General features: G+C 41.0%; 1 protein-coding gene across 1 annotated transcript; it reads right to left on the reverse strand.

The window, feature by feature from the left end:
- Nucleotides 1-8,127: 8,127 nt before the first annotated feature.
- LOC306659758 (uncharacterized protein) lies at nucleotides 8,128-58,621 on the reverse strand. The gene is made up of 5 exons (XM_079137493.1): nucleotides 58,587-58,621; nucleotides 13,029-13,142; nucleotides 12,693-12,866; nucleotides 9,809-9,915; nucleotides 8,128-8,504 (listed from the first exon to the last, which is right to left on the reverse strand). The coding sequence occupies exons 3-5, from the start codon at nucleotides 12,741-12,743 to the stop codon at nucleotides 8,354-8,356; spliced, it is 309 nt and encodes a 102-aa protein (XP_078993619.1). The 5' UTR covers nucleotides 12,744-12,866; nucleotides 13,029-13,142; nucleotides 58,587-58,621; the 3' UTR covers nucleotides 8,128-8,353.
- Nucleotides 58,622-72,089: the final 13,468 nt, after the last annotated feature.

The following is a 72,089-nucleotide window of genomic DNA, read 5'->3' on the forward strand; positions in this document are numbered from 1 at the left end:
ATGGCTGAATAATCCATTGTGTGTAGGCTGACTATATTTTTTCAGTAAATAGTAGGGAGCAGTATAGCTGTGCCATTTGTAATTTTATTTTTAATTTTAAGAGTAACCTCCATCCTGCTTCCCATAGTGGAAGTAATAATATGTGTCCTCACCAACAGTGCTAAGGGATTCCAAGTACCCACATCCTCATCAATGTTTATTTTGTGTATTCTTGAGTATTGTTTATTGAATGCGGTAAGATGAAATCTCATCATAATTTTCATTTGCATGTCCCTTATGGCTAAAGACTTTGAACCTGTTTTCATGTAGGAGTTGACTGATTATACACTTTCCTTTGTGAACTGTCTGTTCATTTGCCATTGGTTAAATGGTTGGTTTTTCCTTGCAGTGCTGAGTTCCTTCAGTTGTTTATACATTTTGTGTACTTATCCTCCATCAAAGAGTAACTGGCATGGATTGTCTCCCATGCTATACCCTCTGTTACTTCTCTTCTTTGCTCTGCAGAAAATTTTATTTGATATACTCCAGTTCATCTCCTCCTTGCTATTATTTCCTTAGCTGTAATATTCCTCTTCCTAAAGTCTTATTCTGTGCCTATATGCTGAGGTGTTTCCTCTAGATGTCCTGTGAGGAGTTGCAATGATTCTGTTCTTATGTCTAGGTTTCCTATACCTTTTGTGTTGTCTTTTTAGGTGTGAAATACAGATCTCATTTTGTCCTTCTACATATGGATATCCAGTTTACCCAGTGCCATTTGCTTTGTTCCTGTATTGCATTATTATTTTGTTCTACCTTCCACATGTGAGAGAAACTTCAACACCTGACTTCCTGAATCTTGCCAGTTTCACTTAGCATGATATTCTCTGGCTCCATCCATTTACCAACAAGTGTGATAATTTCATTCTTCATGGATCAGTAAAACTGCCTTGTGTATATATATGACATTTCTTTTATCCCCTCATCCATGTATGGGCATCTCAGCTGGTTTCATAACAATGTGAATTGCTTTGCCTTAAAAGATGTTTTTAAAACATTAAAATACTTTAACTGAATACAGCATGAGATTATTAGCCATACATTTAAGAACAAAAAAGTATGAACATTTTATAATGAAATACCATACCGGTAAAATAACTCCAAATCAAACCTGAATGGTGAATTATCAGAAAAATCTCCCTCTGCTACCATTATAAAGAATCACATGACTAATATGTCAGTTCTAGCACACTTTAAAGACTTGTTCATCAGATTCTAATGAGATTTAAGACCATGGGGCTCTAATATGGAACTCACATGGAATTGTCAATGTTTTATTTTATTAATTTGGCAAAACACGAATGCTAAAACCTCAAAAAGGGTACAAAATAATTATAGGTGAAGGGAAATTTTAAATACTATAATAAGAATGTTTGTAAGGAGAATCTACAAAGAATATACACATTCTTAAAAAAAATCCAGAAGTGAAAAAACTTCCTTTTGAGATAATTCAAGTGTAATCAATAGTTTTAAGAGGAAAATCTGGTGATCATCTCAATAGATGAGGAAGGGAAAGCTTTGGTAAGTATTTCTAATTGAAACAATAGTGAGCCTCTAGTCTGTAGAGCCTGCTATTCTGGGGGGCATCTCCAGACTCCCTCTTACATGCTCAGGAGGTTCATTACATTTGGGTGCAGGTGCTGGAAATTCTGAAAAAGACACCGGACAATTTGAAAGCCAGGAAATGATGGTAGAGTAGAGGGGCAATACACTTCCCTGCAATTTTTAAGCTCAAGATCTTAAAATCAGGAAGACTGCTCCTCAGCAAGATAGACAAATGAATTCAATGAAAGTCAACACAGGGTAGCACAATAATCATAGAAACACAGAAACTAGGGAACTTTGAACATAAGAAATAATATGTTAGAGTTATGCCAGCTTGGTTGACATTGGTGCCACCAGCCCATGTCAAAGAGGATGGGGAGTAGAGGCAAAGAGAGAGGAAAGCATGACAAAATTAACTCAGGGGAGACTGTGGAGTAGAGATTGAAGTTGATCTTAACTAACCCAGTCACAGTTGAGAAGTTTTTGAGTGAAAAAAAATTAATCAACTAAGGGGTGGAAAGTCTAACCAGAGTCAGTGTTGCACTGGCAGAAACAGTTTTTGAGTGACCCTGAAGGAGTGCAGGGGCTGGAGATTGGGAAAGTATAAGGAAGTTGCCAGCCTGACCCAGCAGTTGTCTATTGTGGGGTCCAACATATATCTGGACCAGCATGATTTAAACAGGGCAGAATAATGGTGCTTAGGATAATTCAGTAAGAAATACTGATGAGAGAAAGTGCCCTTTGTTGCTGGCACCCCTTATAAGCATCTCAAAAATGACAATAATTCCTCCGACAGGCATGTGTCTGTACTCCAGGTCTGATCCTAGAAAATTCACAATCATGAAGATGGTATATATGAAGCCTTTTGAGGTTTAGACTTCTCACCCCAAAAGTGGAAATTTTAGCAGAAACCAACATCTCTTCAGAACCACTATGAAGACCAAATCTCAAATACCCACGAACAGATTTACCGAGGGACAGTCAAACCAAACTTCAGCTACTGGAACTTCCAATTTTGAATTCTGTGCCAATTCTATTATGGGAATACACCAGTTGTCAACACTTCCCAATCTGAGCCATCCTATAGTGGGAAAAGGGAAGCCTACAGTTTGATAACCAATTTTGGCTCCTGGTCACAATAACAGGCAGCTTGAGGACAAAAACAAAGATGTGGGACTAACCCCCAACATTTGACCCAAGTATTGCAGAAATACCCTCCCCCAAAAACATAAAAAATGGAACATCAGCATGAGCAAATAACTTGAATCCTAGTAATCTAGTATCCTAGTAATTACTAGTATCTCTAAGTAATAAGAGAAATGCAAATCAAAACTAACAAAGTATTCCATCTCACTCCAATTAGAATGGTGATTATCAAGAATACAAGCAACAATAGGTGTTGTAGAGGATGTGGGGAAAACATTCATACATTGTTGGTAGAGTTGCAAATTGGTGCAGCCTCTCTGGAAAGCAGTGTGGAGATTCCTTAGAAAACTTGGAATGGAACCACCATTTGACCCAGCTATTCCACTCCTTGGCCTATACCTGAAGGATTTAAAATCAGCATACTACAGAGATACAGCCACATCAATGTTCATGGATGCTCAATTCACAATAGCTAGATTGTGGAACCAACCAGATGTCCTTTAATTTATGAATGGATAAAGAAACTGTAGTATATATACATACAATGGAATATTTATTACTCAGCCATAAAAAAGAATAAAATTATGGCATTTGCAGGCAAATGGATGAAATTGAAGATTATCATGCTAAGTGAGATAAGCCAATCTCAAAAAACCAAAGGATGATTGATCTCGCTGATAAGTGGATGATGACCCATAAAGGGAGGTGGGAGAGGGCAAGAATGGAGGAAGGAGGAACTGTATAGAGGGAAAAGAGGGGCGGGGGGAAGGAAAAAACAAGAGAATCAATGAAACACCATTTCCCAATGTAAATGTATGATTACACAAATGGTATGCCTTTACTTCATATACAAGCAGAGAAACAATAAAAATAAATTAAAAAAAAAACCCTAAGTTAGTCAGAAGGAATAAACAAGGACATTTCATACTGCTAAAGGGAAGCAAACAGCAAGATATAACAATGTTAATATTTATACCCCCCAAAATGGAGCATCTATGTATATCAAACAAACCCTTCTCAATTTTAAGAATTAAATGGACAAAAACACATTAATAGTGGGGGATTTTAACACACCAACGTCACCAGTGGATAGATCCTCCAAATGAAAACTGAGCAAAGAAACTATAGAACTAATAATACAATCAATGATATAGACTAAATGGATATTTACATAGCATTTCATCCATCATAAAATGAATGTACTTTCTTCTCAGTAGCTCATGGATCCTTCTCCAAAGTAGAACATATGCTATGCCACAAAGAAGCCATTAGTAAATACATAAAAATAGAGATTCTACTGTGTGTCCTGAGACCATAATGGAATGCAATTAGAAATGAACAATAAAATAACAAACAAAAACCACTCATACATATGGAGAATAAATAATATGCTATTGAATGGTGCAATGATAACAGAAGACATCAGGGAAGAAATAAAAAAAAATCATAGAAGTAAATGAGAATAAGGACAAAACATATCAAAATCTCTGGGACACTATGAAAGCAGTAGTAAGAGGAAAGTTCATTGCATTGAGCCCATACATTAAAAAAAGTGAAAAGTCAACAACTAAATAACCTAATGTTACATCTCAAAGCCCTAGGAGAAGAAGAACATATCAACACCAAAAATAGTAGAAGACAGGAAATAATTAAAATCAGAGCTGAAATCAATGAAATTGAAACAAGAGAAACAATTCAAAAAATTGGCAAAACAAAAAGTTGGTTCCTTGCAAAAGTAAACAAAGTTTATAAACCCCAGCCACACTAATGAAGAGAAGGAGAGAGAAAACTCAAATTATTAGAATTTTGATGAAAAAGGAAAGACACCACTGAAATACATAATATAATTAGAAGCTACTTTGAAAATCTATACTCCAAGAAAATAGAAAATATCAAAGACATTGACCAAATTTTAGTAACATGTTACTCCCAAACTGAATCAGGAAGACATACACAATCAAAACAGATCAATTTCAAACACTGAAATAGAAGAAGCCATCAAAAAAAAAGCCTACCAACCAAGAAAAACCCAGGACCAGGTGGATTCTCGGCCAAATTCTACAAGACCTTTAAAGAACTGATACCAATACTCCTCAAAGTATTCCAGGAAATAGAAAAGGAGGAAACCCTTCCAAATTCATTCTATGAGGCTACTATAACTCTCGCACCAAAACCAAAGACACATCAAGGAAAGAAAACTTTAGACAAATATCCCTATATGCAAAAATCCTTAACAAAATATTGGCAAATTGCATACAAAAATATATTAAAAAGGTAGTGCACCATGATCAAGTGGGTTTTATCCCAGGGATGCAAGGTTGGTTCAACATCCAGAAATCAATAAATGCAATTCATCACATCAATAGCCTTAAAGTTATGAATTACATGATTATTTCAAAAGACCTTGAGAAAGGGTTTGATAAAATATAACACCCTTCTTGCTTAAAACACTAGAAAAAATAGGAATAGTGGGAATATACCTCAACATCGTAAAGGATATCTATGCTAAGCCCATGGCCAATATCATTTTTTAAAAAATTTAAAAACCCAAAGAATACACAATGATGTATTTCAAGCACAAGAGGGGGAGAAATGGAAAAAGAAAGGGCATTTATCATATAATGCAGAAAAAACCAGAAAGTCAAGTATCATATGTTTTCCCTTACATGTGCAGTCTGGAAAATGAATAAATAAAAAGATACTCTGAAAAGAGAAGTGATGACTAGGGAAGAGGAAGAAGACTGGGAGAGGGAGAGAGAAGGGAAAGATAGAAAGTAGGGAGATAGATAGGATTCAAGTATGATATCCCTGCTTGGAGATGTTAGAGTGGAATGCAGTCATTTTTACAATAAAAACACTGTCCATTTTTATAGCAAGCCCAATTTACTATAATGTAACTATAGAAACAACATACAATATACTAATTTTAAAATATTATTTAAATAAAGGTAATATGTCTGAGACTAAATTTTAATTAATGAAATATTTTTTCAGAAAACAGATTTAAATTTCAGATTATAAATTTCATCTTTTAAATTTTCTATAATGTAATTATTCTAAATTACAGGATATTAAGAAGGAAATAAAGAAAAATATGAATGCCATATACACATTGATTTGTTGCCACTTCTTTCTGATCATACTTTCTTATACAGGGTAGGAACACTAAGAGTAATTCACTATCAAAAGGAACTAAGTTCCATACTCTGCACCAAATTAAAAAATTAAAAATATTGTGTCCATCTACAAGTAAAAATATAATTTTTAAAAGGTCTTACCTGCTTTCCTGGTTTTAATATGTTCATATGCTTCTCTAGTAAGATTCAAAATTAATTTCCTATTACAGTTTATGAAAAATTAATGAAATTAGTATCGATGCTGATAAGAGAAATACTAACCAAACAAATTGTGAAAATTATTTTAGATAGCATCAAACCTAATATCAGTACTTGACCCCATATACTTCAAATGTGCAAGTTTTCTCTACAGGTTATTAACCTTACAGTTATTTTTATGTTGTTTGGAGAGGGGGTGTTTGTTTTGTTTTGGGGATAAGGTTTCACCACATTGCCCAGGCTAATCTTGAAATCCTGGGCCCATGTGATCCAACTGCCTCAAAATTCCAAGTAGCTGAGGTTGAAGCACATGCCACTGCACCCGTAAGTTGTAACCAAAGAAGAAAGAAGTAAGGTGAAGTGAATTTCACCTGCTCAAGACTCAAGACATTAACTAGAATAGCCTGACATAAAGGAAAGTATCCTGAAGTCAGAAGATGTCCTCTCTCTACGACCAATAGCTCTTTGTTCTTGCACAAATCATTTCACTTAGGCTCAAATTCTCCTCCTAAAAAATAAGGATTGTACTGCTTTAGTTCACCAGGTTGTTATGAAGATTTAATGAGAGAATATAAACCATGCTGAGAGAAATAGTAATGAAATGATTTGTACATTAATGCTGAACTCTGAAACCTGAATAAAATCCAATTTTTCACAGGTTCTAATGATCAAATATTACAATTGTTAACAAATGCTAATGAGTCTTAATTTGGGCCATGGGCTGTGATATTCTCTGTGCTTTTTTGTTTAGGACAAATCACCTATTTAATAATTTATAACTCAATTTATTTTTAAATATAATTGAAAGACAAATATCCTCTATAATGAAACTAATCAATCACTGGGCTTGGACTATTACTATTACAGCAGATCTTTGTTCAGAGTGAGGCTTAATTTCCATGTTGATCTCTAGCTAACTTGAAAGAAGCAACCCTCTTTTATACATGGATACCAATGTGTCATAATGAGGCTTAGCTCTTTTAGATGCAATGAATCTACTTTAATTTCTGAGAATTCTGTTTAATGCCTTCCTTTTGAGAAAGAATTGAAATATTCTGTAAAATGAGAAACAGATCCTAGTAGCTGGGTAAATTTTCATTCGCAGGGAAAAATATCACATGAGGTATCAATCAAAAGTTGGCAACCTCACTGTGAACCTCTAACCTGGGGCCTCCCACAACCAAAGAAACTGTGCTTCACAAGATATAATGAGGCTTTGTGGTACAGATCTGTTAGAAAAGATAAAAGGGAACTCTCAACTCTTCCTGTAACATTTTTTGAGGCTATCCCATAGTTTCGAATGATGCCAAATGATATGTGTTGGCCAAATGACAAACAAAAGCCTCAAAGGACCACTCATCATGAAGGTCTAGGCTAGCATGTGAGCTCCACATAAGGTTATAAAGCTGAAGGGCAGGATCAGTGTGCTCACTGTGGGGTGGATAAAGCTAGAAATCCTGAACCAAAGCAGAGTGCCCATTGAGAAACAATGGCTGTATGTGAAAGGAAAAAATTGTAACTTTTAAGTGTAAGTGGGTATTACCATGAAGACTCAGGGATCTGGGTCAGTCAGAACAATGTAGTAGTAAAGTTAATTGTCAGACTGCAGGACTACTTTTAATTGTAACACTGTAGCAACAGAATTAACAGAAACAAAAGAATGATTGAAAAGTTCTTTTTTTCCCACCCTCCGGTGAAAGAAAATTTTCTTCTTAGACATAAGAAACTCCACAGAGAAATTTGAATTGCTACTTCCCAGCAAAAATAAGAATATCTTCTGGTAAACTGACATTGCAAGACCCAAAAATTCAAAAGTAAAAATCAAAGATATGATGCTATTTGTGCCCCACATGCAGGGGTTATACTTGGAATGTAATGGATGTTGCTGGGATTCCTAAGGATAAAGGTTTTAAAAGTCCTGAGACAGACTGGTGGCTCTAGCTCAGTGCTAGAGTGCTTGCCTCCCATGCCTGAGACCCTGGGTTCAACCTCTAGAACCAAAAAAAAAAAAAAAAAGAAAAAGAAAAAGTAAGAGAGAGAGAGAGAGAGAGAGAGAGAGAGAGAGAGAGAGAGAGAGAGAGAGAGAGAGAGGAGAGAGAGAGAGAGAGAGAGGGGTCCTAAAATAAACCCTGCACACATTTCTCCTTCTAACTAGTCTAGACTTTTGCAGGGGTCCAGACTGAGGAAGAGGACAAAGTCACTGCATTCCAAACATATCTGAACTATGAAATCTCATTGATGTGTAAGATGCAATAGTTGTAAAAATTTTGAACCTCCATTTAATTAGTATTTTAATGTAGACACACATTGAAACCACTTGCAAGACCATTGGATAATGCTCTCTTTCCAGAATGATCTTCTGCTAAGCCATCAATAACTCCATGAAAAAGCATCTCAATTACATGTTTTGCTTCATATTTTGCAGCCAGCATGAGGGATGTTCTAAAATAACAAAGAGATAATTTCACCCTTTAGATACTTTAAATGATGAATTGTCTTTAAAAGTTATTTAAACAGATAATTTGATATATTTTTTGAATTTGGTTGTGTAGAACTAAATCTTTACATATATTAACACACATAAGTATCTTAAAGTATTCATCTTTACATATTGCCTGCAAGTCAAATAGAAAAAACAAACAGGAAACCTCTTGTCCCAATGGGGTATTACATAGAAGAAGTTGCAAATTTAAATCCTTTGATGGACAATAACTATGAAAGGTCATTTAACTAAAATAGGTAAAGATTTAACTGAAGGATAATCCATTTTCCCTAGTCTAGTGTAATATGTTATAACTCAGTTACCTAAAAAGATCAAATATGTAAAAGTTATTAAAATATGTAAAAGCTGGCTTAACAATAGGAATAAATATGTTGATGATAATAGTCATCACAGTTTCAGATATTGATGATAAGCATATGCTAAGCACTGAAATTGATGCAATCTACACAGTCTTCCAACCATCCTTCAAGCTTATATTTTCCACAATTTTATGTCAAGAAACATATTTAGTGATGAGTAATTCTTCCAAGGTGACACACCTCACAATTAGCAAAGGTAGGAATCCAAACCAGTCATGTTTTGATCCACACCTATCATTTGAGTCCTTCTCACCCACTTATGACTTATGTTTATTTGCAAATATTTATAACACTCTAGCTATTTTATTTCCCTTTGCTCAGGTCCATCAAAATATGTTAGAAATCAAAAGGAGGAATTGAACATAATCTGACAATAGCAATTAATACTCAGAGATGACCAAAAATCCATGTTCTTCAAAGAAAGTTTAAAGCAAAGGGTCATCCAAAAGTAAATGATTTTCAATGCCTACTTATGTTCAATAGAGCACACTATTAAAGAAAAAATATGAAGAAGTAGAAGTTGAAATACACTGAAGGGTTAAGCATTTCAGTATTGAATTAAAAAGTAAACAAAGAGCCCATACTATATAAAATGGATGAAACTAATGTGAAACTCCTTTGGCTAATGGATTGATGCTATGACCAATAAACTCAGATTACAAATGACAAACATCAACCAATATTATAATAAAATCTGAATTGTACTACATGTTATTTGTATTACCTTGTCCCAATAATTACTTTTCTAAAAGGTGATTTTTGTTCATATGATTCACTTCATCCCAATAATTATAAGTCAATATTCTTCTTCCCATTAATTTAATATTATTTACTTCAATTATTATTATCATTCCATTAAACTTCAAAAAATATCACCATTTTACCTGTTTTCCTTGTCAACTACAAGTATATTTGCTTTATTCTGAATGAGAAGTTCTGCCACTTGTTGTTTATTGTGCTTCAGCACAAGTAACAGTGGCGTATGCCCATCCTAGAAAACAACAAATTATTCACCAAATTTCTCAACTGAAGCAGAAATCTTATAAAAGACCTACTAGGTTCCAGAAATCTTGGCCATCTATCATAGTATCATAGGACCTTAAATTTGTGTGTTTGCAGCTTCCATCTAAAACAAGAACTTCTTGAGGACAGAAACTAGGTCTTTTATCTCCATAACCCCAAACACCAAAACATAAAAGGTAAAGGATTTAAGTATTGTTGGAATTAATGAGCTAAATATTCTTTTCTAGTGTGTGAATTATCCGTCTGTTTTTCAAAGAATGTGTACTTTTCAAGAAATACCAAACCTCATCATGAAGATTCCTTGATCCATTCTCAGAGAAATATTATAATGAAGTATAATATTTTATGAAGTCCTTTGTCATTATTAATACCAATTTGACCAATTTTTGTGTCTCAAATAGTCACACTGGAGGAAATAAGAGTTGAAGGGAGACAGCTCTAAAAGCTTTCCAATAAGGAGAAAGCATCCTCCATGTAGTACTAACCCTCTTGATTCCATTTATGGTGTCAGGATCCCAGATACCAATGTCAGGCACTCCTCCTCCAAGTGGGTCACTAAGGAAATGGGTTTTGAATTGAAAGAGGCTTCAAATAACTTTCATTTCATTTCTAAATGGTCCCTGCATTCACTTGCATTATTAAATGAAGGCTGCTTTTATTACCTGTTATAAAGCTCAACACAAAATATATTCTCATTTATAATGATAACCCTGGTTTATCATTATTATCACTATCAGAGTGCACATGTGTGTTTTGGGTTCTGTTTTACTCTGGTTCCATTTCAATTACAATTTTTTGAAGTTATTTCAAAAATATTATGAATCAACAAAAATTTATATTGATATATGTGGATTGATTTTACCATCAAGAAAAACACTAACTCACCTGCATTTTAAATGTTGATTCAATGAATGAAGATAAATTAAATATATCCATGGATTACATTGAGTCTGAAGCCCTTGATTTTTATCTTTGCTGTGGATATTCCAAATTGTCATGTACAATGCAAGTATTTGCATGCAAAATCTTTCCTTTCTTGAATATCATTTTTTCAACCAAAAAAAGATGTCTTAAAATGTAATACAAAAAATTCATATCTTCATTTAAAAATTTTTTCCAACACCATCTACGACCTAATACTCCATTCGTTTACTGTTTTCCCAGACTATTATTTTAATAAGATTTAGTTGCATAGGAATGCTGACACTAAGTTATTAAGAGGATCCCCCCATGGTCTTACTACATGGTTTTGTTTTTAAAACTGCTAAGCTGATGAAGCTGGAGCCCCAGAAACACAACAGATCTACTGAGACAGTCTAGCATCCAGCCTCTGCTAAAAATGTTCAATACTTGCTATTATTCTAACCAAGAACATCATTCTTAAAGTCAGCATTTGTTGACCCAATGACCTAAATGGTAACAGAAACATAAAACTCTTAAAAGGTCAGTCTTTGCTTATTGAAAGACTAGCCATCAAAAATTTCTCAACACCTTTTAAATAATGGTGAATGATTACTGTTGTTGGAAGGAAAAATGTATTCTGTAAGTCAAAAATGTATCACTAATCCTACTTCTTTTAATTTCCCAGTCATGGAAATAGAGAAAAACAACTGTCAGTTAAACTAATATTGTCAGAAAGTGGAGATTGGAAGAAAGTCAAACTCCAATTCTCCCAGATATTTCTTCAGTTTCAGAGATCTGGGAATTTCTATATAACACTTCTTGATTTAGTGATAAGTCTCGAGGAGTTGGGTAGGGAATCTCAAGATCTATTTGTAAATATCTATGTCCAGGACCTACTGGATTTACTGAGTATACACCTCCAAAGAAGAGGGTAGGTTTCTAAATTGTTAAAATCTTCCCCACATCACTTTGAGATACTATTCTAGTAGAGAACTAGAGGAGCAGACAATCATCTCTTCATCTCATCTCTCATTTACGTGGATGAATCCCTTTATAATTTGGACAGTTGCCAAACAAAAACAAAACCAAGAGACAGGCATTTACCATAGATTCTATGTAAGTTCCCTAGGCAGTAAGAGAATATGGACCCGTAAACTCAAAATGCAGCTTGGTTTCATATGCAACCCTTCTAAAACTGATCTTTAGACATGTTTGCAACTCTGCATCTTCCTTTCCTAAATTAAGCATTGTTATTCCTCAAATTGACTAGCACCTCATCCATATACAGAAACTGGGAAAAGATATACAAAAAATAAACTCATTCTACTATTTTTCCTTAATTATCTAATTTCCACATTGGCCTGAATATGGTTTACATTCTCCACTTTTCCATTGCTCTTGCTCAAGCCTTACCACAGTGGGATAATTAACTCTTATGTACCTTTTCCCACAGCAATGAGATCACCATTTATTGTGAAATACTTTTATTTGAGTTTTAAGATACAGCCTATTTCTGGGGCAAAATTTGCTTCCCTATTTTGTTTTACACTACTTAGAAAAAAGTTTGGGTGCAAAACATAATTTAGAGACAGGAAATATTTTACCTTTAAAAATTCAGTGTTTTCACAAATATTTGCAATTGGTGCATACAAGAAAGCTGTGCCTTCTAATACTTCTCTTATAGTATCTGTACTTAAAGTGAAGTCTTCCACAGCTCATTGTTTTCAACACATTTTCCTGCAGTGAGTGCTTAAGTTTCTAAATATGGAAATGGACACTACATATCTCACTATTAACAAATGTATTTCAAACAATCTAGAAATAAAATAAGAAGATGGGTACCTTGTTTTGTAATTCCATATTGGCGTTGTGTGAAAGCAGGTTTTCAGTCATTGCTGTGGTCTGACAAAAGACGGCACAGTGGAGAGGAGAGTATCCATCAATGTCCTGAACATTTGGATTGGCGCCATTATTTAGAAGAATTTCTACACATTCATCATGCTGGTGTTCTACTGCCTGTTGGCATTATAACAAGTAATGTACCATAAATTCAAGATATGCAAGCCAAACATTTCACAAGTTTCACAAATTAGTTATATTTAAATTATATTAAACACTTTTTATTAAAGCATTTCAAGCCCACCTCCTGCAGAAACCCTAGGCTACTAATGTATGTACCTTAATCAGTGGTGTTTTGTAGTTTTATCAGAAATTTCAATGTTGCATTGCTTCTTTATTAACAGGACCACTGCTTCTGAATGTCCGTAGGCCCTGGCATAATGGAGTGGGGTTCTAGGAAAGTAAGAAGATTCATTAGGACATCATAGAGCACTTTTCCCCACTTAAAGAATCCAATAGGTGAGCCAACCTAGTCTGCCACAGCATCCCAACAAAGCAGCTCTGAGGTCTGCTATCTTTCAAGGGCAGAATGGTCATTCACAAATAGTACTGCTGAACACAAGTGAGCTTGTAGAGCTCAGTGGACAGTGATACTGTATGTGCTCAACCTTAGCTCTCAAAATGACTCCAGCCCTCTGGAAATGAGAGATTTCTCCTGTAAATACTATGACTATCTCTTAGATATAACACATCATGATCGATTGGAAATCAGTGACATTCAGGGAGGTCTTGAAAAGCTAAACTATTTTTCAAGAGAACCTCAGGATTTACAGTGAGCCTAGTAGAGGTCCCTGTACAACTCTTCAGTGATTCTCCTCCAGTGAGCCTAGTAGAGGTCCCTGTACAACTCTTCAGTGATTCTCCTCCACTCGTGATTTTCCAGGCTGCCAGTCCAGCAGCATGGTACAGCGCATGATGAAGAAACTCCCATACCCGCTACGCAGAATGACCAGTATTGGTGCAGACAGTATGGCCAACATTTCCTGGAAGGCCTGCCACCTGCATTCCAGTCAGCACTGGTCTCCTCCATCCAGGAGTAGGCAGAGGTTTGGGAGGTAAGGTTGTACTGGAAGTAGAACTGGAGGTGAAAGACTGCAGGCCCATTAGACCATTTCCTTTGCAGGCGAGTTCCCCTTGCTGTGCAAAGTCAAGCAGTGCTTGCATCTACCACCGAGGTAGAGCTGAATGAATCCAAAAGCCTCCTGGTGCCAATCCAAGAATTCCTCAATGAAGTGCAAGAAGTCCTTCCTGGGGTTGTGAACAAACACTGCCAGGCACCTACCAAAGTCAGCAGCATTAGGCTGCCTTGCCACACACCACAATCATGGGTGGCCTTTGCCAGGGGCCTGTTCTTTACCATGCAGTACCTGGGCCTTCTGGTCCTACTGAGTTGGGCTAATGTTGAGAGTCCCTGGATTCTAGCATCCTAGGCATTTTAGAGTTGCAGTTAGGTGGAACTAGTGTGGAATGACAGGTGTACCATTTCTGCACCTGTGTAGGCCTCAAGGTCCAGGAGACAGGCGGTGTCACCACTGCAGTCCGTTTTGCCCTACTAACGGCCCCCACTCAGGTAGGGGTTTCCTCTCCAGGGTGTAGTCCTGACCTCCCTGAGGTCAAAGGACACTGAGAGGAGGCCCCAGGAGAGGGTTCAATGCCTGGCTTTGGATAGGGCAGCCACCATGCTGCCCTCTGCACAACAGAAACCCATGACTGCATTGAAAAATCTCAATGTGTTTGCTGCTTCATTAAGTGTGAAAGCTTCCAGTGAATTCTAGTCTCTCTCAGGGGAACTAACAGCAATTAGTGCAGGGCTTGCAGGAAATCTAGGCTTGTTGACAAATCTGGTTATGAAGATGTTTGGTTGCTCAAGACAACACTGAGTAACCCTTCAGAATTTGATGAATGAGTACAAGTGGAGCATAAAAGAAATAAGGAAAATCTATTGAGGAGTGGAATTGGCACCCCTAAATATGCTAGGGTGAAATAACATTAGAAACAAAAACCAGAAAGAACAAGGAGCCATCTTGCCATTTCAAAATGTCCTGGTAAGGGCCTCAGTACAGAACATATATCCATAGGTTTACACTGATGCGAATGGACTGCGGATTGTATTCAAAGAATTATTTTTGCCCTTAAGTTGCTATATTATGGGAAATGTTTTTGTCTCCTGCTGTACTTTTCTACACTGTACATAACATGCTTTTAAAAAATGTTTACATTAAAAATAAAATGCTGCGTACATAAAATTATGTGTACATAATTTTGTGATTTAAATCACTTTTAAATAGTCAATCAAGTGCTCTCTAGGAGAATTTTAAGTGACAGGGAGGAAGACTAACGGTTTGTTTTGCTACTCAATAAGACTGCCTGGGTGCTAGACATCACCAAGGTCTCTAGATCCCAGGTGTTGAGGCACCTGTGAGGGTGGGAAAGTATACCATCCTGGTGAAATGAGAGCTGGTCTCCCTTTTCCTCCTTCCCCCTGGTCTCAGTCAGGAAGGAGGCGGCTTCTGCCACACCTTCCCAGATTGGAACCCTGCCACCCCCACCCTTTTACCTGTTCTTCTTGTCTCTTTTATCCATATCTTCCCCATAAGCAAGGATATGGTGCACTTTCTCCACAATGCCTAAACACGCAGCCCTGTGGATCCTGGAGGGAACCTTATACCTGAGGATAGTTTTCCAAAATCTCTGGGCAATAAAACTCTGTCTGAATTAATTTGGAGGCCATGGCTAGGCCTCCGTGGCCCCATTCATTGCACTGGGGCATTTCAACACTTCTGAAACCGAGAAGAGTTCACCTAGTCTTGCCAATGAGTGGTCACCAAGTAGGGGCTGAACCGCTCAGCGGTCAGTTATGAGTGGAGGCTGAACAGCTCAGCGTCAGTTATACGTCAACAATGGAAGAATGGTTACCTAACAACTCTTCGTGACATCGCCTTGAGTGTAGTGTGCATGCGCAGCTCACTTGGAACATATGCAGTTTCAGCTACCCGGCTCCTGTTATGGAAGAGCAGGCTGGATGGTTGCTGACTGTGCAGATCAGAAAACCCCCACCTACCTGGGTGATGGACAGCACCTATGTGGCCACAGGTGTTCAGTTAGCCCCAGGTTCCTCCACCCAGGAGTTGGTGGAGGTTTAGGACATGAGGTGGTGGGGAAGGCACTAGAAGCCGAACTCAAGGTGCAAGGCTCCAGGTCCCATTGTAGGAGAGTCCCTCCTCTAGGGGGGCTTGCAGTTCGGCTCAGGTAGAGTTGAATGAAACAAGAAGCCTTTTTTTTTTTTTTTTTCCTTGTTTGGTTTCTGTTTATTTATTTATTTATTTATTTATTTACTTATTTATCTTTTTAATTGTAAACAAATGGGATACATGTTGTTTCTCTGAAGAAGCCTTCTGATACAAGTCTAAGATTCCTCTGTGAAGTGCAAGAAGTCCTTTCTGAGCTCCTGGACTGCCAGTACCCAGCTGCTGCCCAGATTCAGCACCATCAAGGACCCAGAAAAGGTCATTTTTGAGGATAACCACAGCAGACAGTGCAAAACCTTATGCATACTGGACACTCCATGCCACAAATGGAATTACATTGCACCACCCCACAAACACCATCCACCTCCCACTGTGCCCAGGCTCAAGTGTACTGAGCAGTGACCTGTGCACCCCAGAGGGCAGCAGCCACATACTGCCCCACCCCATAGGTCACCCAGCATCACATCAAGCAAAATACCTCCACCTCACACTGCCACACCTCACAGTCTTCAAAATATCCACTGGGTACCACACCTTGGATTTGACAGCACTGGATACATGGAGTTCTCTTCAGGAGGGCACAGAAGACACCACCTCCTAATGGTATAACCAGGCAGCTTAGTCACAGAAAATTACACATCCTCTCTTCCAAACTGATAGGAAGCTCATAGGTACCTAGATATACCAAAGATTGGAGGGACTCTCCTAGAATTGTTTTAGAGTGAGCTGGTGTGATCACTATTGCCATGCCCAGAGAAACATAGACTTAAAGCTGAAGGTTGGTGGGCATGTTCTAAAGGTCCCAAATCCTGATGAAATCCACACAAGCAAGACTCAGTAAGAACGTTTCTTTCACTTTAGCCTGGATTATTATATGTAACTCTAATGTCAATTTTAATCTTGTATTTTACTTTTTATTTCGAATCAATCATCAATATTACATCCTCAACTCATTTGACTGTACTCTTGTAATATTTTAAACAGTAACTGGAAACAATTCTATTTTTGCTTTCCTAGGTCAGATTTACACTTGCTCCTCTTAGTCACTCTTTTCCCTCTAACATTAACTGCTACCAACAAATCCCTCCATCCATCTTTTTCTACTTTTTAATTTGGTTTGGATTGTTTATTTCTATTTTTCCTTTTCTCTTTCATTTTTTCGTACCCTTTTTAATTCTATTCTTTTCATCTCCTACATAATATAAGAGTAATTTTACTATTGTTAATAATTCATTTCTCAATGTATTCCATGTTACTAAAGTTTTATTCCAAGTGTATGGAAAGAGCAGAGAATTTTTTCATCAAGTCCCCTGTGCTGCAACTTTTAGTAGTGCATGAGTTTGCTCCGAATCAATTGTAGTAAATAGGGTTTAGTATCTTCTGTCAGTAATGCTGAAATTGGGAAAAGCAGATGACACATGATGAGTGGAAGTAACAATGCCTGGATATTCGCCAAGTCCAGGGCACTTACACAAAAAAGCTAACTAAATTATCTCTTATATAAAAGGAGAAGTAATTGCCAGGTGTGGAGCCTCATGCCTGTAAGGTCAGTGGCTCAGGAGGTTTAGCAGGATGATCACAAGTTCCTGCCCAACCTTAACAATATACTGAGACCATAAGCAACTTAGGGAGAGTCTGTCTCAAAATTAAAAAAAAAAAAAAAATAGGCCTGGGAAGAGTCTCACTGTTGGTTAAGTACTCATGGGTTCAATCCTTGGTACAAAAAAAAAAAAAAAAAAAAAAAAAGAAAAAAAGAAAAGAAAAAAGAAAAAGAAAAAACCCATAAAAGTAATAATCATTCTAGAAGATGGGTACACACCAAAATAGTATGAAAAAGCAAGTAAACCAACCACCCCAAGCAGTCCACAACACATCAACAACTGATCCTATTGACACCACAGTAAAGGAAATGTTGAGAATTTTGAAAGTTTATAGCTAAAATATTCACTGAACTAAAAGATGATGTAAGGAATTAGAAAATACAGGAAGTGAAAGAAGATTTTTAAAAAGAGAAATTCTAAAAAAAAAAAAAAAAAAACAGAAATCCTGGAAAGAATCAGTAAATTAAATTAAAAATTTAGTGGAAAACATCACCAGTAAACTAGACCACTTTGAAGACAGATTCTCAGACATGGAAGACAAAGTATATAATCTTTTTTTTTTTTTTTAAGTAATAGGCTTTTTTCATCTTTTATTTTTTCATTTTGTTTGTTCTAAATAGTTGTACATGGCAATAGGATACATTTATACATTTTGATAGATCATACATAATAAATAGAGTGTGATCTCTCATTTTTCTGTTATACATATTGCAGGATCACGTCTGCTATCATTCCTACCCCATAGCCCTTCCCCCTTCACTTCCCTCTACTCATATAAACTAACTCTATTCTACCCTATCACCCCTTATTGTGAATTAACTTCAAAAATATTCAGCCTTTGGTTTTTTGGGTTTGGCTTATTTCACTTAGCATGATATTCTCTAACTCATCCATTTAATGTAAGTGCCATTATTTTCTTTTTCTTTAAAGTTGAGTAATATTCCATCATATATATATATATATATATATATATATATATGGAGAAAGGATAAATTTTATGTATTATATATATACATAATACATATATATTATATATATAATACATATATATATATAATACATGAAATTTATTCATTCTTCTATTGAAGGGCATCTAGTTTGATACCATAGTTGAGCTGTTGTGAATTGAATTGCTATGAACATTGTACTGGCTGTGTCACTCTAGTGTGTTGATTTTAAGTGCTTTGGGTATAAAGCAAGGAGTGGGATAACTGGATAAAATGGTGGTTCCATTCCAAGTTTTTGGAGGAATCTCCATTCTGCTTTCCATAATGGTTTTGCTAGTTTGCATTCCCCCCAGCAATATATGAGTGTACCTTTATCCCCACTTCCTTGCCAACATTTATTGCTGCTTGTGTTCTTGATAATTCTCATACTGATTGGATTGAAATGAAATCTTAGATTAGTTTTGATCTGTATATCTCCAATTGTTAGAGATGCTGAACATTTTTTTCATACTATACAATCTTAAAAATAAAGGCAGCAGTGAAGATGTTAAGAGATCAAGACCAGAATATTCAAGAAATCTTAAATAACAAAGGTAAGAATAACTGTCACACAGGAAGACATCAAAATACACAGTACAGGAATGTACAAACTTTTCAATAAATATCAGAAAATTTTAAGAACATTAAGAATGAGATAGAAATCCAAATTCAAGATTCTCATAGAACCCCTCATAGGCAAGATCACTAAAGATCCTCTCCAAGACATGTCATAATTAACTGCCTTATATACAGACTAAGTTTAGAATGTTAAAAGCCTCAAGATAAAAAAGGTAGTCACTTTTTGAGGTAAACCAGTTAGAATTTCAAATGGTTTCACACTCCAAACCATAAAAGCAGGGAGCGCTTGGAATTATTTATAACATATAAAGCAAAATTATTTTTCAGAATTGAAAATGAAATAAAAACCTTCCATGCCAAATATAAAAGAATTTATATAACCAGGAAGACTGCACTACAAAGCTTACTCAATAAAATATTTTATGCTGAAAAAAAAAAATTAAGACTGAGAGCCAGAAGGGGGATGAAACTCACTAAAAGGATACTCCACCAAGGAGAATCAAGTCTAAATTAAACATTAGAAATAAACAAAGTGGCAGGAAATAAATATCATAGCTCTATATTCACACTGACTGTAAATAAGAATCCTTTGCATGGCATTTGCTTTGATCCTGAAATTCTATAAACAATACCACTGCAGTTTGCTAACAAAAGAAAAATTAGTACAAAACTAACTGGCAGGGACGCCAAACCCCATTTCTCTCTCCCATTTCTCCAAATCTCAAACTCCTCCCCCATCACCATAACTCACTTTACTGCAGAGACCAATGGGAGCTCAAGGTATATGAATTTAATCCTAGTGGCCCCAAGGTGGTTGCCAGGTATCTCCTTACTCAGAGTAGATGGCATCTGCTCTCCATGGTGCTACAAGGTAATTACAAAGTTGTTTGGCTTGCATTTTCTTTTCATGTAGCATCCTTAGTTGGTGTTCCTGCTTAGGATGGGTAGAAAGAGCAGTCAGTCTACTGCAGTGTTGCAGGGGACCATGCCCTGTGATGAGATAGCCTTCAGGGATTGTTATGAGGTTCTGAGGGTCATTGGGTGTGGTGGGTGTTTCCAGGTGAAACTAGCCCACCATTTCCTCACTGGGGCACAGGTGGTGGTAAAAGACCTGTCAAAGGATAAAGGAAACATCTCGGCCCACTCTGAACTGATTATGGTGATGGGCCTGGAACATCCCATGTGACCCAGCTATTTCAGGTTACTGAAATAGGTAAACATATGTATATCATGATGGAGCATGCTGGTGAGGGAGGACAGCTAGTTGACCACATCCAGTTTGATGGCATGCAAGAGGAGGATGCCTGGAGAATGTTCAGGCAGATCTTGTGTTCAATAGGCAACTGCCACAAGGGCATCATGCACTGAGACCTGAAGTCAAGAACATCATGGTGGATGCTAGAGACAACCTCAAACTCCTTGATATTGGCATATGCATGAAGTTCACACCTGAGCAGCAACTGATCTGGTTCCAGGTCACTCTCCTACACCATGCCCCTGATATCATCCAGCAGGAAGAATACAAGACTCAACCCACCCCCAAGGATGTTTGGAGTCTAAATGTCATTCTGTATTTTCTATTGTCATGGAGACACCCATTTATGAAGATCTTTGGGAGCTGGCAACACAGATCATGGAAGCAAGACACCACATTTCTAATCATGCTCCTATCCAAAAGTGACGGCTCATCCACAAAATTCTGACCAAGAACCTCCATGAAGTGGACTGCATTAGAGTAAATCCTTCAGCACCCATGGCTGAGTGAGGGTGAGGAGTATTCAGCCCATCAACTTATTGAACCACTCCCCAAACACCCAGACCCCAGAATAATGACAGTCCTGTTTGACATGGGTTATAACCCACACAACACCTGGGTGTCCAGCCAATAGAAAGTTCAGTGATGCAATGGTTATCAGATGATACTCCAGTCCCACATGCACCGGAGGCAAGGCTGCATTTTCCAGGGGAAGACTGGGGGGTCAGAGTGTTGGGCCTCAACCATGACCTATGAATCTTCCAATTTCCCAGTTCTACCAAATAAGTGTGCCAGTGACTGTGCACTCCATACCTTCTTCTTGTCCTATGAACAACAACTCCCTGCAGAATCCAAGCAGTCAGGGCAGGAGATTATCAGAAGGTTAAGCCTGACTCATTGATGTCCACTCCCTGCATGCAAAGACCTCTGCTCCCTGGATTACCTTCCTGCCTGACCCTGAGTCCTACATCCAAAAGGATCCTCAGGGACATTGCACCAGCAGATAGCAGCAATTTCTCCCAATATTCCACCAAAAGGCAAACTCAGGACACCAGCAATGTCTGCAGGAGTGTGACAAGGTGGACCACTGCCTGCATTTAACTGTATTTTATATGCTGTGTCCCCATAAAAGTGACTCTTATCCAGGGAGAACTCAATGTTCTAGATTCAGACACTGGGCAATTCCAGTATAAATGCAGACCTGAGACAGACAAAACCAATGGACAGTCAGTCAGAGGACCTATGCTCTGTGGATTCTTACATCACAAGATGAGCATGAGTCACATAGACTCTAAATAACTGCAGGATCCAGGTGTGCATATTGGCTCAGGCTTCTCTGCACATGTTTTAGCCAGGAGCATCTCTGGATCCACCTGGACATCAGGAGTATCCTCTGCCCCCACCTGTGAGAGAAATCAGAATCTATTTCCCCTGAGACACTGCCCCTGGCCTACACTTCTCTGTCTTTTCCCCCATGCTCCAAGGATGATAGCAATGTTTCTTTAAATATTGCTTCCTTTTTTATATAATTAAATTGATGTTCAAAGACTAAAAAAAATATAAAAGTTTGGTTAAAACATAAAGAGAGTGCCTCAGGGTGAGGGCACAGGCACGGGATCCATCCTCTGCACATCTTGGACCACTGCGCCTCTCTCCCCATTCAGGGTAGATACTTCCCTTGAGCCACTGTAGATGAGCACTCAATTGGCTTGACCTAGTGTGACCAGAGATTCACTCCCCTTCTTCTAGTATGGGAGGAGATTCTCCCCTTGAGCCAGTGTAGACATGACTTACTGTGAACTGGTAACCTCGAAGGAATCCCTCTCCCAGTCATCAGGCCCTTCCCTGAAATATGTGGAGAGGGCAGGTGGCAGCAGTTGGAAAAGTCATATCTGAGAAGATACTGGAGCACATATCATCTCCATACCCCACATGTAGGGAAATGAGACGTGGCTAGCCTGCAGCAGTGGCTGGCTGCACCACCACCTGCCTACACACCCCAAATATCATGATTTCTGTTAAAATAAGTAGAGAAGGAACACATGGGATTTGGGATGTGGAAATGTCAATCCATCTCATGCTATTTACATAAAAGTAAACTGCACCAATGTGGAATTGTTCTTATCTTTGGATTCTATTAACACTGAATTTTGTAGTGCACATAAGGAATGAGTAAGAAATGGTCAGGATAATCAGGAGGGGAGGCTTTGGGTACCTTCCATCCCTGACATCTCCACAGGGTTGCAACTCCAGAGCTGGTCTGGCAGCTTCTTACTGATCTTCCCCATAGTGGTCAGAAATGAACACATTAAAAAAAAATGTATGCCTCTATAAGTTTTCACTGTAGAAGTCTTTCACCCCTTTGGTTTGATTTATTCCTAAGTTCCTTTATTTTTTGTTATTTTTACCTTATTGTGAGTAGAACAGTTTATCTAATTCTTTTTCCACAGATTCATTATTGGAATAAAGGAACGTGCTTGATTTGTCCTGCTCTTGTATCCTGCTAATGTTGCTTAATTGATCAGTTCTAGAAGTCTTCTGTTGGAATTTTTGGTGTATTCTTAAATAGAGGATAATGCCATTAGCAAATAAATAATTTGACCTCTCCTTTTCTTACTCTGTATCCCTTTAATTTTATTATCTTTCCTGATGAACAAGAGCTTTAAGGACTTTATTGAATAGAAATGGGAGAGCAGACACGCTGGACATGTTCCTCATTTCAGAGGAAATTCTTTTGGTTTTTCTCCATTCAGCATGATGTTGGCATGGGTTTGTCACTTTACAATGTTGAGAAATGTTTCTTCGCTCCCTCATTTTTCTAGTATTTTAAACATGAGTGGGTGCTTCATTTTATCAGATACATTTTGTACATTCATGATGTATTCCTGTGATTCTTGTCCTTAACTCTATTTAGTATTTATTGATTTGTGTTGTCTTCTACTGATTCTGGTGTTAACTTGTTCTTTTTCTACAGCTTTGAGGTATATATTAGAACATTAATTTTGTATCTTTCTATTGTGTTTAAATATAGGAACCTGGTGCTATAAACTTTCCTCTTGGAACTGCCTTCACACTGTCTCACAGATTTTGATATATTCTCTCTCTGTGTTGTCACTTGTGTCTAAGACCTTATTTCTCCCCTGATTTCTTCTACAAATTCTGGTCTTCTTTAAAAGTGCATCATTTAATCTTCAGGTGTTAAGAGTACTTTCTCTTTAAAAATCTTGTTGATTTTAGATTTCAATCAATGACAATCTGATAGGAAGAAAATAATTCAAATTTGTTTTTATTTGCTAAAATTTTCATTGTGCCCTAGAATATGGTCTATTTTACAAAATGTTCCATGTGGTACTGAAAACAAAGTGAATTTGGTTGTCAATGGATAACAAATGGCAGTAATCCTTATAAACAGATGGAATTTTGAGAAAATAAATTATGAAAATACATTATTCATTTTATACTTCCAAGCAGGTCAATTTTTTATGGTGCTCCACAGTGTTAGAGAATATCATCCAACCAAATGAAGACCTATATAGTAGTCCCTGTTATCCACAGGGAATATGCTCCAAGATCCCCAGCACATGTCTGGGACTGCTGACAATAACAAATCCTAGCTATTTTCAATGTAGTTTTCCACACATACATCTATATAATAAATTTTAATTACTATAATAAGCAAGAGTAAGAGGCTATAATTCACAAGTATAGATCAATTATAGTTATGTGCTGTGATAAAATTTATGTAAGTGTAGATTTTCTCTGCCTCTCTCAAAATATCACAACTGTTCTATACTCACACTACTTTGGTTGATTGTGGGTAATTGAAACAATGGAAAGTAAAATGGTGGGTAAGTGGGGACTGCTGTAGGACAAAAAGTTGGAGTAAGGTTCAAATAACTCTGCCTGATTGCTTGAGGTAAGAAAGTTGTCTCCTCCACTCTTGGTTTTTAGGTCTTCCAAGCCAACAGTCTACTTTTGGCTCTGCAGCTCCAGGACTTTGAATTATAGCACTGATGTCCCTGAGTCTCCACTTGCAGACATCAGATCAAGGAAATGCTCAGGCTTTCTACTCATATGAGGCAATTCACCACTATAAATCTGTTTCTTTGGAGAACCCTAAATTACACAGACATCTTTTGGGAGCAATTAATCTGCCTTTTGCAAAGTATGTGCAATATGTATGATACAAAACATGTTATAAATGATGCATTACATATACATACATCTAGATTTAAAATAATTCAATATTGAAAAAAGCATAGAGAATAATAGGATGGGTGTCAGCATGCATGGTGTGTACGCGTAATTAAGAAAAAGAGGTAATAATTATTATTAAAATTTTAAACATTGTCAAATCTTTTCATTTGATACAACTTAAAAATCCATATTTCCAGATATAATCACTACACTGAAGACAGTGAACATATTTCCCACCCAGGCCATATATTCTCCCTAACTATGTAGGTTAATAGTATTAATAATTCATTATCTGTTCTAGTATCTGTTCTTTTGCAATTTGTTAAATATCTAGATAGTGGACATTAAGATTTACAACAGGTTTCATGAATAGGTCTATATATTTATTTTAAGCAATGTATTTTCTTTTTTAACAATGTTCCACACTAAAAAATGTATTTCATTTTTACTGAGCATTTAATGTTTATTTCTGAAATTCTTATCTTCATTAACAATGGTCTCCCTATTTACAGGACTTGCTTTCATGCTTACAAGTTTTATTGACAGCAGTTGTATGTGTAAACTGAGTTATATTTAATATGTTCAAATAAAATTAACCTCATCAGTTTTGCAAAATATTGCAAAAGTTGTATGTATTGAATCAATTAAATATTATCTCTCTATATTTCTCCTATTTAAGTGTAAAATCCTGAGTAACCTTGACCCCATTAAATAAGACATATAATATCTAATTTGATACTTGAGTATATACCTTTGCAATCACCTCCCATTTGGTGGTGAAGACAAGCAAGTAATTAGTAATTCGTCTTTAATTTTTCTTTTGGTAGAAGCAATAAGGCATACTTTTAAAGAATGAAGAGAAATTAATCAAATAAACAGTATTTCAATATTAACAAGAAACAGTCAATAATTTTTGGGTCTGGTAATACTTCAGATTTTCAAAAATTATAAAAAAAATTTCTGCCCCCTTGATATCCTCAGTAATCATATACTAAAAGCCTCAAGATCTCACACCATGATTGACTGCCCCATGAAATTTCTTTTATTTTAGTAAATAGTATTAAAAATACATTGAATACAAATATATTTTCCACAATTTGACATAGTTTCCAACAGTCTCCAACCCTTAGGTACTGGTGAAAGGTTTCATATATTTCTGTTACTCTTCCATCATGAGTTATTTGTTATTGTGTGTAATAAATAGGAATTCAAAAGTGCATACTAATTTTCGCATCTACAACTTAGTATCTGGCGGGAAACTGCTTCCATTCGAAGAACACATTTCCATGAAAAGAGGGATCATGGACTGATACTCAGTATCGTTACACTAGTATTTCTCCCTTCTCCTTCAGATGAGAGCTTGTCTCAGAAAGAGAAACGAAAATGTCTTGATCCTCAGGGCTGCCTGGGTCTCCACTTGGTGTTGTGGCTGATGAGTCACCCTGGTGTCTGTCGCTGTTGGGTGGGTCTGGAGCTCCAAACCCTTTGAATATTTCCAGCAGCACATAATGTTCATCTGCCCAGTTTCCAGTGGAGTCCTGTGCGTGTTTTAGGCCTGAAGTGTTTCGCTGCTACCTGGAGCAGAGTTTGTGAGCTGGCAAATGAATTCCCTTTAAGTGAAGAATCTTTTCAAAGTAGTTTTCTATGCCCCGTACCAGACAGTTACGTGAGTAACCCGAGCGGGGAATGATGGAACCCAACACCACAGATTGATCCGAGCACCTCTTGGCACAGGGTTTAGCCTTTCCCACCAAACCTTCAATGCAACCGACAAGGGGAGGAAGGGTACATCCCGCATGTCACAGTCACTCCTGTTGATGTAATTAAAAATACAGGTAGCTGACTCTCCCGGTAAACGTTTACCCAACACCCCGAACACTGCATCAGCTAATGTGGAGACCTGCTCCCGGGGAAAGCAGGTCAGTTTTCAGTGGTCTGTGCTCACAACCTTCCCCTTAGCCAGTGAACACCTACCTCAATTTGAGGTTTAGAGACACCTTTTCAACTGATTCAGACTCAAGCCTGTCTGAAGCTTATCTAGCTCACTGTGGCCTTGGGGTCAGAAACTGACCTGCATGTTTGCAATGCTGTGACGAAGCACCACAGGCAGGATAGCTTATAAAGCTCAGACCTTTCTTTTCCACAGTTCTGGAGACTGAGGTACAAGGCGCCGACAGCTGGGGTGTGACAGAGCCAACAGTGGGAGGCACTCCCTGGCTGGGTGGCCTCTGGTGGAGGGCCAGGCGGATCTTGGGCCCTTAGACGGTGTCTACTCACACTCGCGAGGGCCCGCCCCAGGCCTGATTGCTGCTGCAGTGTCATCCTCGCTGTGGTGTCAGCTGCCCCTGTGATTGAGGGACACAGATTCAAGTAGTAGCTGACTCACACCTCTGCACGGTGCTACGTTTTAAACAGCAGAGTCACTGATGAACAGCATGAAGGTGTGAAAAACACGCAGGAAGCGGAGCATGGAAGGACCCACAGAGGCAGGAGAGATGCAGCAGTGCAGAGACACCCCCTCCTGCTCCAGCCAGATCTGCCTGGCAGGAGGCCCCCAGTTTCTGCTGCTCAGTACCAGTGAGAAAATGATGGCAAAGGCCCTCCAGCACTGATCTTGCAGGTGTGAGCAGATTCTAGCACAGAGCTGTGAACACTGGGACAGGTGGCGTCCATGCAGCAGGTGCAGAGAGGCCATGCCCTTCTTACCTGTTGCTGAGTAGCCCTGGCTTGACTGAGGCCTCATGGGGAACCAGCATCCAGGAACCATGCCTGGACTGGTTCTAACCCAGGTTCCCTCAGGGCCTCTTGGGCATGGTCAGGGGACAGGAGGCTGCTGCCTGTGGGCCACATCCAGACACAGGCTGTTTTTTTCACCATCCACAGCTAAGAATGCTCCCCCCCTTTTTTTAATGGTGTGGGGGCCTTTCATTTGATGAAATTCCAATTTGGGGAATTGAGGACTGAGCTCAGTAGTAGAGTGCTTATCTAGCATGGACAAGGCCCGGGTCATCCCTAGTTCAGTAAGTAAATAAAAATGGCATCCATGAAAAGCTTTATTGGAACACAACCAGGTCCTCTCACTTACATATTGTCAGTGGCTGTGTCATGACTTGGATGTGAGGTGTCCCCACAATGCTCCTGTTAATGCAGATGTATTGGAGGTGCCATGATTGGACTCTGACAGCTGTTACCTAATCCTTCCATCCTCATCCAATGGACTGACTGGGCGGTCACTGGGGCGGGCAGGGCCTGCCTGGAGGTGGGTAACAGATATGTCCTGGAAGGGTATGTCTTCCTGTGGCCCCTTCTTCTCTGGTTCCTAACCCCATCAGGAGCTCAGTGGCTCTCCTTCATCACTTCCTTCTGCATGATGTCTAGCCTCATCTTGAGTCCAGAGCAATGGAGTCAGCCTACCATGGACTGAGACCTCTGCAACCTGGGTCCAAGGAGGTGTTGGAGGGTTCCCTGCTGTACCTGGGTATGAGGTGATTGAGGCGGTGAGGGTCCACGCTGTGCCTGGGAGTGGGAGGTGGCGGAGGTGATGGTGGGTCCCCTTCTGTACTTGGGTGTGAGGTGATGGAGGCAGTGAGGGTCCACATTGTGCCCAGGTGTGGTAGGTGGTGGAGGTGGCTGCTGCCCATGCTCTGTATGGGAGCAGAAGGAGGTGGAGGAGGAGGGTCCATGCTGTGCCTGGGTTGGGGAGTGAGAAAAGGGGTGCCTCACATGCCTGAGTGTGTCTCAGCTCTGCTCGCTGGCTGTTCCCAACCTCCCTGCTTCCTGGCCTTCAGTGGGTTGGATCCACTGGGCAAGGTCTATTTTCTTCTCCTCACCTCAGTGAGGGCCACCATGGCAGGTGAGGGCATGGGAGAGCAGAGTTGAACTTTCCCAGGCCACTTCCCTCCCGATTTCCACTCTGGATGTTTTTCTGGACCTTCCCAGTGTTCCTGTGCCAGCATCAGATGGCCAGGGTGTTACTCACCTCCCTGGTACCTCGAGTTCCACTGCTCATTGGGATCCACCATTTTCCAGAAAGTTCCCGACTGTCCTCTGAAGTTCTTGTCAATTAGACTGTGGGCCAGACTGGAAGTAGGTTACTTGCTTAGGTCCTGGAAGGAAGCTGTGAAATAGTCATTCACAGTAGGGGTTAGATTTTATTGGGCTTTTCACCACTCAGGTCCTGCTCGGGTGGGGACTGATCCACACAGAGCAAGTTTAACTCAGAGACCTGGGGACCTGCATGGACCTGGACTGGAATCCTTGCCCTGCAGTTGCTCAGTCAGTGAGCTCAGGAAATCTCGTCACCTCCTGCACCCGAATTTCCTCCAGTGTGAGATGCCAGCTGCTGCTGTTGGGGAGGAATAGGTGTGAAATAATGTGAGGTACAATCACAGCACCTGGCACACAGGACAGGCCATAGGCAGAAATCAGGCAGCTGTTTTCCAGGGTGACCCTTGCCCTCTGTCTGCTGCACAGGCTTTTGATAATAACGGGTTCTGCCCCTTTAACAGGGCCACAGCCCTCTGAAGCCCTTCCTGGGATCACCTTCTTGGTCAGGTTCAGCAAGTCAACCCCCTGAACCTGACTTAACCCCAGACATCTCTTCCCGCCTCTCGTCTGCAAGCTCTACTCTGCATGTTCTGCATGGGAGCTGCCACTTACCACTTCACCCCTGGTTCTTGACCTGGAACGGCCTCCCCCTCATTCCCACATCCACATTCTAACACACCATCCAGGTGCTTTCCGTTGCATGCATCCAGTAATGGGCACAGTGGGTTTGCTAGCCCAGCTTGCGGGTGAAAGAACCCCAACTTTCCTGAGGGATTAGGTAGGGCCATCTCCCCTGGTCCCCACCCCAGTGTCAAGGTTGGGTATGGGATTCAGGTATGGGTGGTCAGAGTCAGCACATGACACCTGAGGGGCAGGTACCTGGAATTATGGGGCAGGGACTGTTTCTGAGGGGTTGCTCCATGCCCCAGCTGGCAGCCTGCACTGAGAGGGTCCACCCTGGCTCCATTGGAGGCTCTGCAGGACAGAGAGGTCAGCAGTGAGGAGATACCATTGAGGCAGCGGAATAGACAGAGGAGTCTGTGCCCAAAGCCAGCGCCTTTGCACCTGCTGCTTCTCTAGCCCTGAACGCCCCCTCCCTGCCTTCTTGGGTTGATTTATTCCTGCTCCAGCCTGTTCAGGTGGGTTCCTATCCTGTAACTGAAATACTGTCTGAAACTGTCTCTTTTCCATTCTAAACTCCCCCAATCCACCCCAGTTGTTTCCAGGGAACATAGATCCACTTGGTGGCTCTGAGCTGTGGCACTTATGCACCCTGTTTTCCTCCTGGTGTCCTTTGCTCTTTGGCCCTTGGCACAGTTGACTTCCTTTGGAGCACGTGTGCTTCTCCCATCTCCACTGAGCTCTGGATGATAAAAACTCTGCAAATCTAGTGTGTTCATCTCCTACTGCGGCATAGCGCAACAGTGCCATTCTAGTAGCTTGAAGGATGCGCGCATGTGTGTTATCTCACCATTGCTGTGGATCAGGAGTCTGGACATAAGTATGTCCGATCCTCTGCTCGAGGTCCCACCAGGCTGAAATCAAGGGATCTGCGGGGCTGTGATGTCACTGGAGGCTCAGGGTCCTCTTGCAAGATGCTGTTGGAATTCAATTCCAAAAGTCATGAGACCAGAGCCTCTGCTCCGAGGGCCACCACAGTCCCTCTCACGTGGACCCTCTGCAACAGGGCAATTTGCTTCCTCAAGACAGCAGAAGAACCTTCTCTCCAGTCTTCTATAGCGGAGTAATCACAGGGTGGTGACTCCTCACCTTTGGCAGATAGAATAACCCAGTCTGGGTAGTGGAGTCCTATTATCTCTGTGTCCTCTCTTGTCTAGGAGCAAGTCACACGTCCTGACTCCATGCCAGGAAGTGAGAGGGGTGTGGAGATCTGGACCCATGGTAGAGCTCTGTCCCCCGCCACAAGGACCTTCCACCAAGTGGTCTAGAAGCACTTCCTGGGGTCTCCGCTGGCACCTCTGGGGGGCATGTGTTTGCTGATGCTCTGACATCAGCCCAGGGAAGCTCATCTGGGACTTCTGAGGGTCAGAACTGTGAGGAGTATTTCTGCTGCCTTAAGCCCCTGTTGCCATAGGAAGACAATAGAGTGATCATAACTGATTTAGAATCAGGCTGGTGTTGGAGGCTTTTGAACCTGAGGACAATTTGGTGGGATTTCAGGAGATTTCAGTCTAATGTACAAAGCAATGCTTCTTTCCACAAGGTCCTTGGAGCACCTGCCTTGCCCCTCAAGGGAGGCTGGCTCAGCACAGCACCACCAGAACCCAAGAGCCCTGCCACTGAAGGGCAGACCCAAGGTGGGACTGGTGGCCAAAGCCAAGAGTGGTTGCCCCACTTAGAGTCTTTCCTATTGAATCTTTTTGACAGCGAAACATGGTCTGTCATTTAGCAAGATAGTCCAGTTGTCCTTCAGTGTAAGCGTATTTGATTAATCTCACAGGGAAAAAAAGATGAATGCTAGTCTACATTGTTTTGTTCTCTTTTTCTTCCTCTCTTTCTTTCTTTTTATTTTCTTGCAGTGCTGAAGATGGACCCAGGACTCACCTGGGCTAGGCAAGTGCTCCACCTCAGAACTATGCCCCACTCCATCCACATACTGTGGTCTTTTGTCTGGTCCTTGCTGTGCCAGATATTTTGAGTAATTCTTCTTTCTGCAAACATGACTTGACCCCACCAATGTGCCCCTGAGACCAAACACAGACAATAATTCCTGCTCTCAGAAGATGCTGGCAACTCCATAAATAAGACAAAAAACATGTAATCTGATGAATAACTGTAATTGCAGACTGGGGTGAATCTGCAGAAAAGAAGTGAGGTTCTAACGAGTGACTTAACAGAGGAACCTGGCCCAGGCTGAATCACCAGGGCTTTCTGCTCCATGTGACCTTCCAGCCCAGAGCCAATGATGGAGTGGGGCTGGCCAGCAGAAGGGGCAAGAGACCCAGGGTCCTTGGTGGAGTTGACAGCATGTTCAGAGGCCACAGACAGATGAGTCATCCTTTGGAGGTCACGGAAACTGGGGTAGTGGGCAAGGGGACCCTGCAGAGGTAGGGAGGGCCTTAGAGAGCTCTGGGTTGTGGTGACAGCCTAAGAAGCAACCAGGGTTAGAAAGAGGGGGCCCCCAGGCAGCACCCCATGCAGCACCTGGGCAGGTGTTCAGAGTGGCCCTGAAGCATGCTGTGCCCATCCCAGCCCAAGAGGGCTGCTGGCCTGTGCAGTGATCAGGTCCAGCTCTTCTGCAGTTCTGTGGTTGCCCTCAGCTTCCTCATGCACACTGGGCATTTCCCTGAAGGATACCTTCTCCTTGGAAGGAGGCAGCATTGCCTTCACTGAAGGGGAAGACCACCTCTTTTCTAAGGCACATGGTTCTTAGCCACACAGGACACATCTGCTTACGGGGGGGAGAGATCCCAGGGCTGCTTTGTGCCTCCCTGCAAGTCTGATGTGCCCTGCTGTCCGCTCGACGGGCATTCTTGTCCCACTGAATGTCTGTCTGTTGTTATGATGGTGCATCTTTTTTTTCTCTGGATTGAAGTATCTCAGGAGGGTGCTGTGCACAGTGAACCAGTTCCCATGGTTCTTTGTAAAGAGGTACCTGTCACCTAGAGCCACCATTCCCTGGAAGCCCTGGCTGTGTGTGTGAATAAAATGACCATGTGGTGTTCCCAAGTCCCCTGAGAAGCATCTGGTTGTGGGGGGTGGGTGCCCGCTAAGTAATTGCACTTGGGGAATTCACTTCTTTCCCGTCATAGAGCTGTTGGAGATGAAGTGAGATCACAAGGCACAGGGGCACTAGCTCCTTGGAGCTCACTGAGGACTCGATTGCTCCTATGGCTGTCACTGGCTGCTCCATGTATCATCTCCTGGGTGTCTTTACAGCACTTGCCCAACAACTCGCATGCCAGTGCACATCCCAGGTACTGGGAGGTGTCATGGTGCAGCAGGGAGCAGGGAGCCACTGTCACAGACATGCATGGACACAAGGCTGGGGCCAAGAGGACACTGTGACAGCACTGACACCCTCTGCGGGTGCACAACCAGAAAGAGGGCCTGAGGACCTGGGTACGCAACTTCCCTGGGACTTAGGATCTGGAAGGGCATGGGGCTGCCCAGTGCTCACTCAGGTTCCCGGGGCCCCAACTTAAGCACCTAACAGGTGTGTGCTCCTTAAGGTAAACCTGAGGACAGACTGGTCAAGTCTGTGTCTCAGGTCAGAGGGCAGGGGCTCCCCAGAAGCTCACAGTGCCTTATAAGGCAGCCATCTGTGTCCCCAGTGCAAACCCAGACCATGAATTTCCCTTACACCTCTGGAGAAGAGGGTCAAGCCAGAGACTGTCCTACTTCCCTGGCTTGCTTGGGGCAGTCCACACTCATCCATGCCCCTTCTGCCTGCTACATCCACCTTCCTCGCTTCACTCTGCTCTAACTTTGGGGGTTTTTGAAAGAGTAGGAATCTGTACAATAAAGTCAGCCTTCTGCAAACTGTCCAGTCTGCCCTATGGCCTAATTCCAATGACAGCCTCTGGTTGGAAGGTGCCCCCTCAAATGCCATCAAGCGTCCTGGGTTTATCTTTCCCCTGTTTGACTTCAAAAGGTCATTTGGATCTGCATTTTCATCCTGGGAGGCAGTTAGCATGGATTGTGGTCCAGCGCACCAGGGTTTGAAATGTGGCACCTCTGTGAACCAGCAGGAAGACCTCTGTGATTTTCTTGGTCTCTCTCTCTGCCTCTTCTGAGTAGTGGGGATGGTAACAACACCAACCCCCTGGGGAGGACAGAAAGCACTAGGAGCCCTGCTGGCACACGGTCAGCCCTGGACAGATGCCCACCATCTTGTCTTCTGGGGAGAAGTTCTGGGTCCAGCAGGAGCAGCAACCCAGGACAATCCTGCTGCATTCCCACTCACCACTTATTTCTGCAATTCATGTTAAAAGCAAATGGATTTTAGAGATGACCTTTTTGATTTGAGGAGGTAACTGCTCAGGCCTGGGCCTTGGAAATCTTGTGCTTTAAGCAACATATGGTGAAACTAGCCCTGAGGTTGGTCTGTGACAAGGTGGAGTTCCAGGGTCTGTTCTGCCAAGGCCATGGCCCCAGCTGGCTATCCAGGATGTTGCAAATTTCTCCTCCTTTATTGGAGGGGCTTCTTGACATTCCCCTGGGAGGGAGTGCAGGGTTGGCAGTGGGACTGCAGACTCTGCCCAGCAGTCAGGTACTTTGAAGTAGTCACGAGACAGCATGTTTCTGGATCCTCGCGCTTGTGACGGAGTGGGCCTGGCATGATTCTTACCCTGTGGGCAGGACAGTTCAGGATCCCGGCTGTCCGTCCAGCCCGGGGGTGGGTGGAGCTGGGCAGAACTGCTTCCTGGCATGGTAGTTCCCAGGCACAGCTGCCAATGGTCCGCTGTGCTTTTCCTGAGTTGGCGCATCTGTATGAACTCTCAGGGCATGAGAATCTAAAGCGGTCCTTAGCTACACTTTCTTCAAGCAAAAGAATCAATAGAGACCTTGCAGCCTAGCTTGCTTACAATTCCAGTAGCCCGGGGACCCGTCCTCACCATACGGGGGATCATCAGTGTTCACTTGTGGATGCGATACCCGGTTCCCAGGGGCTTCTTCTAAATCAGACCTCTGGCGATGCCACTTGGAACTGAGTGACTCTTTGACAGCAATGCCATCTCCAGTCTGCCATAGAACACACCCTGCAGGACTCAGAGATTTCAGCCGGAGGACCCCTGAAAGCTGCAGATCCTTTTCTGTAGGCCAAGTTCAGATTTCCAAACACCTTGTTTAAAGTATTTTCCAACATAATAAAAAAAACATTGTGCCTTTCCCCTTCTCTTTGACCTTCCAGGCTTTACTTTTATTAAAAGAGGAGGGTGAAATACGCTGCTTCTTTCTGGGAGACAGTTACATTTCTAAGTCCTGCCTGCTTCTTGTTTTCAGAGCCTGTCTGTCTGCCCCAGGTGGAGCAGATCCCAGAAACTTGTGTGCACGCTCACACACGTGCCTCACAGATACTCATGAGTCCACACATGCTTCCCTGCCCCCTGAACACTGGACACTGGAGTGCATCTCTCTCTCACATACACACACACACTCCCCTGCTCCTTCGCTCTGTCCAAGGATTACCAGAGAGCCACAGAAGATTACTGGAATCGCACAGCTGGCATCTGACCTGCTTTTGGAACCCAGACTGGAGGAGGGCAAGTCATCCCAAGGAGCACCAGGGCAGAGAGAAAGGGTCTGGTTGGGAGCAGGGAGGGGCCCAGGGAGGAAAGCGAGCCTGGGAGTTGGATTCTCCCATTTGTCCTCTGGGGGCACAGCCAGAGGCAGTGAGTCTGTGTGATCTGTGAACTAGGAATGCCCTCAGGAAATCCGATCCCTTTGAGGAAAGGGTGGAGTTCTCTTGCATGGCTGTGGTCCTGGGGATCCAGAAAGTGGAGGAAAGCCTGTGACCAGCAGGACACTAATTCAACCTGCTTCACCAGCACCGGCACATGCTGTCCTGGGACTAGAACTCCAGAGGTTCTGACTACAGGTAAGGATTCCTGAAGAGGCTGATGCCGTCTCCGGATTCTCCCTCCTCACCCCGCTTCCAAGCTTCACGCACAGAGCACAGGGTGCCCGGGCCCCAGAATTCCAAGCCATGTTACTGAGAGTCTCTGATGCACCTGTTGGGTCCCAGGTCCACTTGCCAGCTGGACAACACCAGCCAGGTTTCCTCCTCCCAAGGGGAGTGGGGCAGCCGGCCATGGGTAGGGGAGGTGCACACTGCCAGTGGCCACTTCCTGCCTGGCCAACACTTGGCCATCCAGAGAGGGCAAGGCTCAGCTCATGATTCTGGTGCTTTCCTGGGACAGCAGATGGTACACCCTGCCCTGCTCTCTGCCTATCATGACCTTTCTGTGGGACACCCAGAGAACACATCTGTACCCTTGTATCTCCGTTTCTGTTTTCTGGAATTCCCTGCAGCGGGTGGATTTGCCTCCCCTACCAGAGGAGAGAAGTTCAGACGTCTAGCTAGCTCCTGGGTAAAAGTCAAGCCGAATTTGCTGGTAGCCTATTCCTTCCTGCCTCCCGGCCTCTGCTACATAAAGTGATGAACCTGGTGAAAGCTGGTTCCTGCTGAGGTGGCCTGAGTGAATGATGATGACCCCGAGCATCCTTCTCCCGGTGCCCCAGGACTGCCCCTTCATGAGGAGGTCTATGTGATAACCAACCACAGCCTCAAGAGGTGGGTGAAGGCGCGGGGGGATTCCACCCCGGGCTGGGCAGAATCTGCCTTGGCAGTGGGGTTTCTCACGGGGGTCTGTCTGCATCATGCCTTCTGAGTATTGGCCCAGGGGTGCTCAAGGGAGCCTGCCAGTCTTCTTCCTCCTTCACCTGAAGTTCTTCCCACACATGGCCATCCCTGCTTGGCCAGTCCCTGCAGTGTCTTCCCAAGCTGCCGGCCCCTCCCAGGATGCCACCCAGGTTCTCCGCCAGCCCAGACCTCATGTGCCAGCACTGCAACCCACTCCATCTCTCTGGTTATTTCATCTCCCATTTGGCAGCATTTTCTGTTCAGGACTCAGACTCCCCTTGCTCTGCTCCTCCAGGGCCCTGGCCTCTGTGTACTGATACCTTCCCCCAGTGCTGGTGGCACTCATATCAAGTGTTCCCTGGAGACAGGCTTGCTTTACAGGGCTTTGGAGAGCTTCTTTCTCAACAGAGGGAAGCACAAGACATGGCCTTTGGGGTTTGAGGCTCTGGAACTGCACTTGGTAGACCCCAGGATCTTGTTGGCACAGGGGGCGTCCAGAACTGCATTACTGGGAGTTGAAAGGATTGTGCAGGTCTCAATGCTGCAGGGTTCTTGGTCCCTTCAGAAGAAACTTTCCAGGTGTGTGACTAGAGGCCTTCCCAGGCAGAAGTCCTGAGCCCCACTCATGGGCAGATGTGTGTTGCCCATGTCTCTCTCAGCATGGATGAGGGCTCCCACACACTGGGCCTGTGTGTGTGCAAGTGGTCTCTGGCTGCTGCCCCTTCACCCACCACAGGACAGTGTAGCTCCAATGGGCTCTTGCTCCAGCAATGTCTAAAATATTTGCCAGCTGGCCCTTTAAAGAAAGTCTGGGCTGACCCTCTGTCAAGGTAGGTACCCCATACATGCACCTCCATGACCCCCTCGCTCCTTCTGCACACAGTCAGGAGAAAAAGTCTTTGGTAGCCTGGGCTACAGCAGGGGAAAAGAGTCAGACACCTGTCATGTGGAAAGGTGGGGCAACATCCCACCTCTGTCCTCATGCCAGGAAAACAGGCAGGTGGCACTGCTGTAGTGACTTCCCTGCCTGCAGCACAGCACTGCTCTGCTCGGCCATGTGGGCTCCTGCTGAGCCTCAGGCCCCTTCTTCAAAGTGATGCCCTAGCAACCACTGCCCTCTCCCACTCCCATGCAAAACCACCTTCCCTGCTGGATTGGCAGCCGCCATCAGAGTGGAACAGTGCTAGCCAGTAATCACATCCAGTGCAACGCCCAAGAGTCCCTGGGTTGTCACATAGTGGCAGACATTGCTTCTCCTGTGGAATCCACAATCTCCAGACCTCACTCACATTCTGTTACTTTGAGCCCCATGTAGAGTGGTTGTCCGGTGATTAGAGACCCCAGTGTGTGACAGACGCCTCTCTGGAAAGCGAATTCCTGCCTCTCTGTGAAGCTCACTCCGTGAGACACCAGGAGGAAGCCTCTGGAGAGCATGCCAGAATTCCATCCAGTGCTCACATTTATGGGTAGCTTCATAGTTGGTGTCACTGACCATCCTTATGATCTTTCTCTCTGGCCAACGTTGTCTCTGTACATCACCTGTGGCTGGTTCGCACCAGGTAAGAGCACAGGGCCATGTTGCCGAGGGCGGAGCAGCTGTCACCATCCTCCTGTGAGCCAGGCCACATGCCTCCTCTGCTCTGTCTTATGCAGATTTCAGAGAGACCCCAAAAGAGACGCTTTTCAAATACTACTGCAGATTCTTGCTCCAAACCCCGGGCAGCAATGGAGATGGTGACAACCCGCTACAGTGGTCAGGTGCCTTCAGCAGCAGACCTGCCCTGAGATGTTTGCTCAGGAAGACCAAGCAACCGGCTTCCTCTGAGGGTGCCAAAGAGAAGGCCGCTTCACCAGCAGCTTCTTGCTTTCTCTGCTCAGAGGCATTTTACTGGGAAGAGGGACAGGGCTGTGAGGGGTGGGCTGGCTTCTGAGCTGTGGCTGGTGAAAGCTGACCCAGAGCCAGCCTTGTGGAAGCTCTGCCAGGGCCTGGTTGGCACCTTGATGGCACAGTTGCACATGACTGTGTAAGTCTGCAGGACCCAGCATGGGGTTCCCTAGAGCTGCCGTTCCTTGACCCTGCAGCTCGGGGTTGGGCCAGTGAGTGCCACCGTGCCTATGGCCGTTCAAAAGCTCAAAGCCAACCTTGGTAGGTTTCAGCTGTGGGTGCTTTGTGTCTTTCTGCATTGATTTATGGAAAAGAGGGTAAGGGGTGCCCTTCCAGATGGCAAGAGTAAGGGCCTTTATTATACTATTTTGAGCTTTTAGATTCTTGAGACCCCAATAAAATTAACAATGCAGTATTATTGATACCCCTTGGGCAAAAATTCCCTTTTTTTGGCAACAAATGAAATAATTTAGTAAGTACTATAAACCAAGGTGCCACATACTTACTAAGTATTGTACTTTAGTCTTTGAAAATCCAAAAATATTATTTGAAATCAGATTAATTAAAAGGCTATTCTTAGTAAAATGGTGCATTTCCCATAGCCCTGTTTCACTAAGAGAAACAGGTTGGACTTAAATTCTGTCTGGTGGAGCTGCCCTACAAGGGTCTAGGCCTTTTGCCATGGGCTGTTTAATTCTGACCAAGATGGAGGATGGGCACAGAACTCAGGGTCAGCAAGAGCCAGATCTCCTGGCATATTCTGGGGTAAGGAGGACCAGGCTTGGCAGGGCAGCAGCCTGAGCTTCTGAACCCGCTGCTTCAGATGAGAGTGTGGGTGGGCAGCATCCAAGCCCTGCCATGTGTCCCCCCTTGCCCTTTCTTCAGGGAACAGGCCCTCCTGATCCCTCCAGGCCAATGGCCACACTGTACCCCAGGAAGCTGCTCCCAGTACCCATCACTGCAAGCACCCCTTGTCCTCCACCCTGGCCAGCTTCCTTTCCCAAGACCTCTCCTCAGAGTGTTGGAGGAGTTCTCCTGCCTCCCTGTGAGCCTCCAAGGACACACACTTGGAGGTGCCTTCAGTGCGGCAGAACACCAAGCAGTACAAGTGAGGGGCAGGGGACCACTCAGGACACCGAGGGAGCCACTCTAAGAGGGCCTGGCAAGAGCAAGGACTGTTCCTGGCATCCACAGGCCCACCTGACCTGCCGTTCCTTCCTTAAGTGCAAAACCCTACAAATCCCGTTTCACCCAATGCCTAGAGTTGAATCTCCATCACTTGCCCTCCAGGATCCCTGGCAGAGATGCTGCCATGTTGGTGTTGCTGGCACCCACTTCCTCTCCCAGTGGCTGAACCGAGGCCTGCCCCTGCCTGCTTGGCCAAGCTGTCCTGGGGCGCCTGCCAGATGCAGGGAAGCCCTGGGACTGGGCCATGAGAAAGCTCTGGCACCCTCGCTGGACACACCAGGGCAACAGGCCTCCTGTGTCCCTCTGTCTGTGGAGTGTGGACCTGAACCACCAACTCAGCTCTCCCAGGCCTGGTGTCCTCAGTCTGAACCACACACTTGACCTCGACTTAAGTGTTTCTTGACCACCTGTTGGCCTAACTCCACCAGCACAAAGCCCTGGGGGCCCTGGGTTCACTCCTTCTGACCCCTCACTCCCTGAAGCCTCTGCGTTACATCTGCAAAACAGGGTGGTGATGGTAGTGCCCAAAGGTCGGGGTGCAGAGTGAATGTTGAGAGGCCCCCACAAGAGGACACTGCATTGGCTGCGGAGCTCACCATCTCTAGCCTCCACTCCATGGCCAGGTTTCCGGAGACTGCTCTCCTGCCACACACGCTTAATAGCGAGGAAAACAAGGCTATGAAAAGAGACTTCTAGATCAGAAAACTTACACTTTTTAAATTCTGGCTTTTCATAATTCCACTGCCAGGCAGAAATCTCATGAAAAAATTATACTTGCCCTGGATTCTCTATATGGACTTTTCTTCAAGAAAACACAAAAGGAAGTATTCTTGGAATAGACTTGCCTCTGCTTCTTGCTTCAATAAAATGCATAGAGACCTGTGTGTGTTTCTACATGCATGTGTGTCCGCATGTGTTCGTGCCTGTGTGTGCATATTTGAATGTGTGTGTCCCTGCATGTGTGTGTGTGTGTGAGTGAGCTCCCTTGTACTTGGGCACGTTTGGAATAGAGGGAGAATGGTGTCTTCACAGAGGACCTTTGGACTCCTAAGGTCGGAATATCCTCATTTTTGGGCTGACTGTATGGGGCAGTGTAGTTAAGGCTGCTGCCCTTGAGAACCTGTCCAGCCAGTCTCTCCTGTGAAGGATCCCCTGACTGGTTTGCATGGTGCCTCGCCTGCTGCAGTCTCAGGAGTGCAGTGAGGCAGGAGGGGGTGCTCTGGGTCAGGAGTGCAGCAGGCTGGGTGGGGGTCTCCTCTCAGGCTGCAGTGGCCCTGCCATGGAGCCCAGTCACTTCGCCCGCAGGGCCCCCATGCCCTTGGCACTGGTTGAATCCCTTGGCTGGTGGAAGTGGTTGCCCAGTTAGGTGGCATTGAAGGGAGGTGGTGACAGCACTGTGCAGTGGGGACATCTGGACAGGCTGGGGGCAGGGAAACCCTGTGTCAATGCCTGACTGGCTCTTTTCTCCTTTTCTCTTTTTAATCAACTGGTTTTTATTTGCTTCTTTTAGGCATACAGGACAGTAGGGCACATTTTGACACAAAAGGCATACATGGGTGTTCCTTCCAACTTTGGGGAGGTCCATGACAGGGAGTTTCACTGGCCTGTGTTTGTATGTGAACTAAGAAAGCGAGTCCCATTCCCTAGCTGTCTTTCCCATCCCCGTTTCCCTCCCCTCATCCCCCTTTGTCCAATTCAGTGAATCTTCCCCTCCCTGTCCCACATTCCCAAATCAGAGAAAGCCTTCACCTTTGGTTTGGGGTTGGCTTACATCACCTAGAGTGAGGGGCTCCAGCTCCGTCCATTACCCAGGGTCTAGCTTTCCCAGAGTATCAGCTGACCACGTCCCCACCTCCTGAAGCAACTGTGGTGCCCCTAAGGCCCCTTAAACCAAGCAGTGTTTCAAAGGACCTTGGAGGTCTAAGCAGTCCTTGCACAACCACTGTGCCACCTCCGTGTGGGCACAGGTGCTGTTCTCACGTCTGCTTCACAGTAGTCATGCCAGCCCTTCCTCCCTGGTGTGTTCAGTGTGCCAACAGTGCCCCCAACACAGGGTCTGTATTTGATTGCCACTGGAAGCCAGGACTGCACACGCCTTGCCATGCCCTACAATTGAGTCATACCCCAGCCCAGGGCAACAGTGTCCCTAGTCCTGCGATGGAATGCAGGTCTGCACATGCCTGGTCATGCCCTACCACTGACCCACACCCAGACCAGAGAAACAGAGTCCCCAGTCCTGGGTTGATATCTAGGCTTGTACATGCCTGGCCATGCCTGACCACTGAGTCATAACCAGCCCAGGGCAATGATGTTCCACTCAAGTTATAGAACCCAGGCCCCACATGCCTGGCCATGCACAAGCACAAGGCCACACCCCAGCCCAGGGCAACAGTGTCCGTAGTCCTGGGATGGAACCGAGGCCTGCACACAACTGACCATGCCCTACCACTGAGCCACACACAGCCCTGGGCAACAGTGTCCCCAGTACTGGGATGGAACCCAGTCCTCCACAGGCCTGGCCATGCCCTACCACTAAGCCACACCAGCCCAGGGCACTACACAGGGAATGTGGACCAAGAAGCTAGAGAATGGGAGAAAGTCTTTGCTAGCTACTCTTCTGAAAAAACATTAATATCAACAATACAAAGAGAACTGAAAAAATGTGACACCGCCAAACAAATAATGGAATGAATCAATGGCCAAATGAGTTAAATAGAAGCTTCTCAAGGGGAGAAGTGCAAATGGCCAACAAACATGAGAAGAGAAGCTCACCTCCTTGGACACAGGGGAAATGCAAATCAATACTACGCTCAGATTTCATCTCACACCAGTCAGAATACAAGTCATCAAGAGAACCAACAAAAACAAATGCTACAGGTCATGTGGATCAAAGGAGCACTTTTACACTCTTGGTGGGATTGCACATTAGCATGACCACTATGGAAAGCAGTATGGAGGTTCCTTAAGAGACCAGGCATGGAACCCCACTATATCACTCACTGGTATTGATCTGAAAGAGCAGTCATTGTACTATGGGATTACACTCGTAGCCAAGTTCACTGAAGCTGATCACAATAGGCAAAACAGGAAACAAGCCTACATGTCCATAAACTAATGAACGGTTAAAATAAATAGGGTGTAGACACACAATGGAGTCTCATTCAGTCATAAAGAAAAATGAAAGTATGTCACTTGCAAGAAAACTGAGGGAACTTGAGGAGAATATGTGAAGGGAAACCTGCCAAACTCAGATGGTCAAGGGTGTTGCATTTTCTCTCAAATGTGGAAGCAGAGAGGAAAAAGGAAAAGAGAGGAAGGGGTGGAGGGTCTCGTGGGGGGTTTCATGCAGGGATATTGAGAACTTCAATGGGAGACCAACAGAGTAGAGAAAAGGGACCAGGGATGGGAGGAGGGGAGGGGAAAAGGAAATCCTGGCTAATGATAATGCCAAAATCATTGGCATATTGGGTTGCCTAGAGATGTGTAATGAACGATCCCAGCCTTATGGACAACTACACTATAAAAATAACCGATGTGGGTTTTCAAGATGGCGGACTAGAGGGTGGCTGCATTTCATGTTGCTCCAGGACTCAGGATTCAAAAGAGGAGATATTGAGAGACTTGGGACCAACTCAAAGCAGCCGGGTGAGTCTCTCCTGTTGGGGAGGCGTCCCAGATGGGGTGGTAGTCCTGGAATGCAGGGAACTTTGTGAACTTTGCCCATGGGACACCCCTCCCCTCGCTAGAGCAGTGAACTCGGACAACTGGGACCATCGTAGAGGAGGCCTCTCAGCACAGCGCTTGGACTCAGAGCAACCACTGGGGCTCTGGGCGGCTGCCCAGAGGAGGGGCTGCAAGGAGAGCTGTTTGGACTCAGAGCAACCACTCCTGAACACTGGGGCCTGCCCAGAGGAGGAGGAGGAGGAGGAGGAGGAGTGCAGCCACTTGGACTCAGAGCGACTGCACCAGAGCTGCAGGCAGTTGCCAGAGGAGGAGCTGTGCGGTGAGCTGTTTGGACTCAAAGCCACAGGTCCTGAACGCCAGGGCCTGCCCTGAGGAGGAGGAGGAGGAACGTGGTGGGTCGCTTGGACTTGGAGTGACTGCGTCAGAGCTACAGGCGGTTCCCAGAGGAGGAGCTGTGCGGGGAGCTGTTTGGACTCAGAGTGATTGTTTGTGAACACCAGGGACCAGCCCGGAGGAGGAGGAGGAGCTCGGCAGGTCCCTTGGACTTGAGTGACTGCATTAGAGCTCCAGGAGGCTGCTCAGAGGAGGAGGCGAGTAGTGAGTTGTTTGGACTCAAAGCGACCACTCCTGAACATGGGGGGTGGGGGGAGGCTGCCTGGAGGAGGAGTGCGGCAGGTCGCTTGGTCTCAGGCAGCCACACCAGAGCTCCAGGGGGCTGCATGGAGGAGGCATGCAGCGGGGTCGCTTGGACTCAGAGCGACCGCTCCTGAATAGCCAGGGGGCTGCCCAGAGGAGAAGGAAGAATGGGGCGGGTCACCTGGACTCGGAGTGACTGCCCAGGGCTATGGGCGGTTGGCGGGAGGAGGAGGCACGCAGTGAGTTGAGTGGTCTCCTAGTGACCGCTCTGGAACACTGGGTGGCTGTCTGGAGGAAGAGGCGTGTGGCGGGTCACTGGGTCTCGGAGGTATGGTATGCGGCTCCAGGTGGCTGCTCAGAGGAGGGGCCACATAGTAAAGCGATTAGGTGCAGAGCAGGGTCCCAGGACCTAGGAGGCTTCTTGGAGGAAGAGCCACACCAAGACACACTTAGGGGCGGAGTGAAGGTTCCAGGACTGCAGGCAGATTCTCTGAGGAGAGGCAGCCTAAGGAGGCTCGTCTGTGAAGGGTGAGGCTCCCAGGCCCTGAAGGTAGGTCTGGGCCCCTGGGAACATTGCAGAGAAAGGCAGCCCAGCCCAGGTAGAAGTTGTAGATAGAGGGGAACCTCTAGGAGGGGAACTCACAAGCGAGACACACCACCGGGTGAGTCTTCCCTGCCCGGTGAGGTTTTCCCACAAGGATAGAAAAACCAGAGACACAGGCCCAAACAGGCCTTGCCTCAGCACGCAGCCTAGTTCCCCTTTGGATCACCATTGGTCAACAAGTGGAGGCACCGCTGCCCACTACCAGGGAATATAGCCCACCTGAAGGCCACCACCCGTAGAGAGGCAGCTTCCTTGTGGAGCACTGCACTATCAACTTCCTCCATGACTTCAGCCTACTGAAGGCTAAGAGGGGATATACTAGAAATCTTCAGTGACATTGTAAGTCAATAGAGAAAATCTGTAATATCTCAGCGGTCCACTGATAACTGAACAATATGAGAAAACAAGGTAAGAAAATGCCCCCCAAAAATCTAGATGTTACAACAATAAAACCCAATGACAGCACGGCAGAAGAAATGACAGAAAAGGAGTTCAGAATGTACATAACTAAAATGATCAGGTAAGCAAACGATGAGATGAAAGAGCAAATGTAGGCATTGAATGATCGCACCAATCAACAGTTAAAAGAGCAAATACAGGAAGCAAAAGATCATTTCAATAAAGAGTTAGGGGTATTGAAAAAAAAAAAAACAAAAATCCTTGAAATGAAGGAAACAATAAACCAAATTAAGAACTCCATAGAAAGCATATCCAATATGATAGAACACCTGGAAGACAGAACCTCAGACATTGAAGACAAAATATCTAACCTTGGAAACAAAGTTGAACAAACAGAAAAGATGGTAAGAAATCATGAACAGAATCTACAAGAACTATGGGATATCATGAAAAGGCCAAATTTAAGAATTATTGGGATTGAGGAAGTTTTAGAGAAACAAACCAAAGGAATGAACAATCTATTCAATGAAATAATATCAGAAAATTTCCCAAATCTGAAGATTGAAATGGAAAATCAAGTTCAAGAGGCTTATAGGACTCCAAATACACAAAATTACAACAGGCCCACACCAAGGAACATTATAATGAAAATAACTAACATACAAAATAAAGACAGAATTTTAAAGGCTGTGAGAGAAAAGAACCAAATTACATTCAGGGGGAAACCAATAGGGATATCGGCAGATTTTTCAATCCAGACCCTAAAAGCTAGAAGGGCCCGAACAACATTTATGAAGCCCTGAAAGAAAATGGATGCCAACCAAGAATCTTATACCCAACAAAACTTACCTTCGAATTTGACGATGAAATAAAATCCTTCCACGATAAACAAAAGCTAAAAGAATTTACAAAAAGAAAGACAGCATTACAGAACATTCTCAGCAAAATATTCCATGAGGAAGAGATGAAAAACAAAGAAGCTAATCAGCAAAGGGAGGAACTATCCTAAAGGAATTGTCAAATAAAAGAGGAACCAAGTCGTGTCAAATAAATAAATAAATAAATAAATAAATAAATAAATAAATAAATAAATAAATAAATAAAATAAAATAAAATATATGGACCAAATGACCGGGAAACCAAATCATATCTCTATAATAACCCTGAATGTTAATGGCCTGAATTCATCAATCAAAAGACATAGACTGTCAGATTGGATTAAAAAGAAAGATCCAACAATAGGTTGCCTGCAAGAGACTCACCTCACAGAAAAAGATATCCATAGACTAAAGGTGAAAGGATGGGGAAAAACATACCATGCACATGGACTCAGCAAAAAAGCTGGAGTATCCATCCTCATTTCCGATAATGTGGACTTCAAGCCAAAGTTAGTCAGAAGGGATAAAGAAGGTCATTTCATACTGCTTAAGGGAAGCATAAATCAGCAAGATATAACAATCATAAACATCTAAGCCCCAAACAGTGGATCATCCATGTATCTCAAACAAATCCTTCTCAATTTCAGAAACCAAATAGACCATAACACAATAATACTAGGTGATTTTAACACGCCTCTCTCACTACTGGACAGATCTTCAAAACAAAAATTGAACAAAGAAACCATAGATCTCAATAACACAATCAATAATTTAAACTTAACAGACATTTATAGAGTATACCATCCAACCAAGAGTGAATACACTTTCTTCTCAGCAGCACATGAATCTTTCTCTAAAATAGACCATATATTATGCCACAAATCTACTGTTAGCAAATACAAGAAGATAGAGACACTACCTTGTATTCTATCAGATCATAATGGATTGAAGTTAGAAATAAATGAAAGAGTAAAAAACAGAAACTACTCCACCACCTAGAGATTAAACAATATGCTCTTATATGATGAATGGATAACAGGAGATATTAGGAAGGAAATTTAAAAATTCGTAGAGGTAGAGGTAAATGACAACAAAGAAGCATCATATCAAAATCTCTGGGACACTATGAAAACAGTACTTAGAGGAAAATTTATTTCATGGAGTACATTTAATAAAAGAAGTAAAACTCATCAAATAAATGACCTAACACTACGGCTCAAAGCCCTAGAAAAAGAACAGACCAGCACCAAAAGTAATAGAAGACAGGAAATAGTTAAAATCAGAGCTGAAATCAACGAAATTGAAACAAAAGAAACAATACAAAAAATTGACAAAATAAATAGTTGGTTCTTCGAAAAAATGAACAAAATTGATAAACCTTTAGCCACACTAACAAAGAGAAGATGAGAGAAAACCCAAATCACTAAAATTCGGAATGAACAAGGAAATATCATAACAGACAACATTGAAATAGAAAACACAATTAGAAGCTATTTTGAAAATCTATACTTCAACAAAATAGAAAATTTCAAAGACACCAACAGGTCTCTAGATACATATGAATTGCCAAAACTAATGAGGAGGACATAAACAATTTAAATAAACCAATTTCAAGTACTGAAATAGAAGAAGTCATCAAAAGCCTACCAACAAAGAAAAGTCCGGGACCAGATGGGTTCTCAGCCCAGTTCTACAAATCCTTTAAAGAAGAGCTCATTCCAATACTTCTCAAAGTATTCCATAAAATAGAAGAGGAGGGAACCCTCCCAAACTCATCCTATGAAACCAATATCACACTGATACCTAAACCAGACAGAGACACATCGAGGAAAGAAAACTTCAGACCAATATCCTAAATGAACATCGATGCAAAAATTCTCAACAACATTTTAGCAAATCGCATACAAAAACATATTAAAAAGATAGTGCACCATGATCAAGTGGGTTTCATCCCAGGGATGCAAGGTTGGTTCAAGATCAGGGAATCAATAAATGTCATTCACCATATCAATAGACTTAAAGTCAAGAATCACATGATTATTTCAATAGATGCAGAGAAAGCATTTGATAAAATACAGCACCCCTTCATGCTCAAAACACTAGAAAAAATAGGGATAGTGGGAACATTTCTTAACATTGTAAAGACCATCTATGGTAAACCCATGGCTAATATCATTCTAAATGGTGAAAAACTGAAAGCATTCCCCCTGAAAATTGGAACAAGGCAGGCATGCCCTCTTTCACCAATTCTATTCAACATCGTCCTTGAAACTCTAGCCAGAGAAATTAGACAGACCAAAGAAATTAAAGGGATACGAATAGGAAAAGAAGAACTCAAACTATCCCTATTTGCTGATGATATGATTATATACTCAGAGGAACCAGGAAATTACACCAGAAAACTCTTAGAACACATAAGTGAATTCAGTAAAGTAGCGGGATATAAGATTAATGCACATAAATCTAATGCACTTTTATACATACGTGATGAATCTTTGGAAAGAATAATTAGGAAAACTACCCCATTCACAATAGCCTCAAGAAAAATAAAATACTTGGGAATCAATCTCACAAAAGAAGTGAAAGACCTCTACAATGAGAACTACAGAACACTAAAGAAAGAAATTAAAGAAAACATTAGAAGATGGAAAGATCTCCTATGTTCTTGGATAGGAAGAATTAATATAGTCAAAATGGCCATACTACCTAAAGTGCTATTCAGATTCAATGCAATTCCAATTAAAATCCCAAATGACATACCTTACAGAAATAGAGCAAGCAGTTATGAAATTCACCTGGAAGTATAAGAAACCCAGAATAGCTAAAGCAATCCTTAGCAGGAAGAGTGAATCAGGGGTATTGCAATATCATATCTTCAACTCTACTACAAAGCAATAGTAACAAAAACAGCATGATATTGGTACCAAAATAGAAAGATAGATCAATGGTACAGAATAGAGGACACGGACACAAATCCAAATAAATACAATTTTCTCATACTAGACAAAGGGGCCAAAAATATGCAATGGAGAAAAGATAGCCTCTTCAACAAATGGTTCTGGGAGAATTCCAAATCCATATGCAACAGAATGAAACTAAACCCATATCTCTCACCATGCATGAAACTAATCTCAAAATGGATTAAGGATCTCGGAATCAGACTAGACACCCTGCAGATTATAGAAGAAAAAGTAGGTCCAGATCTTCAACATGTCGGCTTAGGACCAGACTTCCTCAACAGGACTCCCATAGCACAAGAAATAAAAGCAAGAATCAACAACTGGGATAGATTCAAAGTAAAAAGCTCTCAGCAAAGGAAACTATCAGTAATGTGAAGAGAGAGCCTACAGAGTGGGAGAATATCTTTGCCACTCATACTTCAGATAGAGCACTAATCTCCGGAATCTATAAAGAACTCAAAAAACTCTACACCAAGAATACAAATAATCCAGTCGACAAATGGGCTAAGGAAATGAATAGATACTTCACAGAAGAAGATCTACAAGCAATCAACATATATATGGAAAAATGTTCAACATCTCTAGTAATAAGAGAAATTCAAATCAAAACCACCCTATGATTCCATCTCACTTCAATTAGAATGGCGATTATCAAGAATACAAGCAACAACAGGTGTTGGCGAGGATGTGGGGAGAAAGGTACACTCATACCTTGCTGGTGGGGCTGCAAATTAGTGCAGCCACTCTGGAAAGCAGTGTGGAGATTCCTTAGAAAACTTGGAATGGAACCACCATTTGACCCAGCAATTCCACTCCTTGGCCTATACCCAAAGGATTTAAAATCAGCATACTACAGCGATACAGCCACATGAATATTCATAGCTGCTCAATTCACCATAGCCCAATTGTGGAACCTACCTAGATGTCCTTCAGTTGATGAACGGATAAAGAAACTGTGGTATATATATACAATGGAATATTATTCAGCCATAAAGAATGATAAAATTATGGCATTTACAGGCAAATGGATGAAATTGGAGAATATTATGCTAAGTGAGATAAGCCAATCTCAAAAAACCAAAGGACGAATGATATCGCTAATAAGTGGATGAGGATGACACATAATGGGGGGAGGGAGGGGTTAGTGTTAGGGTTAGAGTTAGAGTTAGGGAGGGGGCAAGAATGAAGGAAGGAAGGAATGTATAGAGGGAAAAGAGGGGTGGGACGGGTAGGGGGAAGGAAAAAATAACAGAATGAATCAAACAACATTACCCTATGTAAATTTATGATTACACAAATGGTATGCCTTTACGCCATATACAAACAGAGAAACAACATGTATCCCATTTGTTTACAATAAAAAATTTTTTAAAATGTAAAAAAAAAATAACTGATGTGGAAAAAGATTTTAAAGTATGCATATATATATTTGTATTGTAGTGAAACAAATACTGAAGGTCCACTGAATCAGCAAGGTCTGAGTTAATGGAGTTTTTCTGACAGTTAAATATCAAAAATCTATGAAACAGCCACCCAAATACCATGGCAAAGGATGAAACTAACCAAGGAGTATGATCTGGAACACAAAGTCTGGAATCACATGATGATATAAGATGGCATTTCAATGGCATTCTTTAGCAAGCTGAGATACTTTCATTCCTCAAATCTAACAACTATGACAACTTCTTACAGAAAAAGTTATCGCAATTCTAAGCAATCATTTCCACAAAAGGAAAGAGGTGTGAAAACTTTCCATATCTGAAATCACAATTTCCATATGGATCAAAAGGTTTGTAAGAGAATTTAAGAAATATACAGAACAACACACAAATGAAAACTAATGCAAAAATTCCCAATACAATGTCAGAAGATCTATGTCAATAGTCGATACAAAGAATGCACAGAAACACTGGGAATTCAGCCTGGAATGCAAAGTACATGGAACATTTGAACATCAGTCAAAGTCATTCACAATCTTAAATCATTTACAAAAGGAAACCCACAAGGGCAACATCATGACTTGAAAACACTCCTGGGTGGAAAAAACTCTTGGCATCCATTGACTTGAAAACTATTGAACCAGACCATACCTCAAGAGAACCAAACACAAACAATGTCTTTTCTGGTGAAGGAAGAGACTTTTTTCCCTTCAGCTAAGAAACAAAGCTAAGCTATCTACTCTACTTCTATGCAACATCTCATTGTAGGGATTACCAACACAAATAATACAGGCAAATATGTTTGAAACCTAATTGTCCCTGTAGAAAACTTTTAGCATCCTTCAAAAACTTATAAAATTGAGGTGTGGTTCATAACACTCAAAGATATCTGATCAACATACCTAACTGAATATCATTCTTATTCGGGGGCCATCAAATTTATACCTTTATATTAAAACATCTTGCAGAATAATGTACAGTAATGCACTGATGAAAGTCGTGAATGACTTATGAAATAAAAACCATAAAACTCTCCTCAAATAAAACAAATAGCTTAATATAATGGGCTATGCCACAGTGATGGGTCCAATTCCTTTGCTTAATCTACAAAATGTTTTTTTTTTTTTTTTAATCCACACAACACTTGACGGTTGACATACTCTGTACACTTATCATCCAAGAACAGGACCCATGTCAAATAAGGGGGTCGGTTTGTTCACAAGGCCCAGAGAACTGTCCAATCACTTACCCATCAGCAGTCTTGCAATGAGCTTCTCCTCCTGACTGTTGTGTGTCCTGGTCCTCCTCTTTTCAAGGCTGGGGGAACAGGAAGAGCAGATCATTTCTCTGTGATAGACCCAGGTCTTCTCCACAGGGGCAGAATATCTTCCAAGCATTAGTGAGCTCTTTCCACAGGCAAAGGTGCCACATCCCTCAGGACTTTCTCTTTTTGGCCACACCAAGAATAAGCACCCTGGTCCTGGGTGTCCTCACCTTCCAGGAACAGTCCATCTGGCCTTTGCCTGTGGTTGTGAACCCAGGTGGGTCGAGCAGGGCCCAGCTCCATGGGCTCCTCAGACTCCAGCTGGCTGAGCATCCCGGCAGCTGCTGCCTCTCTCTTCACCTCGCCAAGTCCTTGAAGGTGGCTTCACATTGCCAGACAGAATTAGGCCTGGAGAACAAGCAGCCCTTGGGCTCTGGGCTCCCACAAGTTTTGACTGCCAACCTTGCTGCCGCTGCCATCGTCACCATGTCCTCAGCTTGGGAGAGCCTTCCTTGACCCGCTACTGGGCAGCCAGCGGCACAGGACCTCTGGGAGTGTGCAGGGCAGGACTTGAGACCTGGCCCCACCCCAAGAATGCAAGGATGCAATTCTGATTGGACAACCCAAAACAATAATAATACCATTTTATTGACATATTTATATAGCAATCATTTATTGATTTAGAAGTGAACTCTGGATTGGGGTGAGGATGTGGGGTCAAAGGTACACTCCTGCATGGCTGGTGGAACTGCAGATAGGTGGAACCCTTAGGGAAAGCACTATAGGACCCCACTATATTACACATTGGTATTGATCTGAAAGAACAGTCATTATACCATGGGTTACATGCATACCCATGTTCACTGCAGCTGGGTTCACATTAGGCAAACAGGGAACCAGCCTAGCTGTCCATAAACTAATGAATGCTGGGGCTGGGGTTTTGGCTTAGTGTCAGAGTGCTTGCCTAGTATTTGTGATGCACTGGGTAAGATTCTCAGCATCACATATAAATAAATAAAGGGATTTGTGCAAAATGTTGGAGTAGTATATATTATGTTATATATAGTATATGTATTTGTATATATAATAGCATGTATGTAGTATATATATAATTGGAATAGTGAAATTATATATATAATTGGAATATATAATGTTCAATTATAGTGACTTTCTAAGAGGTCCAAGTGTCTGATTTTAGAGACAATGTCTCCCTGAGTTGCTTAGTGCCTTGCTAAGTTGCTGAGGCTGGCTTTGAGATCTTCCTGCCTCAACCTCCCAAGCCACTGAGATTACAGGTGTGCGCCCCTACTCCCAGCAATAATATCCACTTTGAATTGAAGAGTGCAGACTCAGTGGTATATTTTACAAATCATGTTCTATAAGCACAAAAGGATCTAATAAACTGGGCATGTTGCTATGGTTATTTTGTGTTAAATTTTTTAAATAAAGTTAACAATTAAGAGGAATGACTTAATAGGACTGAGAGGATGAAAATGAAAGGATAAAAAATGTGATTGGCTTGCTTATGAAACTGCATAATATCTCAGAACAATGTCAATATGCAGAAAGCTGCTTGATGCTTTCATTGAAATTTATTAAAATTGCATGGTGCATAGAAGAAAGTTGGATAGCTGGGACTTCCTCATTGTGCTTTGCAATATATCTGCCAGTGCCAATTTGCCCTCAATCAGTTCTTGAAGTCATACATCTGGATATCCTGCAACAGCTTTGCATTAACTGCTCTCTCACCCAATTAGTGTCCTACTGGGGGGTTTACTGGAGTACTTACTGATCAGTTTCATCAGCCTATGCACTCAAAGTATGCTCATATTCACTGCTCATATTACTAAACAATGTACAACCAGGTTGGTAATAAATAAAAAGAAATTAGAAAATGACTTGCAACAATGTATTGAATTTGGGCCAGTAAGAATTTCACATCAATAAGAACTGAATCCAGAAACTGATGAAAAAAAAATGAGGATTCAAAAATGATATATAAAATTGAAAAATGTACCATTTTAGAGGTCACTGCATAAGACCTAAAATAATCATTATCAGAAAAAGAGTAACACTATGAATAATATAGATACCAAATGGCTAAGAGAACTTGAGGAATATTATAGACTCACCAATCACAAAATTTAAACAATGTTGATATGGTCCTTAAACCAAAATTTCAAATAGTGACACAAAATAAGATAGAATGCTCCAAATACTGAAGTATTGGCAAATGTCATTAAAGCCATTCCCACAGAAAAAGGGAAAGTATAAAGACAAACCAAACAAAAGCTCATGTCAGGTGACTATACTGGTGAATTGCTCCACAACTTTAAAAATAATCAGTTTGATACACAAATCATTCTAGATGATACATAAAGGGAAAATGTCTCACCTGTTTTATACAGTCTAACATAATCATGTACATGACAAAAATACTTCTAGAAAGAAAATTACTCTCAGTTCTCCGTTCTGCGATCTGCCTTCCGCCGCTGCCTGCTAGCTGCTGTGCCATTTTTTCCCTACTAGCTGCCGGCCCGTGTTTCCTAGCTGCTTTCGTGTTTGAGTCTTCTTCTACTACTTTTCTGCTAATGGCTGCTGTAGCGTGTTTTTCCCTCTAGCTGCTGTCGCGCGTGTGTCCTTCTTCTCCTGCTTTTCTTCTGCTATTGGCTGCTGTCTCTGTCTCACTCCGCCTACGCTTATATCACCTCCAGGACACCGAGAGCAGGGCCACACCTCTTACGCAAAGATTAGGCGAGATGCTCTGAGCAGGCAATTAGTGCTCGAGAACACATGCGCACACATTGTGTGCGTGGACGAGAAAATCACCTGAGTGTGCTTATGTCAATTAACCTCCTCGCTGTCGATGTGATCAGGTGCCATCCCGGTGCCGCCAACATGGCACAGCCCCCAACAGTTAATCTCTTTCAGAAATTGAAGGCAAACTTCCTTTTAAAAGCAAGCAAAACAGCAGGGTGCAGAGGTCCACACCTATAATCCCAGCAACTCTAGAGGCTGAGGCAGGAGGATCGTGAGTTCAAAGCAAGCCTCAGCAAGTTAGTGAGGCCCTAAGCAACTCAGCAAAACCCTGCCTCTCTATAATATATAAAAAAGCACTAGGGATGTGACTGGTACCAAAAAATGAAAAAAAAAAAAAAAAATTCAAGTCAGTCACAGGGAAATTTCACAACTAAGTTGTTCTAGAAATGAAATAATATGATTGATCATATAAAATACAGTGCAATTCACCCATTTTTTAAAAAATTGAATGAATTCATGATAATCTTAATATAGAATATAATTTGATAAAATTCAATATAAAATCTTGCTAAATTATAGAAATAAGTAACTTCTTTTGATCTTCTAATAAAATATATCTTCAGGTAAAAAATACCTAGTATAAACATAATGATGAAATATGAAGCTAGTCCTCTGTACTTAAGGGAAATGTTCCATTATCAATTCTTATTCATAATAAGAATAGAAAATGTGGTATTTAGCCTAGAATTCTGTCTAAGGCCGAGAATGAAAAAAATGTGTACTGATGAAGAGGAAACTCTAACAATATGTACAGGCAGACTGATGACATATGTGATTATAGAAAATATCATAAATACCTAAAGTTTCTAAATTTGCTATAAGCAACCTAAATATAGTGACTTTCAATTATATTTCATGTATCATCCATAGAAAATTAAATATTTAAAAAGCTATTTATACTCCCGCCAGGAAAGAACACCAGTATGTCACAGAGATGTCTACACTCCAATGGTTCACTGCGGCCTTATTTGCATCAGCCAAGATATAACACTAAAGTGTCCACTGACAAAGGAATTCATTGTGACAATGTGAGCACAATGGAATACTAGTTAATGTTCCCAAAGAGGAAAACCTCTCATTTGCAACACCATGGAAGACTCTGTAGAACATTACGCTGAGTAAAGTAAACCATGCCTACAAAGGTAAGCTCAAATGATCTCACTTATATGTGGAATCTAATAAAGTCAAACTCATGTAGGGAGAAAATAACAAAACTGTGGGAGTGAAAGTGAGGTGAATACTAGTTCATCAAGGTATAATACTTCAGAGAAAGAAGAGCACTAAGTTTTTGAATCTACTCCATATCAGATAACTATGGACAATAATAATGTCTATTTATTTGTAAATGATTTACTAATTTCAAATTTCTCACCATAAAAAATGATAAGTAAAAAATAGGAATAATAATTAGCTTCACTTAATTAAGAGATGTTGCATAAATGTATCAAAATTTCACATTATATTCCATAAATGTATGCACTTCTGATTTGCCAATCAAAAACAATAGTGAAAAAATTTACACTTATTGATTTTTTGATTTATTAAGAATATTATTAATTAAAAATCAACTTTATTGTCAGTGAGGAAAAGGTACATTCAACATTGCTGGTAAGACTGCAAATTGATGCAATTATTATGGAAGGCAGTATGGAGATTCTTCAGTAAACTTGCAATGGAACCACCATTTACCCCAGCTGTGAGACTCCTCAGTTTGTACCCAAATGACTTAAAATCAACATACCATAAATGACAAGGCCAGATCAATGTTTACACTAGCCCAGCTCACAAGAGCTGAACTATGGTACCAACCTCGGTGCACTTCAACAGATGAAAGAATTAAAGAAAATGTGTTATTTTGCCCAAATGAAATATTACTCAGCATAAAGAATAATGAAATTATGGCATTTGCAGGTGAACGGACAGAGTTGGAGAATATAATGTTAAGGGAAATAAGTCAAAGCCAAGGAATCAAAAGCCCAATGTTTTCTTTGATATGTTGACACTAATTCATAATAAAAGTGGGCTAGGAAAAAACAGAGGTACATTGCATTGGACAGGGGGGAGTGAAGGCAGGTGAGGTGGAAAGGAAATAGGAAGGATACTAGAATGCATTGACATTACTACCCTCTGTGCACATGTGAGTTCATGACCAGTGTAATTCTACACCACGTACAGAAAGAAGAATGAGAGTTATACTCCATTTACATATGATGTGTCAAAGTGCATTCTACCTTCATATATAACTAATTAGAACAAATAAAAAATGAATACATGTAAATACAAGTAAAAGTGGTACAGAATAAAAGTCACAGAGATGAACCCACACATTTATAATCATCTGATCCTTGACAAAGGTGTCAAAATACACCTTGGAGTAAAGATAGCCTTCTAAACAAATGGTACTTGGAAAACTGGTTATAATTATGAAGAAGAATGAAACTAGAACCTTGTCTCTCACTGTGCACAAAAATCAACTTAAAGTAGATAAAAAAGTTTTGCAACTTCTAAAAAACAAAGTAGAGTCAATGGTCCAGCATATAGGCCCAGGAAACACCTTTCTCCACAGGACCATTCTAAACCTCAGAAAATAATGCCAAGATTAAATAAATGGGATGGCATCAAATTAAAAACTTTCTACATATCAGAGGAAATGAAAAAGACTGCAAAGAAGGAAAATAATGAATGAGAGAAAATCTTTGCTCACTATTCTTTTGACATGGGAATAATATCTGGAATATAAAAAGAACTGAAAAATATTTGCACCCAAAAATCAAATAACCCAACTAATAAATGGTCAAATGAATTCAACAGAAGCTTCTCAAGAGGAGAAGTACAAATGGCCAACAAATACGTGAAAAGATATTCAACCTCACCACCCATTGGGGAAATGCAAATCAAAATGACACTCAGATTTCATCTCACACCAGTCAGAATGAAAAGTCTTCATGAATACAAACAAGAACAAATGTACAGATTGTGTGGATAAATTACTCTCTCAGTGGGACTGCACATTTATGTGATCATTATGGAAATCAGTATGGAGGTTCCTCGGGAAAATAGAATGGAACTACCATATGACCCCACTATATCACTCCCTGGTATTGATACTAAAGAACAGTCATTATGCTATGGGGATATATTCATTCCAATGTTTATAGCACCTCCACTTACAACAGGCAAAGAGGGAACCAGCCTAGTTGTCCATAGTAAATGAATGGTTAAAGGAAAGGTGGAATATATACACAATGGAGATTCATTCACACAGAAAGAAAAATGAAAGTATGTCATTTACAAGAAAATGAATGGAACATGAGACCATAATGTTAAGAAAAATAAGCCAAACCTGCAAGTCATGCAGGGATACCATGAAAATCAAAGGCAGATCAATAAAGTACACAAAGGGGACGAGGGAAGGGATATGGGGAGGGAAAAAGGAAATACTGGGAACTGACAGTTCCAAATTTTATTGTCATATTGTGTGTATATCCACATATGTAGCAATAAATTCCATCATTATGTACAACAACAATGCACCAAAAACAAATACGGCAAAAAATACAGTTATGTATCATTAAAACAAATATCAAAGATGCATTTGATGATCGAGGTCAGAGTTAATGGAGTTATTCTGTCCAGCAAATATAAAAAGTCTATTATAAGCAGCAACCCAAATAACATGGCAAGAAATACAACAGACCAGGATCATTATCTCCAACATAAAGTCTGGAATCACACTGAAATATATAATGGCATTTCAATGGCACTTTTTAGTAAGCTGCGATAGTTTTATTGGCAAAGTCTAACAAACACTTAAAGAACAAGATATCAGAATTCTGTGCAAACATTTCCAGAAAATTAAAGAGGTGTGAAAACTTCTCATATCTCATATCTGAATTACAATGTTAATCCAAATGTTTGTAAGATCATGTAAGAAATATACAGATCAACACCCAAATGAGAAAGGAAAGAATTCTTAACAAAATTTAGGAATAACAATATCAATAACAGATACAAAAATGCATCAGAACAAATGGGAATTTAGCCCATAATAGAAAGTTGCTTTAACATTTGAAAAATCAGTCAAAATCATTCACAATCCTGAGACCTTTTCCAAAAGAAACCAACAAATCATCTCCACAGCATAACAAACTGACCTGCCAACAATCTTATGCCCAAATCATAATTTAACACTCTTGGCATACACAACTTGGAACATTTAGAGTCAGATCCCACCCTCAAGAGAACATCTCTAACAGCATATTTTCTGCTGAAGAGAGAGACATTTTCCCCATCAGCTCAGGAATAAAGCTAAGCTATCTACTCTACTTGTCTTCAACACTTCACTTTAGGGATTAGCCAATGCAAATTATAAAGACAAATATGTTTCAAAACAGATATAGGAAACATAATTGTCCCCATAGGAAATTTTCAGCATCCCACAAAAACTCACACAATCGATGAGTGCTTTGTAATAGTCAAAGATGTCTGATGGCTATAGATAACCTAATTTTATTCTTATTCAGAGGCAATCAAATTCACAAATTAAAATGAAAATACCTCAGAATAAATAATACGCAGGAATCCACTGATGAAAGATGTGAATGATTTATGTAATAAAAACCATAAATGTTCCTCAAATTACACAAATACCTGAATATGTTGAGATATATGCCATAGTGATGTGTCAAATTCCATTTCTTACAAAATGCATTTTTTAAAATCTACACAGTGCTGTACTCTTAACATTCTTTGTACATATGTCGTCATCCAGAAACACTAGATATTTCAAATAAGGAAGTCAGTTTGTCCACTATGTACATAGAACTGTAAAATAACTTACCCATCGGGAGTCTGGTAGACCTCTTCCTCCTCCTCGCAGTCTTGTTCTCCTTGTCCTCTTCTTTTCAAGGTTAGGGGAAAGTGGAGATCAGGGTGTTCTTCTATGATAGGCAAGGGCTTTCTCCAAATGGGTAGTAAATCTTCCAAAAGACTTTGCAACAGGCAAAGGTGGCGAGTCCCTCTGGCCTTACCCTTTTGGGCAGAACCAAGACCATGCACCATAGACAGGGACTTCCTCACCTTCCAGGAGCAGTAAAGGCCTTTGACTGGGCCAATGTGGGTGAGCAGGGCCCAGGTGTGAGGGCTCTGCTGGCTTCCACTGGCTGAGTGCCTGGGCAGGGGCTGCCACTCTTCTCAGCACAAGTCCTGGGTGGCAGCTTCACCTAGTGGAACAGGATTAGACTGGAGAACAAGCACCCTGCAAGGTCTGGGCTCCCACAGGTCATAGTGACTGCCACCATCAGGTTGCCCAAGCCAGGCAGAGGCATTTGGGCATTCACAGGTCAGGGGTCAGTGCCTGGCCCTACCCCCAGAATTTATGTGACTCTGATTGGTCAATCAGAAACAATCACAATACAGTTTTCTTGCTTATTTTTATATAGTAATAATTTCATTGATTTAAAAATAAATGAGGCATGGTGGTAACATTGTGGTGGAAAAGGTACACTCCCACACTCCTGGAGGGACTTCAAGTAGGTGCAGCCATTACAGAAAACAGTATGGAGATTCCCCAGAAAACTTGCAATGGAACCACCATTTGGCCCAGCTACACCACTCCTCCATTTAGACCCAAAAGACTTAAAATCAGCATAGTACAGTGCCACAGCCACATCAATGTGTACAGCAGTTCCACAAGAGCTAAACCAGGGAATCAACTGAGGCGCCCTTCAACAGGTCAATGGATGAAGAGAATGTGGTATAAATACACAATACCGTATTATTCAGCTTTCAAGGATAATTAACTTATGGCATTTGCAATTAAATGGACAGAGCTGGAGAATATCATGCTAAGAGAAATATATCAAGCCAAAGAACATATGCTGATGCTAACTGACAATGAAGGAGAGGGGAGAAAGGAGGTACTTAGCATTAGACAGAGGAGAGTGAAAGAAGAGGAGGTGAATAGGAGTAGGAAAGATACTAGAATGCCTAAGACATTACCCTAGGTGCATATATGATTATATGACTGGTGTAATTCTACATCATGGACTACCAGAAGTATGAGAAGTTATCCTCCATTTATGTATGATATGTCAAAGTGCAATCTCCTGTTGTGTATAACTAATTACAAAATAACAAATAATGAAAATCAATATATATTTGAAATTCCATGTAAAAGGGGGGGCAGAATAGAAGACACAGACAAACCCACACCTTTACAGTCATCTGATCCTCGAGAGAGGTGCCGAAATACACACTGGGGTGGAGATAGCCTTCTAAACAAAAGGTGCTTAAAAACTGGTTCTCCCTATGCAGAAGAATGAACCTGGAACCTTATTTCTCACCCTGCACAAAAAGCAACTCAAACTGGATCAATGCTCTAAGAATTAGAGGAAAAATGATGCAACTTCTAAAGAATAACACAGAGTCAACACTCCAGCCTAAAGGCCCAGGCAACACCTTTCTCCATAGGACCCCTAAACCTCAGGAAATATGCCAAGATTTAACAAATGGAATGGCATCAAATTAAAATCCTTAGGCACAACTGAGGAAATGATTAAGAATGTGAAGTAAAAACCTAGAGAATGGGAGAAAAACTTAGTTAGTTACTCTTCTGACCAAGGTTAAATATCTGCAATACAAAAGTCCTGAAAAAACATCACAGCCCAAAATCAAATAACCCAATTAATAACTGACCAAATGAATTAAACAGAAGCTTCTCAAAGGGAACAGAGTGAGGGAACATGGCCCCATTTTTAAAGTCACTGCGTGTCGAGTAGAGGGCTCAGAGAATATCCTAAGATTAGTCACACCTCTGTGATGAAGAAACCATCTTTTCAGAAATGTTTCTTTTTTTTCCCTGCTCACCAAATTTATTTATTTAGTTAGTTTTTATTTTTTACAGACTGCATTTTGATTCATTGTACATAAAGGGGAACATAATTTTGTTTCTATGGTTGTGCAATTAGAATTTGCTTATCTACTCATAGAGTTGGGGTAAGTATTGTACTTACATCTTATTTTTGAGGCAATTAAAGGATTTGTTAGAGAATGATTATCATCCAAAAGAAAATCTTTTTTTTAAAGTTATTTAAACATCAGACAAAGTATATGATTGCATGCTTCTCTAGAGAGTTGTAGTGAGGATCATACTTTATTTCTAGGGAGTTACAAGATTGATTATGGAATAGTTATTGTTCTTAAGAGTTCCTGGATTTTTTTCCCAAAAAAACTTTAATGTCATGTAAAGGTTATATTAGAAGAAAGTAGAAGACTGTTGTGTTAAATTCATTTCAGGAAAGTAAAAAATTAAAAACCCAAGTGTTGAGAACAGGGTTCATAACCCAGCTTCTGCTGTGACAGTGTTACAAAGAAAGTGCTATCCTGATTGTATGCCTCTGTATCTGTCTGGCCCTCCTCTCCTTGACCAGAATGTGGGGGTTTTCAACATTTCAGGACAGAAAGAGAGCAATATTCATGGGGAAGGAAGTTTGTACTGGGACAGTATTCTCCTATGAAAACCCACGTGTCCTTTCTTACAGTAGATACATCCTTCCCTTCAGAAATAATGGTTGCTTTCTCTCAAAATTTTCTCTGGTTCCCATGACCAGGCACTCCATGCTGTCCAGAAGAGCTGTGACAGTCCAGCTCTGCTACATGATCAACCCTCCTACCACTCTTTCTGGACATTCCTCTCTAAATTCATATATCCAATGATTCAATTCTATCCCACCTACCCTCTCCTGCCAGCTCCTCATCCTGCATTCTTATTTTAGAGTGTTATTTTTCTGTCTTTGTAGGTGCCATCTCAAATTTTTTTTCAGAAAGTAAATACTGGCATAAATAATTTCAAACCTTCTTTTAAAATAATCCTAAAAACTATACAGGATAGGATATTGCCTTTTACTTCTTCCAGACTACATAAACTAAACCTTTCTGTAAAGAGAGGTTGCCTGCTAAAGAAAAAAAACCAGAAAGCCAAAAATTCAGTTATCCTGATACAGTGAATGTATCATACCTGGTTTTACATATTTATTTTAGAATCATTCAGAAATCAGAATTCAGTTTTTAAAAGAAAGAAAATAATCTAGGGCTGACTTGTCATGTGGTGAGAGGTTTTCTGAATGAATCATCAGAGTGACTTCTTTGAGTAACTCAAGACAGGTGTCCATGGAGTCAAGCAGGCCCTCTCAGCAAGTGTGGGTCACACTCTCCTCTCCCCAGGGCTGCCGGGGAGCGCTATTGCCAGGAGATGCTGGCACAAGGTGGGGTTCAAGGAGCCCATGCTGATGGTTCAAGGTAAAACAAAACCAAGAGTAGAAACTTTTCTTTGTGTGTGTTCTGTTTCTTTTTAAATATTTTATGAGTTATACATTTTGGTGTCAACTTTCAGAATGTTACTGAGATACTAACAGAAAATTGTTAAATTAGTTCTAAAATCTCAAAAAACATGCTCTTAGATTTTGACAGGTTACAATGTGTATTGTTTTGTTTATTGTTTTCAGCATAGAGAACTCATTTGCTTCTTCATTTTTCTTCTGAGAAATGCCAAATCTTCAAGATAGATGTTTTTACCTATTGAAAAATAAAACCTAATTAAATCATCTTTTTGTGATATCATGTTTGTTTTACTATAAACTCTGAGTAGTTTTCTTAATATAAATATTTTTACAGAAAATTTAACTGTAAATTGAAGTGGCCATCATAATTTTTTATGGAATGTTTGCACAAATATTTCTAACAAGATCCAAGTATTATTGAATACTCTCAGTATATTAACAAACATTTACAGCTGAACCTTCTGAATGTTGGACAAAATTGCATTTAGGAAATAACTCCTGATATTGGGGAAGTGTAATTTTCATTGTAGCAATGGAGTGAGTCCTGGTAGTAATTGGTCTAACTTAAATGTGTCCTGGCCTACCTATGTTGAATCTAATGACTATTACCCTTTTTAGCATTCTTCCTGATCCTTGCCTTCAACTGTTCACTTATACATCAAATATTTATTGAGAACTGATAACATGCCAGGTAAAATTATAAGTACAAGAGGTGAAATACCAAGAGACACGTACATAGAATATCTTGCTTTTGTGGAGCTTGCATTTATTCAGTCAGCTTTTTCAAGTGCGACAGGTATTCCTCCAGGTTCCATGGGTTCAACACCATAGCAGGTTTATGGAACAAATCCGTCCACCCAGTGATCCCACAGTTCCAAGTAGCCATTAGTGGACTATGCCTCGGAATTATCATCTTTTGATAATAGTGCACATTGATGCTTATGGGCCTTTCTTGAACTTTACTACAGTCAGAACTGGTTTGATTGGTCTTGCTATGTTGCATGGACTGGCCTCCATCTCCTGGGCTGAAACAATCCTGCCTCACCCTCCTGAGTAGCTGGGATGACATGTGCATGTCACCGTACCCAGCTAGAATTGATTTTGATGATTTTTATGTATTGGCTAATTTAATCTCAGTAACTCTTTAAGGTAGAAATTATCATTATTCCCATTTACAGATAATTGAGGGGGTCAGGTCCCCCACCTGTGCAGAAGGCAGCAAATAGAAGAACCAGAATTCAAACCTGGTACTTCTGGCAGCAGAGACCAAGCTTGTATGTAGCCTAGGAAAAGGACACCTAGTCAAAGGACTATGCTATGGACTCAGGAAAAAGTGAAAATAATTGGCTAATAATAGTAAGCAACTATTTTTTAAAATTGTGTGTTTTTAACTGATGGTTTGCAGTACTGTGTAGATGGCCCTCCATGAACTGAGAATGGAAGAGGTGCACCTGAATTCCTTCCTCTTGGAGATAGATAGTTCCTGTTAGTGCAACCTCTGGAAGCCCTGCTTAACTTGTCCTTTTTGAGACCAAACTCTAAATGCTGTCCACATATAAATATTAATGTCCATGTGGTTCCATCAAAAGAAAAATTAATTTCTTTCCACATTTTATCTTTTGACTAGTGAATTTTTCTGCTCTGCTCCTGACAATGGTGCAGCTACTTTGCTAAAAATTCTGTTCTTTATCCAGAACACTTTTGTGTTAAGAAATTTAATATATTTTGCACTAAAATTCACACTCAAGAAAAATAAGTCAGTTCAGACTAGAGGTGCTGAAGTATTCAGATTCTAATTAACACCAAAATAGGATAATTCTTCTTTCATACTTTAATATTTTTCCTCATGTTGTTCTGTCAGATCTCATTAATCTACATGATTGTTGCATGCCAAAGATGAATGGGGGTACCTGGAAAGAGGTTATGCTTACTATCACTCTCTAGGGTTGGATTTATAAGACAAGGCCTGCAGTAGCATCTCATTTTCTTTTATGCCACCAGTTTATACCCCAAAATGGAATAACTTAGTTGATGGTTCATAGCCTCAACTTTGGGGTCTTCCTAGGATGATTGGTAAAGTTACTGAGATTTGTAATATAAAAGCACATTCAATGTAGTTGGCATCACTCTTTTATGAAAATGTAACTTTTCATAAGTGTTTTATGTATTTTAACTACTTATTAGATAAATATTAAAAAATTGCATTAAGTAGCAAAAGGCAAAGAGAATACCTATCTTCAAATTATGTACCTCCTGACCAAATCACAGCTGTGTTTACCTTCCCCATCAAGACTTTGGTTTCAAATAAACTCCAAGTCATTTCTTAGTGTCCCAGGGTCTACCATTGTGCTTGCAGTCTTTGAATGATATCTATCTGAGAAATGAAATAGTGGCAGCTTTTATCTTTGAATAATTAATACTACATAGGTACTCATTTAGACTACTTAACTTTGCCTTGGGATGATCATTCACTGAATTCCTCTGCAGTTTCAGTCCCTACTGACAACCTCGGTGATCAGAACCCCATCTAAGGGGAGTCTCAGAGAAAAGAGGATTCCTTCCTTTCTTTTCTCCTCGTTTGCTCCACATTCATCAGTTAAAGGCCACTGTTAGGCAACCCCCTGTCTCTACTCTCTAACTCCAGGACACAAGGATTTTATTTAGCAGTTCCCTTTGCCTAACTCCATACAGAGGGATCTGCATAGGAAGTAGCAAGGCCCTTTCTTAAAGAGTATGCATTTTTTTTTTTTTTTCTTTTCAACACCCTAAATACCACTTGAAGAGAACAGGATAGTGGTTAAAACAGTATTTCCTTCTCGGAGAATAAAAGCATAGTGGAATAGAACTGGATTTGCAGTTAATAGTTCTGCCACTCTAGGAGGATCTGTAGAAGGTATCATGTGATTTGACTCCAAAACACTTGCTGATCTGCTTCTTTATCAGCCCATGTCTGAAAGGGTGTGTGTGTGTGTGTACGCATGTGCACAAATTACAGATAGTAGGACTTTATCAAGTTTTAAACACATTCATAGCTTATATAAAGATGTGTATCATAAGGATGATATTTGGTTATTCTCCCCCTGAACCAATGTGGCAATGCCCAATTGAAAGCAACCTTCTTGTTGCTGAGCATTCTGGGTGAGGCTTGGCACTCTGTTCATTTGTCAACATGAAGGTTTCTGCTGTTCCTCCATACCTCACAGTGTTTCTCAGCTTGTGTTATGAATCACATTTCTTAGTAATAAAAGAACTGAATATTTTTTTTTTGCTTAAAACCATGATGATATGACATTTCCATTCATTTTGCCATTTTATAAAATATATACTGGATTTTTTTTTAAGTTGTGCTGTGATGAGCTTGATGTGAAGTTCAGTTTCCACTACAATCATCTTAGAAAATATATAGTTTTTAGAAAGATAAACATGCCTTAAGATTTGTTGAGTAGAAAGAAAGTCATATTTTGGCATTACTAGGAAGCAGAGTTGTTTTCTTATTACAAATAGAAGAGTGGAATTATATGACTATTCAGGCTAGAAACTATATATGCTTTTCTCTGTAAATTATTTTATCTTTTTGTGTTTTACAATATTGAAAATTCTTGTGTGTGGCCCTTGCTGAGATTTTAAGGTTTAGATTTATCTTTCAATAACCAGAAAAAGAAAAAAATACATATTAAAAACTTGTCATGAAGCAGGTTCTCTCTGCTGATACCTAATTAAATTCCCTGTGACATTGGTCCCCATTTTTGTAAATGAAGAAATTTTGTCAGGGTTCATACTCCTCCCACTGGTGCCTTGCCCATGGGAATTCTGACTTGAAATTGACCTAATGTGGAGCAAATGGGAGACCCAAGGGACTTGAGCCTTGAGGCCTCATAGTTCCCTAACGATCCTCAAGTCTTTTGTGTTATTGTTGAAATTTTGCAACCTAACTGTTCTCATCACCAGGAGAAAGACCTGCATGATCGCAGATCAAGAATAAAATCTCAGTTTCCTATGTGCTCCTTTAGAATTTTATGGCAAAGCTAGTCAATGGATTTCTTTAATTTAATTTCATTTTTTGATTTACCAAAAACAAATGGGGTACAACTTTTCATTTCTCTAGTTGTACACAATGTAGAGTCCCAACATTTGTGTAATCATACATGTACATAGGGTAATGATGTTTGTCTCATTCCATTATCTTTCTTCCCCCCATCTCCTCCCCATCCCTCATTTCCTACATAATCCAACATTCCTCCATTCTTCCCTTATCCTCTCCCCCGCTATGTGGCATCCACTTATCAAAGAAAACATTTGGCCTTTCATTATTTTGGGGATTGGCTTATTTCACTTAGCATGATATTCTCCAAGTCCATCTACTTACTTGCAAATGCCATAATTTTATTCATCTTCATGGCTGAATAATATTCCACTGTGTATATATATCAGTTTCTTTCCATTCATCTATTGAAGGGCATCTAGGTTGGTTCCACAATCTAGCTATTGTGAATTGAGCTGCTATGAATATTGCTGTGGCTGCATCACTGTAGTATGCTGATTCTAATTACTTTGGGTATAGGTCAAGTAGTGGAATAGCTGGGTCAAATGGTGGTTCCATTCCAAGTTTTCTGAGGAATCTCCATACTGCTTTCCAGCATGGTTGCACCAATTTGCAACCCCACCAGCAATGAATCCTCTCCAACACCTATCGTTGCTTGTATTCTTGATAATTGTGATTCTAACTGGGGTGAGATGAAATCAGTGTAGTATTGATTTGCATTTCTCTAATTACTAGAGATGTTGAACATTTTTTCATATATCTGTTGATCATCTGTAGATCTGTGAAGTGTTTGCTCAGTTCCTTAGCCTATTTATTGATTGGGTTATTTGTATTTTTGGTGTAAAGTTTTTTAAATTCTTTATAAATTCTGGAGATTAGAACTTTATCTGAAGTGCATGTGGTAAAGATTTTCTCCCACTCTGTAGGCTCTCTCTTCATATTGTTGATTGTTTTCTTTGCTGAGAAGCTTTTTAGTTTGAATCCATCCCATTGATTGATTCTTGCTTTTATTTCTTATGCTCTGGGGATCTTGTTAAGGTTGTCTGGTTCTAAGCCAACATGATGAAGATTTGGGCCTACTTTTTATCCTATTTGGTGCAGCACCTCTGGTCTAATTCCTAGGTCCTTTGAATTGAGTTTTGTGCAGGGTGAGAAATAGGAATTTAATTTCATTTTGCTGCATATGGATTTCCAGTTTTCCCAGCACCATTTGTTCAAGAGGCTGTCTTTTCTCCATTTTATGCTTCTGGAACCTTTGTCTAGTATGAGGTAACTATTTATATGAGTTTGTCTTTGTGTCTTCTATTCCGTACCATTGGTCTACGTGTCTGTTTTGGTGCCCATACCATACTGTTTTGGTTACAATTGCTCTGTAGTAAAATTTAAGCTCTGGTATTATAATTCCTCCTGCTTCACTCTTCCTGCTCAGGATTGCTTTTGCTATTCTGGGTCTCTTATTTTTCCAAATGAATTTTATATGAATGCTTTCTCATTTTCTATATGCTACATCATTGGGATTTTAATTGAAATTGCATTGAATCTGTATAGTGCTTTTGGTAGTATGGCCATTTTGACAATATTAATTCTGCCTGTCCAAGAACCTGAGAGATCTTTCCATCTTCTAAGATTTTCTTTAATTTCTTTTGTGTTCTGTAATTTTCATCATAGATTTCTTTCACCTCTTTTGTTAGATTGATTCCCAAGTAGTTTACTTTATTATTATTTTTTTGATAGCCAATAGATTTCTAACTCTGTGATTCTGGGGAAAGATTCTCACCACATCCCAGGTTTCATGGTTCTGCCTCTGACTGCAATGCCTCATTGCTTATGGTTCCTTCTTAGTTTATCTTTATAGCAACTTTGTATATCAGATGAGTAAATCTGAGTATGAGAGCTTTTCAGTGACTTATATCACACAATTTATAATTTCCAAAAGTGTGCATTGTCTAAGACAGGGACCTGGAAGAAAGCCAATAACTTGATTGTGATGTAAAATTTACACTTGATTGGTTTTGAAGTGTACAGAACTCAGTATTAAAACTCAGTAAGTAATTAAACTTACTAAATTCTGAAACATCCCAGTAAAAGAAAACTAGAAAATTCAGTCTTCTAACATCATTCCAAGTAGATAATAACACCTCAGGAACAAAAATTCTTGGGAAATATACTTGGGCCTAAATCTCTAAGCTAAGTATTGGTTAAAGAATAAAAATGCTTTAAAATCAAAAATAGCTTCATGGCACAGATAGTACACAGTGCTTTATGAAATGTCCTTACAGTCATGTTACAAAGCCAAACTCTTATCATGAAAAGTCAGAGCATTTGATTTAAATGTGTGTCCTTGTCCCTCCTGGTGTCTGCCAATAATGTGATGCTCATCTCTCCTCTGGTTGTAGGTAAGCTTCAGAAGTGTCCTTCTATTGATGACTTTGTGGACGCCCTTGTTTCTGACTTAGATCTGGATCAGAAATTTGGATCTGGACTTTGAAACTTTCCTCATGAATTCTGAATAATGGAAATGCCTTGGATCTTTTCAAAGTCATGTGAGTAATAACTGTCTTACAAATGCTATTGCTGTGAGAACTCATTTCTGATTTCAGTATTCACTTATGTAATAACTCCTTAAACTATAATAACAAACCTTAAACTTATGGAACTTTAAATAAATAACTTGTTTGAATTATATTGGCTTTTCACCCGTTCTTGCAAATTTTGGAACATATGGTAATCTATTCAGCAAACTAGTAAAGACTACACTTCTACATGGAGTTGTTAAATGAATCGAGTCTCTGCTTCGATTTAGTTGTTGTTCTTTAATTGGTTATATTACAGACTTAGTTAAGAGCAAAATTAGTTTGGTTTAGGACATAGGTTCAAGCAGTCTTCCAACGGATCACACATAGTTTTTAGAGAATAATTACCATTTCTTAAGACCATTATATTAAAGTACTTGTAATTACTTGCATTGACTTTTCTGAGTGGTTAGGGACTACACAGATGAACTCAGAACTAGGAGGTATTGAACTGGTGCTTTTCTGGCTTGATTTTGAAAATACCATTAATGTGCATGCCAAGGCCAAGCAACGGGTACCTAAGGAAGCCAGGATTTAAACCATGTCTGTCTTTATCCAGAACCCAGCTGCTTTCCTCTGTTGCATACTGTGTTATTGCATACTTGTTAATATCAGGAAAGAAACCATTTAATGTGTTTTTCCCACCATTAAAGTCAAGAAGTTAATTATACCTTTTCAGTTTAAAATACTATCTGCCAAAAGCCTCTTCCTGCTTCTCACTAAATGATCAATGATTAAGCAGAAAGATTCAAAATCTCCCAAAGCAGGACACACATTCAACCTATTCACAGACTGTGAAGGAATATCTACAAGCTCATAAACAGATAAGACCAGATGAAGAGATGTCATCAGAGAGCCACCCATACCCAGTTCCCCTGGATGCCAGAGGCCCTGACCCTTCCTCCTTTCTCACCTCCTATTCAAATGTGCAATTTCAAATTTACACCAATCAAAAAGTAGAGCAACTTGCCTATCACCAGGACATGGCTCTGTGGCAGCCACAGTGCTGTAGGTTATCCCTCTTCCTGCTCCTCCCCCTGAGTTTCTCTAAGTAGGAACACTTGGAAACTGCAACTGACAGGAAACCTACAAGCAGAGAGCAAGGGAGGCCTGGCCATCACATCTGCTCAGCGCCCAAAGCAAAGTTGGGAAAGGGGTTGGGGTGGTGTTGGCAACAGGAAGTGCCCCAGTGCCAGTGCTCTGGGAAGCATCAAGCTGTTCCTGTGTCCCACCCTACTTATTCTCAGTATTGAGCTAGGGAGGGAAAGATCTTATCCTTGTGGAATTGCACTAGCAGATGCCAGTTCAGTTCTGGGAAATGAACTTAGAGAACTTCACCTGCCACTCAGTTACAGATAAATCTGAAAAGGTGCTCTAACCAGCTCCAGGTGTCCTGACAGATAACCTACTGCATCTTTATAAATCTATTTTTTTTTTCAGTTAAATGGAAACAAAAGGAAATCTATGTGGAACCTTTGGGAAACTTTCTTTAGTCACCTGGGAGGTGTGAAGTTGTAATTTTGAAAATTATTTTTAAAAGGAACTAAAGAACACTGTAGAAAACCTTTCTGGTATTCTTGAGATTAGAGAAAACACGCTGTTTATGAATCTGAAAGTCATAGGAAAGAAGATAAGGGAAAGACAATAAGATAAGCTGAAAAGGGAGATGAGTCGAATAAGAAAAAAATGCAGAGAAACAAAAGCCACAACACAATGATTTAGAATGTGATTGGGAAGCACTCTGAGCAAAATTGTCAAGATGAGCCTGAGAAACACACTGAGAATGCAGGTTAAAGGGATGTGATGACAGCAGGTGGTGATGATGCAAGTTGGAAAGGCACATCTTCTGAATTACAGAACTACTGAGAGTGAAGCTGGGAAAGTCAGTACCACAGGAATCCCAGAAATAAATTCTCATGTACTCCTGTGTTCCCAAACCAGCACTAGCAGTTTGTAGGTGATCCCATGAATAAATGCTATGCAATGAATTTTAAGAAAATATTTGAGCAGGAAAGAACAAAATGAGTGCAGAATTTAAAAGGGGAATCCTTGATGGTTACACAACACTGTAAATACCCTTAATGCAACTGAACTATGTACTTTTAATGGGCACAAAATGATAACTTTGATGAGTTTAATGCACAATATTTTTCAAAGGTAAATTCTGAATTTCAGGCCAAAAAAGTAAAAAGAGTCAACACAGTTTACTTTTTTCGAAAGGTAAAACGTAAATAAAATTATAAACCCACATATCCCAAATTGGGCTTTGCTGAATACTTCTCAAGAACTGTTACTTAGTGTTCCATAAACCCAGAAGGCTCCTGTTGTTAAATACATTTGTGAAATGCACCAAAGCCTTGAAAGCTCACTGCACATATTGGCACACTTAAGACTGCTGAACATATTCAGCATTGCATGCATGAGCCAATATTTCCCCAATGTATCTGAGTACAGGACCCACTCCCTTTTCGGAGTCTCTACTGACATTTTTCAGAAGACTAGGGAATAACTGCTGAAAGCATTCAGCTAAAAGCAACAGACTTACCCACAAAGAAACAAAAATTGTGGTTATTCCAGAATACAACTGGTTATTACCATTAAGCACCAAGGGAAAATGAAAGAAGTTTGGAGAAGAAAAGACAGTAATGTGAAGTGACCTTGTCAGGTAATAAGAAGGCACAGGAAGCACCTAAGCTTTAAAAGTCACTGAAAGACATCTACAAAGTATTCCATCCAACAGCTGGTGGAACACAGATTCTTTTCATCAGCACATGAAACTTTTCCAAAAATAGATCATATTTTAGTCCATAAAGCAAATCTTAACAAATAAAAAATCAGAGCAGTTTCTTGTAGCTTATTGAATCATGACAGAATGACACTAGACATCAACAGCAAGAGAAACTAAGGAATTATAGAAACACATGCAAATTGATACAAACACATGTAGATTGAACAATATACTTTTGGTATTTTTTGTTGTTTTTATTTTATTTTATTTTTTTTAGTTGTCAATGGATCTTTCATTTTATTTATTTATTTATTGCGGCACTGAGGATCAAACCCATGACCAAGCAAGTGCTCTACCACTGAGCCACAACTCCGGGCCTGAACAATATACTTTTGAATGAACTCTAGATCACTGAAAAGATTGGGGGAGGGGGTACTAAACAATTCTTAGAATCAAATGAAAAGGGAAACATAATATACCACAATCAGTGGGACACAGCAATAGCAGTACTAAGAGGGAAGCTTAAAGCTAGGGGTGCCTTAAGAGAGAGAAGATCCCAAATAAATAAAACAATGATGTGTCTCAAGGTGTTAGATAAACCAATCCCCAGATCAGTAGAAGGAAAGAAATAATAAAGATCAGAGCAGAAGTAATGGAATAG

The sequence above is a fragment of the Sciurus vulgaris genome (assembly GCF_902686455.1).
Source record: "Sciurus vulgaris genome assembly, chromosome: 4".
In the NCBI taxonomy this organism is placed as follows: domain Eukaryota; kingdom Metazoa; phylum Chordata; class Mammalia; order Rodentia; family Sciuridae; genus Sciurus; species Sciurus vulgaris.

What these genes read in the sequence shown, in the direction of transcription:
- LOC306659758 (XM_079137493.1), bottom strand. Translation starts at nt 12,743, where the DNA reads ATGACTGAAAACCTGCTTTCACACAACGCCAATATGGAATTACAAAAC. An exon ending in ATATGGAATTACAAAACAAG is followed by an intron (nt 9,916 to 12,692) that starts GTACCCATCTTC and finishes GTTGTTTTCTAG; the next exon opens with GATGGGCATACGCCACTGTT. An exon ending in GTAGTTGACAAGGAAAACAG is followed by an intron (nt 8,505 to 9,808) that starts GTAAAATGGTGA and finishes TTGTTATTTTAG; the next exon opens with AACATCCCTCATGCTGGCTG.